We start from the raw sequence: 62,859 nt of genomic DNA on the forward strand, positions 1-62,859 counted from the left end.
CCCCGCGCACGCTCCCGGAGCTCCTGGTCTCAGCCTGGATCCAGTGAGCACACCGGAGCTCCGGAGCTCCGTGAGATTCTTGGTGGCGCACGCTCTCGGCTCACGGACTCAGTCCGCTGTTTCCTCAAACTGGATTTTAAAACTTGGAACATGACCTGGATGTTGAACTTGGTCTCTGTGGGAATCAGAATTTGACCTCGGACCTGCATTTGTCCTGTACCTTAGACGTAGACCTGGACCTGGGCCTCAGACTTTGAAATATAAATTGGACCTTGGACTTTGTCTTTCACCATCAGCCTGGCACTAGGTTTTGACCTTGAACCTATATCACTGACTTCAAACTGTTGCTCAGCTTTGATCCTTGAACTTGGACATGCAGTTTTTCTGGACCGTGGAAGTGTATCTTGCATCTTTGACCTTGGCGTTGGACTTGGGCTTCTGATCTAGACATGGATGTTGGACCTGAACACTGAAACTTGGTTTCCCTAGTTACATGGATATGACCTTAAGCTGGAACTTGAATGTAGGTGGACCTGTATGTTAGATTTGTACCACTAATCTCAGATGTTCACCTGAGCCTTATACCTCTGTCATGGACCTAGACTTGACCTTGGGTATGGATGTGGGATGTGAACATGCTATATTCATCCCTTGGATATGGATCTGGATGTGGGATCTGGATGTGGACCTTAGACCTAGTCTTCGGAATAGTCTTTGTCTAGTTCCTTGGATCTTACCTTAGACCTGGAAATTAGACTTGGAGCTAGACATTGGCCTTGGACCTTGGCTCTGTCTGGCTTTGAACCTAGGATCTGCAGCATGGACCTCTGTGCTGGGCCTGAATTTCAATTCTAGACATTGGATCGGGAACTCTAATCTTAGACCTGGACTTTAACCTTAGATGTGGTTTTTGAAACTTGTACCTAGACCTTAGCCCTTGATCTTGGATCTTGCTTTAGTCTGGACATCAGGCCAGCCCCTAGACCTGGGAATCGGACAGAGACCTAGCCTTTTGACTTTGATATTAGACCTGGACTTTGATATTGGTACTAAGAATTTGACTTTGATTCTGAGCTTGTTTTCTTTCTCTCTGTACACTTACTTTCATTTAACTTGCAGTAAGACCATACTTTTGAGAACAGTGTATGAGACTAGCTTGTTTACACATTTGGGAAAATGGGAAAATGATTTGTTTTCCCATACACTGATCTGACTCATCTTTATTGGTTCTAACTTGCAATAAGAAAGTAACTTTTTTTTTTTTAAAACAATGTGTGATACAGGGTACCTGGGTGGCTCAGTTGATTAAGTGTCCACCTTTGGCTTGGGTCATGATCCCAGAGTCCCAGGATCAAGACTTGCATTGGGCTCCCTGTTCAGTGGGGGGTCTGCTTCTCCCTTTGCCCCTCACCCCATGTGTGCTCACTCTCTCCCTCTTAAATAAATAAATAAAATCTTTTAAAAAACCCAACGTGTGATAATGGCTCTTTACATAAATACCGTTTAGAGATACTTTGACTCACTCTAACTTGCAATAGGAACTTTTGAGAATTCTAGATCTAAGGTCCATTTCCACTGTCCATCTCCTGGTCCACGTCTAAGGTCCTGGCAAATTCATTCCCGAAGATCAAGTCCATGACTATAGATGAGATCTGAGGTCAGGTCTATGTACACTCAACAGCTAATATCCCAAAGAGAAAATCCACAAAAAAACTAACACTGCCTTTTCTGACAACTGTTTTTTTTTTTTCTTCTTAAGAGCAAATTGCCTAGGTCACGTTTAGTCAATTAGCCAATTCAAGGACAAAAAAATATGACCCTATGTTCCACAGACTGTAATTTTTGCTTTTATAAACCCTTCCTTTGTTCTTGCATACATGTTTGATCTCCCTTGATGACATGTAAATTTTCAGCTGTACTTCGACTAAACATTTCTGAGTTATTCTTTGACAGTTTCGGAGGTAATACTAAGTAAGATACTGACCTCTCTTAGACCTGAGCAAATGATGAGCCTGCCTGAATGTATACCTCATTGACCCCTTGACTCCTGGTTCACTATCCTTTAGTTTCTCTGGTAAGTCTGATAATCAAACTCTTCAGCTCTCAAACATTGAATATGGCTCTTGGTCACATCTGATTCTATTCCGATTCTGTTTTGCACATGGCCGTTCTGGTTTTTTTCCTGGTAGTGTCAGCAAGGTGATTTGTTGTTATATTTTTTGACATTTTGCTTGAGGATTATGATATCTTATGCACTGGGGGCTTTTGTCTATCACTGGGTCACAAAGCTTTGATTTAGATTGTTAGCTGGTCTCAATCACAGTGTTGAGATGTCACTTGTGTACTTACACATCATAAATTATTTGTCTCTTTGTCTACTGTAGTTTGGGGTTCTTCGAGACCATGCTCGGGTTCAATAATTAACTACAAGGACCTGCAGAACTCAGCAAAGCTGTTATATTCATTGTTATGGTTTATTACAGCAAAAAGATACAGACTAAAACCAGCCAGGGGAACAGGCACATAAGGCAAGGTTCAGGAGAGACCAAGCATGAAGCCTGTAGTTGTCCTCTCCAAGTTGGAATCATGTGGTTAGTGCTTATTCCTCCCAGCAATAATGTTTGAAAATATGTGCAAAGTACTGCCAACCCACAAGGCTTACTAGAACCTTAGTGTCCAAAATTTCCACGGGGGGTTGGTCACACAGATGTGGAGGACTGCAAGGGTTGCTGACCTTAGACTCCAGCCCCCACCGCTCAGAAGTCTAGCTCCCACAATAAATCACATTGTTAGCACAGGCAATCTGTCTCTGGGTAAACAAGACACTCTCTTATCAGGCAGGACATTTCAAAGACCTCAGAGTTTACCTTTCAGGAGCCAGAGGCAAAGGGTCAAACCCTTCTATGGGCCAGGTTAATCCTTGTATCCCAGCAGTTGATAGTGTCCTCTATGTTATTTGCTTGTCTGTGTAGCAGTATGAACTTAAATCACTAACAAATAGAATTTGTGCAAATAGAATTTTTTGCAAAGCAAACATCTGGAAATGGAGAACAACCCCAGATCAAGAAATATCACAGCAAAGGCACCTTTGAGATCTTTGGTGTCTTCCTGCCTTTCCTTTGTGGAACTGCTTAACTTACTTGTGAGTTTACATTGAGACCCAACACCTTGTTCTCATTGTCAGAGTGGACGACCATTTTCAGATCTGATGGGCATTACTTGTCTGTTAGATATAGTTAGATGTCTTCATCTTTCACATGTTAGAAGCAGGAACATCTTGGTCCTCTGGGCCATGACTGTCTGCCAGAGGAAGGCTGGCAGACGTGTACTTGGATAGTGGGAGTCTAAAACATTCTGGTATGGTTGTCTCCTGAGTGAGAGCCTGGCAGACCTGGGTGGATACCCATCGTTCAGTTTAGAGCCTAGAGGTCTGGAATATGTCCCTCACTGTGGTGCCACTGTTTGTGTGTGAAGATCTATGGAAGCCCCCAATAAGGCAAGCAGAATAATTGGCTTAGGAATTGCTTTTGATGGATATTTCAAAAAGGAGACTGCTAGTTCTCATTACCTATCAATAACTATCTTCCTCCTTCCTCTGTGTGTATTTGTGGCTGCCTCTCTTTCCTGGGGGGAGAATTTTAGAGATTAAATGGTCCTAGGAGCTTGTCATTTGTATGCACCATACGTATGTCTAATTCATGTAGCCAACCTGCCATCAAAGGGAGGAAATGGATACGAAGAGTTAAACAACTGAAATTGGTTTCATGTGATGGAGAGAACTGGGAGCTGTAGTTTCTAAGCGAGATTACCTCCTTTGTATAAGCACTGTTTAAATGAGCTTAAATATGTATTTAAGAGTTCAAATCTCAAATGGACTAGAAATAAAAGGAGGTCATGGCATTTGGCTTGTTTAGTTCATGGCTGCCATCCCTCTCAACCTCCTGTCTGAAACTTCTAAATACACAACTTTCCTCTCTTTTCTCTTAAATGTGAAAACTTCTCAAAGCAAATGAATTAATTTATTTTTCCCTCCCTCCAGAGGGAATCAATAAGCTAGATTTTAAAGTCTCTCAGATTAAAACATTTATAGAAACTAATAAGCAATTACCTAAATCTAACAGAAATCCACCATTTATTTGTGACTATAGCCCAAATAATAGATGAAACACTCAAGCCGCAGGAGCTTGACACTGTATATCAGACTGTATTCATTGGCTCAAGAATCCTAGAGAGTAGAACTTCCCTTGACTATTTTCTAGCCAGCCAAGGGGCTGGAGCTAATACATCTTGTACAATAGCTAATAAATTTTATAATTCCTGGGTCATCACTAAAGGGGGGAGCAAAATAGTCAGATGAGAGAAAAGGACATGTGATTTTTGGCCAATTGATCTTATTCTCTTGGTGAGGGGTAGGCTGAAGAGGAAACTAGATACGAAGTTTGAAGATATGAAGACCATAACTACAGGGGTTACTTTTTTCTTACGGTATTTGCAAGTATCTTTCTTCTTAATTCTTCTTACCTTATTCTGCTCTCTATCTCCCAACACTTAAATGTTACCGCAAGCTGGCATCTAGCTGACAGTACTGTGTCAAAAAGAAACAGTGGTCCTACTGACCTTCTCAGCTACTCAGTGAGCTCAGGCTGACCAAATGGAAGATTGAGAAGTCATAATGAGGGACATGGAGAGACTACGTGCTTACCTAAGGTGGAGACACCAGTAGAAAGACACTGGTCACCATGAGAAGCAGGGATGCTATCTGTACTGGCAACAGAGCCCTCAGGGCTTCTCAGATATCCCACAAAGAACTAAACTGCCTTCCCTAACCCTGCCAGCCTTCTCAAGGGCACACCTCCCTTCCTGAGCATTTGCGACCAACCATTCTACCCAAGGACAAAATTCAAGGCTCTGTTCATAAGCTCTCCATGAGTTTTGCTGTATAAATCCTGTCTTTGCCTTTGTTTAGAGTGACAATTTATACATGGTTGTGCTTTCCGGTATATGAATACATTTTCAGCTGTGTACAAACTAAATGCCTTTAAGCTATTCTTTGGCACCCTTTATTCATTTGGCTGGTGAGCTTCTATGCTCTTTTAGTTCCCAGCTACCTCTTTGGATCTTCTTTCTCAGGCTCCTTTGTTAGTTCTCTCTCATCTTGCTAACTTCTAAACCTTCCAGTGTCTCTGGTCTCAGTCTTTGGACCACTTTCCTTCTCCATCAGTCTTGTTAATCTCCTTCAGACCTACAGCCTCAAATACTTCTGTATATAATAATGACTCTCTAGCCCAGGCTCTTCCACGATCTCCAAATGTATCTCAAGAGCGATTCTGAAATTCCACTGGGTAGACCTTGTGAGTGCCCCTATTGTGGAGTTGAGGGATTATTTTTGATTATACCTTGCTTCTTCTTTATTATCCTTGGTTAATCTGAGGTGGGGGTTGGGAATATATTCTCTTTGGGGGCTGCATAAATTTCTTAGCTCACTTCCTGCTAAACAAAGGAAAGTTGGGGGCTGAGGGGTCAGTGTAAATCTTGAGGGGTCACAGAATTCTTTTAGTCCAGAACCATTTCTTTGGCAGTTCAAAAACTTAACAGATTTTTTGTCAGTTTGATCTCAGCCAGTTCCATGTCATTGAAACCATAAATACAGTTCTTTCCAAGATCTAGTTCTCAGATCACCATATTTCTTTGCCTGCCTCCCCCCCCCAACCTACCCCATGACACCCTGCCTTGTGCTTACTCTGAAGAGGGATAGTTTGAGGCCATCAGGTTTCCATGGGAAAGCTCTACTGCTAGTCTGATATTCTCTGAAAGTCTGAGTTTTGGTGGGCTTTCTCAGTTTATCTTCTGGTAATTAGGGTCTCTAAGCATTTGGCTTTTTTTGGTAATGTGAAATCCCCAACTTTTGAATTCTTTCTATTCAGTTTCGTTCCTGATAGCAAATGATTTCTTAAGTGCTTGTCTTTCTTGTATCATCTTGCCCATGAGGTCAATATTACCGGATACTACTGTTGTTTTAATTTCCGACCTTCCCCTATAGCTACAAGTTTATTAGTCATGTGAGCTACCTCCCAAGTTATTGCAGGGATCAATTCTCTCAAGTGTTTTGCCACTATATAACTTGGAGTGTCATCTTCCCAGCCTCCTATATCTATTTCCTTGCTACCTGTGGGCTGACTGTTCAGCTATTTCTTAGGTTTGTTACAGCAGCACTTTTTTTTTCTGGTACTGATTTTCTACATTAGTCAGGATTGGCTGGGTTATGCTGTGATAACAAAAATCTCCCAAATCTCAGTGATTTAACACAATAAAAGCCTGCCATATATTGGTGGAGAGGGGGGAGACTGCTGCATTGTCACTCAGGGGCTCAGGCTAACTGAGGTACCATCATTTTGTAGTTGCCACATCTAGGACCAGTGGCCAATGGCTGAGGGAAGAGAGAGACTGGAGAACTGTACATGGGGTATTCTTTGCCTCAACCCTGAAATGTTACATGTTAATGTCACTACTTTTCACACTTCATATGACCCCCAAATAATGACAAGGAGGCTGAGAATTGTAGTCTTTCCTAGACATTATCTACCTCATTCCATCTGTCATTAAGAGTAGTCCTTCAGTCTATCTGAATACAAGATTTGGTTTCTTGTTTATTTTGCTTTTATTTTGTCTTTTGTTTAATGCTATATCCTTAATTTCTGGTACACACTAAGTACTTGATAAATATTTAATGAATGGATAACTGAATAGACTAAGATTTCTCAGTTGATCTTAAAGAGGAAGAAAGAAAGAAAGAAAGAAAGAAAGAAAGAAAGAAAGAAAGAAAGAAAGAAAAAAGAAAGAAAGAAAGAAAAGAAAGAAAGAGAAAGAAGGAAGGAAGGAAAGAAAGAAAGAAGGAAAGAAAGAGAGAGAAAGAAAGAAAGAAAGAAAGAAAGAAAGAAAGAAAGAAAGAAAGAAAAAGAAAGAGAAATCTCAGGTTCTCACACCCATGGCTACAGTGGTGAGTTGGAGTTGGAACTGTGTGATGACCCAGGAGATGGGTGGATGTGGAGAAAATGCACACTTCAGGCAGTGGAGTGTGTAATTCCTTCTCAGGGAAAGTTGCTGAGGCCTTCCCTGGGTGTGCCAGGGGGTCAAATACAGAGCTGACATGGTGGTGTTTTGCCTGAGTTCTCTAAACAAGAATGGAATCTCAGCCTGGCAGCCTAGGATTTTGGGCCAGAAATGGTCCCTGGGCCATTACTGCTTGTGTGTATTGGACTAACTTCCCTGTGATCTGGGATCCTTGAGCCAGGAAGACAATTTAAAAACAGATCTGAGAAGCCTTGTATGTGAATGTTCTTAGCATCTTTGTTTATAAGCCCCAAACTGGAAACAATCCAAATATTCAAAAGAGGAAAATAAATACACAATTTGTGGTATATACGCCCATTGTATGAATTGGGTCCTACCCAGTGATTTAAAAAGGACAAATTGGGGCACTTGGGTGGCTCAGTCAATTAAACATCTGCCTCAGCTCAGGTCATGATCCCAGGGTCCTAGGATCGAGCCCCACATCGGGCTCCCTGCTCAGTGGGGAGCCTGTTTCTCTCTCTCCCTCTGCCTGCTGCTCCCTCAGCTTGTGCTCTCTCTCTCTCTGTCAGATAAATAAATAAAATCTTAAAAAAAAGAGGACAAATTATGGATACATCAAAAACATGGATGAATCCCCCAAGTATTATTTTTTTCCCAAAAATATGTTAAATGAAGGATTCCAGACATTAAAAAGTACATACTATATGATTTCATTTATGGGAATTTCTAGAATAGGCAAATGTAGTCTCTAGTGATACAAATCAAAACAGTGACTGCCTGTCTCTTGGTGGGGTGTGGGATTGACTGGAAAGTTGCACAAAGACACTCTTTGGGGTGATGTAAATGTTCCATATCTTCATTGGGGTGGTGGCTACATGGATATACACTTGGGCCCAAACTTAGTGAATTCTATATTTTAAATGGCTATATCACATTGATATGAATGATAGATTTCTAAAAAAAATGACAATATAAAAAATTGATTTAACAAGAGAAATAAAATGGGTTCTAAGCTGGTGAGCTCAGTGGGGAAGAGGCAACTGCAAAACTTGTTGGAGTTGACCCTACTGGTTGTGAACCCACCTGCTTTGTTCAGACCCCCCCACCCCCCGCATTTGACTTCATCACCAGCTCCAGGTATGGCCCAGGAAGTCTAAGTGTGAGTTCATTCCTTTGGTGATTGGTTCACAAAAGGACATGTTATACAATTCTGGCCAAGAGGAAATAAGGAGAAGTCTGTTGGGAGTTCCTCTTGGAACAATTTCCATAGTTCTGTAAAAGGAAATATAATGGGATTTTTTTTTGTCTCAGTTTCATCTGAGGACCTAAGGCATTCAAATTCTCACGCTGTCATCTATAGCTAGGTGCCTCAGCCTCCTCATCTTTAAAATGGGGATGACAATAGCAGCTTGGCCTGACATTGTTGAGATTTATTCAGTTACAAATAATGGTAGCCATCATTACAAGAATGAAAAACAAAAGACCCCAATGTTCTGTTAAAGCGTCATTTTCCAAAACTGGTAGAATCATCACTCTCATACAGATATAAACATGAACACATGTTAAAGATTTTATTTAGCTTACTAATGAGAAAACTGGTAAAAATTTCACAACCAAATCAAAGGAGAATCCAAAGAACAGAGCCATTTACAGATAGATTGGGAATACTGAAATAAACGTACAAGTGGATGCAAGTCTGGGTTTTCCACAGAAGGGAAGGTCACCCCTCCCTCGCACGGAATTTATTTACATGTCTCTAGGCAAGAATGATTTTGCATTGCCATCCATTGTCTACAATTTACAGAGTTTCAAATTCGCTCACATAAAATCAGGATTAGATAACCAGAACCAGTATGCTCTAAACAACACATAGTTTTCCACCAAACCACAGCCACGTCTTCAGTTCTATTGGCCAAGCGGGTTTCCCATGTAAACTCAAAGGACTTCTGCAATCGTAAAGCAAAAGAGCAGGCAGCGTTCAAGGGGTTCTGGGTATGATGGAGGAACATGCCAGGAACTGCAGAGTGGTTTTTCAGGGCAGGCTTCAAGTAGGAGTTGACAGTGGAGCTGTGTGGAAAGATGGGTAGGTATGAGCCAGGCAGACAGTAGGGAAGAGAAGGGCACACCACAAGGGGGAACATATCAGTAAAGGCTGAATTCCTTACAAGTAATAGAAACTGACATGAGTTTACTTAAGCAAAAAGTGGGATATATTATGTCACAAGGCATCTTATGGGGCCTAAGGGCAGGGATGGAGGTGGAGGAAGGAAGCCGGGACTTGGGTGCTATTAATGCTGGTCCCTGTTTCCCAACCCTACTACCCATTGGATAGTTGCTTCATTTCTCTTGTCAAAGATAAAGCTGGATGCTGATTAATGCAGTAAGGATAGACTTTATTTAGTCATAAGCATTGCAATGGGGAGGGGGGTCCAGTGTGAATTGAACTCAATTTCGGTTTGTACAGAGATGACTGGTAGCTTTGAAAGAAGAATGAGTGTAGCTAGAGCATAGACTGGGTTTGTTCATTGGTGCTTATCAGGTGGAGAAGCAAACTTCTCACATCTTTATGACAGGAGGGAGTGCAAATTAAAGCAAGGAGCCCAAGGAGTGAGAGGGAGAATTGGCTAAGAGGGAGGCAGGAGTTATTCCCTAAATGTTTGCATTTCAAAGAGATAGCACTCAGATCCTTGAGAAGACAGTTCTGGTGGTGGAAGAACTACATCTCAAGGGGGAGAGAAAGGACTCACAACTGCAAGCTTTCTAAAGTAATTGCACTAAGGGTGGGGGGCTAGGTTTCAGGGACCTGCCTGTCTATTACCAGGTTTTGGCTAAAACAAGCAGTGATTCCCTGGCAGCCTTGAGCTCCCTCAGGCAGGTGCTTTAAGGGGGGGCATCCAAGGGATGCAGCCTTCAGCTGTCGGAGACTACATTAGTGTTTGTTCTTTTGGTGTGGAGATGGACAAAATCATTTGTGCTGAGAGTCTGCAGCTGTTATAGGCCAAAGTTGAGGACTAGTCAAAAAGCCATCTAAAGTTTGGTCAAGAAGAGAATCTTTGCCACTCTCTCCCCACAGACTGGCTTCCTTGGCTTCTAGTCCATGTGGTAGAACATGGTTACCTTGAGTGGGTTCCCTAGAAGCAGAGCCTGAGATGGATTTGGGTGATCTGTGGGGGGTAGTATTCTCAAGCAAAGCCTATAATACAGGGACGAAGGAGGAATGGGAAGGAGAGGGCCAAGCAGGGTTGGTGGAGGGTCCTCTGGGATGCAAATCCATTGTAGGGTTCTTGTGCCTTGAGGCTGGCCTTTTGTATTTCTGTGGCTATTGGCTGGGCTACGGCAGCAGCTGATTTTTCCAGAGAAAAGGTAGCTTTGGCATGTTGGCAGCCCACACAGCACCAGGCAGATGGGTGCAGCCACCCTGGCAAAGGAGATGTGGTCAGGGCACCATAACAGGCAGTTTAGGGCTACTACCCACACTTTCTTTATCTGGCATCCCCACCAACCTGATTTTGAAATCTCATATCAATTTCATATTTGGGGGTTGGGAGCTGTCTGATTAGCTCCATTAGATTTTGGAGCCCACACCAGACCAATCAGCTATGACCTGGAGTTCAGGTCATAGTTGTGAAAATGACTGCCCTCCACAATTGCATGGACAGTAATGGCAATGGCAGGCACTCTGCATGGTGCACAGGCACCCCTCATCTTGTAATCTATGGAGTTGTGCCCCAGGGATGCCATCCATATAGAATACAGTGTGGAAGCTACTCTTGGAGCATGTAGCATTGGGGCTTTAGTGCTAGGAGGTTGAGGGGTTCCAGAACATTCCACCCCAAAATGTGCCTTTTGGTGTATGGATTATTTTGAGGCCACTAAGAACCAACAGGTGCAGGAAAAGCTCTAGAAACAGGGAACAAATTTTCCCTTGGTAAAGTAAATTTGCATTTATTATAAAGGAAATTTCTATTTGTAGAGAAATCTCCCCCTCTTGTACCAGGAAGAGGGGGACTCTTAACTACTCTTACCAGTGGAGTAGACACAACTTCTAAAGAACCTTTCTTTACCATTCTTCTGATCACCTTCCCATAACTTGCCTCCCCCCCTGAAACCCCAAACTCCTTTTCCTTTAGCCTAAGACGGCACATAAACTCGAAACATTCCCTTGAGTTACTCATCTCTGGGTGCTTCTGTGTGTTACATGCACGATGGATGTGTTAATAAACTTCAGCTCATTTTTTTTTCCTCTTGTTAAGCTCTCTTTTGTTACAGAGCCCCAGCCAAGAACCTAGAAGGGTAAAAATAAAAAGATGTTTTTATCTCTTCTACAGGGATGAAAGAGATTTCCCAGAAAGTAGGTTTGCCGGGAGCAGCCCAAGGAACAGCTACCCACCAAGCATGGAACTGCCTGAGGGTGTGAATTGGGGCAAGGGACAGGAGGCTGGACACGTCACAAGATCCAGAGCCCAGAGGGCTTTGTATTCCTCATTAAGAATTTTTACCCACCTTCTCCCACCCAACTGGGGGATCTGACAAAGAAAAGCCAAATGGGGACAGAATGATAAAAAGGGCTCTGAGTTCAGTGCCCTCTCGCAAATCCAGCCTCCCTGGGGGAGGCCTGTGCTTGAAGCCCTACTTCTGGATTGCATCTTCCCCATCAAAACTTAGTGAGTCCTGTGTTCCATCCCATGACCCTTCTGTCTCCTTCGTAAGTCCTAGCTGACTGGGTAAACACCTAAGACATTGATGTGTTAATAACACATACCAACTTCGGCAAGCATTTATAACAAAATGCCTTTTCTAGAAGGAGAGATTCTAATCATGAGACTCCTGAGCCCTCTGGGGACAAAGCTTCCAGAGAGGCTTTGGGAACATATCATATTCCATTGGTTAGGCTGCCCTGGCGTGGCCCTTCATTCTGAGGACGTGTCCTTCATCTCTGTTCTCTTGTCCTGCGTGGGAGGCCCAGCCACAAGCCATGTGGCCACATCACCACCAGGTGGCAGTGGCACCACGCTCCTAAGTCCTCAAGCCAGCCCTTGGCCCAGTCGCTTCATAGGATGTAAAGAAGAGGAGTAGGGGTGTAAAGCACGGAGCCCCAGCTTTGGAGCCACTCAGAGCAAATGGAAACTACTGCTTTGCGACTTAGAGACTCCAGGCCTTGGAGAAGGGCCTGGATTTGTGCCTCAGTTTCCTTACTCAGAGTAAGCAGAAGAAATACAACTAGAAGAAATGCAACTAGTCCCTGGTACATAGCAAGTGCTCTGCAAAGTGTGGGCTTTTATTGTGGTGGCACAGTGCGTGTGTGTGTGTGTGTGTGTGTGTGTGTGTGTGTGTGTGTGTGTGTGAGAGAGAGAGAATTCTGGTCTCGGTGACACTGTCAAGCCGCACTGGCGCTGTCTGAGGAGAATGCTTCCTGCAGGTGGCGGCTGCGTCCTCCTCATTGGACTTCTGGAACCTTACCCAGAGCCTTCCTCAGACGCAGAGCCAACATTTTCCTTCTGTGACTGGCCGTGGGGCAGCAATGTTCCCAAGGCTGTCCCAGTCCCTCTGTCCTGCAGCCCTTCCTTGCCTTGGTCTTTCTCATCATACTTAACGGTGAGGGGGCTTTCTAGGTTCTTCCCTGGGGGATGAGGAGCAAGTAGAGCTGCCAGATTTAGTGAATGAAAATACAGGTCACCCGGTTAAATTTGAATTTCAGGTAAACAGTGAGTGGTTTTTCAGTATAAATATGTCCCCAAATTGCATTTTATCTGGCAACCCTCAGTGCGGGACCCTCTCCCCTAGGACCCCCGCCCCTATCTGAGGTCCCTGTCCTATTCTTCATTCTGCAGGCTTTGGTGGTGGGTGGGGGAGCCGGGCCATTTCCAGGGAACCCCCAGTGTCCATCTCCCTTGCGGCCTGCACCTCTTCCCCGACGCTGTCTCTTCTGCCCTCCTGGGAACTTCCTCTCCTCTGGAGCTTGGAAAACTGGCTCTCACAGGTCTTCCAAGCTTCTAGATGATCTATGAATTATGCTCAGAGTCCTTCAGTTTCTTACAACTCCAAGCTGACTTTTGACCCTTAAAAGCTGAGCCATGGTTTTGACTCTTGTTCTCCCATGTTGTCCCTGTGAGAGGTGGTAGCTGCTGGGGCTGAGAAAGAAGCCAGACACATGAGGAAACGGCAGCCAATATTTCCAGGTATTCTCACACGCAGGGGCTCATGTAAACGTCCCCACAGTCTTGTCATTATTCCCGTCCCAACCCTGTTCTTTGTTCACGAGGCTGCGGGGGTGGTTGTCGTTACAGTTGTCAGGATATTAAAGGACGGGGTACCTGGTCCCTTCACATCCTCCTCCCCCTGGCATCTGTCTGAAAATACAGCAATTGGCTCCTGGTGTGGCTTCCCAGAGGGGACTGTCATTGCGTCTGTCCTGTCAGCTGATGCCAGGTGCAACGCATGGGAGATGAGAGCTCGTCTCTCTGCCGCATGCTGGGGACTGAGCAGAGAAGACAGAGGAGGCTGCTGAGACTTTGGAGAACTGAGAAGTGCATTATGGCAGCTAAGCAATGCCCTCCTGTCCAGATACCTGCAATGCCCTCGTGTCCTCCGACCTGAGCATTGCTGAGGAACCAGCCTGCTCCCTATAGACACGTCCAGGAGACAGAGGGGCCCCGCACACAATGTTCATGACATTCCCGGCACAGCAAACCTGCGAGGGAAGTGGGGATTTAATTCTGGCCAGTTGCTCTTCCTCAGCCATCAGGCTAAAAATGTACCCATTTGTGTAAGACACGGGCCTTAGTCACCGAAGAGAGTGAATGTGTGACGGAGAGAAGCGTCCTACACTTGGCCAACGTGCTGAGAATTCACACTTCCTGAATCAAAGCCCCTGACATTTTCAGAAGAGCCAAATTTAATCAAGGCGTTTTCGAAAGATCCAAACTGAATCAGAGAGACAGGAGGCCCTATTAGCAGCATGAATCTTGATGACTGCTTGGAATTGCATTTGCTCGGAAGTCTAGCTTTCACGAGAAGTGAGGAGAAATCCAATTCTGTATGGCTTGGGAAGAGGGCCTATTTCAAGCCATGGCATTGGGATAAAATTTGGAAAGAACATTGATGCCTGAGACGCCATGTTTGCCCCAAGAGGCTCCAGTACTTTCTGAGCAGTAGGGTCCAGCTGGTGGCCTTGTTCAGTTTGGCTTCTCTGCGTGTTTATTGCAGACACTGCTCCACCTTTCTGACCTCTGGTTGGCACCTGGTGAGTTTCCCCTCGTTTGACATTTCTTGAGTGATTTCAGGGGGTAGACAGATGGTCACAGCCCTCATCGGGATGCCTCTCCATCCATCAGGGCTTCCATCTCCCCGGGTCCTTCCTCACACCCCTAGTGACAATACCAGGCACGAATTAACATCTGCCCTTGGATTTGACTGCTTTTATTTCTCTCAAAATATTCAGGGTGAATAGGCTGACCCCTTTCCTCATACCCAACCCTCATATTCCTTTTCTACCAACATCTGCACATTCAAATGAGCACAGAACAACGAGGGAGTGACAGGTATGATGACAGTTGCAGGGTCCCTTATTCAAAGCCCATGCAAGGTTCTAATCTGTAGATCAGAACTCCCTCACAGTGCAGTAACATTCCAGGCTGTGAACAATAATGACTTAAATATAACTGAAACTGGTCTACTGAGTAAATACAGCTTGTGTCATAATCAAAATGCAACACTATTCTTTGTCAGATGGTCCTTTTACAATTTTTCAGGGGAGTAACTTTCCCCAGCCTCTGAACACAAATGCAACATGTCTCCTACTCAGTCCTACGTCATAGACGGTCTTTAGTCACTTTTTGTTAATAATGAGGATGCATCCAGTTGAGGATATTAATCAAACCTCAGTCTTCACTTGTTCTGAAATGTAAGTTTTGTTATTATTCAGATGTGGTGAGGCCAACAGATCAGGAGACTGCCATTGAAAAAATAGTTTGTGACACTCACAGATCCCAAAAGAAGGGGACACACCAGGCCACAGGGAGCCACGTGTGGAAGAACAGGGTGAACAAGAGCCTTTACTGTAGTTTCTGCGAGGCTGGGTAAGCAGGTTTAGGATTGGCTGGTTTGCATAACTTCAGTGGGCTCTGCGGCATAGGAGCTCTCCCTAGTTGCCTGTACCTGGCCCTGGGGTGATTAGGCTGGTGGATAGTGGCCCAGTGTGTGAGTCTGACTGAGAAGGTGGGTGTTGGGGTAGGGGCTCTGGACTGGTTGGTTTGCATAGAAAACGTACTCTTTGGAAGTCAAGTCTTTTTTTTTTTTTTTTTTTTTACTATCTCAAAGAATTGGCTAGCCCTGGCAGTCCCTCCAGGGTCAGCAAGGCCCCAAGATGTCAAAGCACCAAAAAACACAGAATAGAAAGACACAACTAATACATCACTCAAAGCCAAGACCTCTCTCCATGCTGAGACCCATGGTTGGCAGCTACCTCCCACTGGGAAGGAGAAATGACTTCTGGTCATCTCTTACCCACCTCTCTCCCACATGCAAGCTGCTGTTTGAGACCCTACCAAGTTGTAGTGCTTGGAGGTAGGATAGCAAAGCTGATTCCAAGTGCCACCATCGGCGTGCCCACTTTTCACAGCTCTCATCCTGGGAGGCCCTGGTCCTCCCCGTGGAAGCCTGGAGCAAGACTTAACATGGCCCACATCTGGTACACATCTGGTAGACACAGCCTTGATTGCCTGGGCGGAGTACAATTCTAGGCCATGTTGTCCGCCCTGCAGAGAACCCAGAAGAAGCCCTCTCGATATTCCCATTGAAGCCCACTCTCTACAGACCAGAAGCAATGGAAGTAGCATGCCATCCAACCCCTCAAGGCCCCAGCACAGTTTTCTGCAAAGAATTGCTCCTCCAACCCGATCTTCTTCCACACTCTGATCTTGTTTTCACATCCCTGATCCAGCTGAGGGTTCCCATTTCCTTGGCACATCTCCATGTGGGGAGACTGTAGCTCCGATTTCCCTGCCTATCTGGTTGGCACAGTGAAGCATCCTCTGAAACTGAGGCCAGAGGAGCCCTGCTTTCACATCCCACTGAAGAGGCATCAAGATCATGCAATTGCTCAGGCCTCCTTTCTTTTTTGCCTCCTGCCCAGATATTGGAGCTTCAAGATGCACAGAACCAAGTTCCACTTCTTTAGAGAGGAATAGGATCACAAGTAGCGAGATACCATCTTTCATGAACGTATGGCGAGATGTTGCTTTCAGGTCCTGTGAACACTTTTGTCTGCCCAGAGCTTTCTGGAAAGGGCCAGAGCTGCTCAGACGATGATTAGCTCCACCCAACCTCTTTTATTCTCCTCCTTCAACTTTTTTACTAAATACTTTCTACATTGAAGGAAAGCCCCGGAGGGCTGGCGGGGAAGGCAAGATGGTGGAGGGCAGATGTGTTAGAGAGATCTCTGGGGTCACAAATCTTGGGTAGAACTGAGGTTTTTACTCAGATATTTTATCTGTTCATCTCCAGGAATCACTCATGTCCACCTGATTTCTAGGTTGGAGGCCTGTATTTAAATTCACAAAAGCAGGGGCACCTGGGTGGCTCCGTCAGTTAAGCGGCTGACTCTTGATTTTGGCTCAGGTCATGATCTCAGGGTCATGGCATCGAGTCCCACGTCAGGCTCCACACTATCTGCAGAGTCTGTTTGGGATTCTTTCCCTCTCCCTCTGCCCACCCCCTGCCCCCAAAATAGATGAGTAAATCTTGAAAAGAAAATTCACAAAAACAGGTCTTCCTGTGTCTTCCTACCCAGAAATTGTAGGGAGGAAAACAAGTGGGGGGTTGGAACAGAGGTGTCAAAGGCCTGCCATCCCTGATGTTTCTGAAGCCCAGCCCAAAGCAGAACCTTAAACACATCTCAAGTTGTGATCACAGAAGCAGTAGGCTCCCCCTGGGGTTGAGGTTCTGTAGGGCATTTCATGAAAAATTAATCAAAGCCATAGGAGCCAAAGCTTTATAAATAATTTTGGCATCCTTCATTACTCATTATTTGCTGTTAGCCTATTGGGGGCAATTAGTCTCCATAGAAAGGAGAGGCTTCCCGTTTACACAGTTGCATTCACAGCACTTTTATTTTTATGAACATTTCATTTCCCCAGTCTCCAGATGAATTTTTGCAATGTTGGAGATTTTTTATTTATGAAAACTGAAACAGCTGTGCTGCAATGGAACCTGAGGATTTATCCATCCGTTTCGGAGTCACCTGCAAGCAAATTGCATCCCCAATGTGTGCTGGGCACTGTGCCAGGAAGGGGGTGCAAAGCCTATGCAGACATGTCCCTGGATAAGAGCTGGGGAAATTCACAGAGGTGAAATAGGCAATTAGATTCCAGTGGTAAGAAAGCTGACATGGAGGCCATGAAGAGCAGATAAAGGTTAAGGGGAGGATACCAAGGATGGTTGAGTTTTGAAGCATGTATAGAAGTCAGACAGATACAGAAGGAAGGGTTTTCCAGGCTTAGGGAACAGCATGTGTGAAGGCATGGAGGTCTGAACCAGCATGGAGGTCTGAGAGCTGAGAGTACCTTTCCCGCTTCTGGTGGATCCTGGGGAGGCAGTAAGATCTCCGAAGAAGGAAGGTCTTGTAGTGCGTTCAGATAGAAGAGACTTGTTCCCTGGTGTTTTTGAGAGTAGAACTATAGGACCCCTGATGGGTTGGCCATTTAGAAAATATTAAAAGCTTAAAATGCATTTTTTGCCAATAATATAATCATAGCAATAAAATAAAAATTTAAAACAAAGAAAAGGAGACTAATGTTGAGGAAAATGAAAATCAAAACCATGCCAGGAGGTGCTCTTTTGAGTCTTGTTTGTTTTGCTCAACAAAATGCTTGTGAGTTTCCATGATCTTGTTGCATTCCTGGTGGTCTGTTCTTTTTTATTGCTGGGTAGTATTCTATTGTATGAGTATATCACACTCTGTTTATCCATTCTCCTGTTGATGGACATCTGGGTTGTTTCCAGGTTTGGGCTGTTGTGAATAAACATGCTACAAACATTTCTGCATATCTTTTTTGGACATGCACTCATTTCTTTTAGGTGTGTGCCTAGTTGTGGAGTGGCAGTCTGAAGTTGTTACACCAGTTTACATTTCCACCAGCGTTGAATGAGAGTGAACTATATTTTCAAGATGGGTAATTCAACTTCAAATAAGTATGCCTGGACCCTCATATTTTGGAAGGCTTGCTAAAGGACCATAGGCTGGAGGTCATTGTCCCTGGGTCTGAGTTCTCACCCTGCCACCCAGCCCTGTATATTGTGCTGATCACCTCATTCTCCTGTGTCTTCATTTCTTTGTAACAGAAGTGGCCTGGACCTTGATCTCCAAAGTCACTAGAATTCTGTGGGTGGCAGTACAATCTTTAAATGTTTTTTCCTGTTTTTCTCTGTATTTCCTCCCCTGATCTCCCACCACTATGCCAGTTTGGCCAGCAAGGCCCTTCATCATTCCTGGCCTTCAGGGAAAGGAAGGCACAGCAGAAAGTAGATAAGAAAGTGGGTTAGACTCTTGGCTTTTGAGATCCAAAAGCCAAATCTTTGGCAGGGAGAGGGATGAGCTCAGGCCTCAGTAATTTGAGAGACCACATGATACATAGAAGTAGAGATTCTAGTTCCCTGCTCTGTACGGTCTCGGCCCTCAACCAGCAAAGATTCACTGAAGGGGGTATGAATAGAGATAGAAAGGCATAAAGAAATCAGTGATGTTGCTGAGAAAGGGTAGCAGCTGCTTAAAACAACAACCGTTTTATTCTATCTCAATTTCATAGGCTAGGAATTCAGGCAGGGCTTGTCTGGGCAACTCTTTTGTTCCATGTGGTGTCAACTGGGATCACTCAGTAGTATTCAGCCAGTTGCTGGCTGGTCCGGAGGGTTCCAAGTGGTTTCATTCGTGTGGTGGTGTGTTTGGCAGGCTGGGCTCAGCTGGGACTGATGACTGGTGCACCTCCATACGGGCCTTTCTAGTATGGGGGACTTGGGGTGGTTTTACTTCTTACATGGTGGCCTAGAGCTTCCAGAAAGAGTGTTTCAAGAGGCAGGAAACTGCTAGATTCATAAGGCCTGGGCCCAGCAATGGGTAAAGTCACAGTGTTAACTTTTGCTATGGTGGATTGTTGAAAGCAATCACAAAGCCCACCCACATTCAAGAATAGGGGACATAAATCTTACTTTTAAGGAGAGGAATATCAAAGAATTGGTAGCCATCTGAAATCTGCCATTGAGGGACTCTGAGTCCTGCTCCCTTTCCCAGGCCAAACTGAAGGAGGAGGAAGGACCCAGAAATTTCTAAATAGGTTTGTAGGATCTGAAAACAGATTGGTACCACTTCTAAGGTTGAGCCTGGGGAAATAGCAAGACCCAGAAAAGAGATGGCTGTGTGGTGTGCACATAAAGATGGGGCTTTAGATAGAGTCCCCAGGGACCCAGCATGGAGTAGGAGCAGAGGAGTAGACTCCTTTATGTCCAGGAGCATGGAAGGACACACATATAAAGAGTGATTCCCAAAGGCTGGCAGAGACATTTGGGGCTTGACTCTGCAGGGACTAGAGTGAAAAGATACTTGAAGACCAGATGGGTTGTTGGGCATCTTAATGGTGCAGTGTAGGTAGATGCTATTAAAAACTGTATCGTCATTCCCCTACCCTTATTTGATGCCTTGAGTTTATGATGACTCCTGGAAATCAGGTATAGCCTGAAGATAGCACAACGGGGCCTTTCCCAGATTGGGTTCCCTGGGCAGAAGATCCTAGGATAGAGCTTAGCCTGCAGGATGTTTATTAGTGTGTGCCCTTGAGATCAACTCCTGTGGAGGGGAGGGGCTTGAAGCAGGGCTGGGCAAAGGGAGAAGCAGGGTTGTAATGCAGTCCCATTGGAGATCTCACCCAACTCCATGGGCAACTCTGGAGTTAGGATGGAGCTTTAGAGTTATTCTGAGTTGGGGTAAGGGGGCGGAACCTGTACACCCCTGCACTGATCAGGCATTGGATGCAGCCACAGGGGAAGGGAGCATAACCTTGGGTGAGGCAGCTCCCCTCGGCTGGGCCAATCCCCAAAGGGGCTGACAGCTGGGACCATCTGCCAGCAGCACTGCCAACAGCTGGAAAAATGCTTTCTTCATTCCTGAGGGGAGATCTGGAAGGCACATCCCAGCATCCATCACAGGACTTATCATAGAAATGATCATGATTCGTACAATGATCAAGAAAATTACATTGTTTACCTTCTGAATTTGTGTGACTTATGCCCCCAACATGTGAATTCCATGATTTTAAGAACAAGGGCCATATGACGTGTTACTCTAAGACAGATGGTCTTCTATGTGCCTTTTAGAAAGAGGGAAGGCCCCTCATCTTTCCCCACAGACAAGAACATAAAATGAAGACCCAAGTAGCTGTTTGCTTGAACACTGTCACATGCCACGTGCAAACCAGAGGTGGTTCTTATTTTGTGTTCCCCATTGAAAGGCTTAAAACAAGAACTCCTTATTTATTGGTTTTCCAAGAGCCATGAATCAGACAGGGCAAGGGTGGAGCCTTCGACAGCTGCCTTCAGTAGCGAATGAGCCCTTTGCCATGTTGTCCTGAGTTGTGAGATGTTGATCTGATGCCGGTGGCTGTTTAGAACTAAACAATATGCCGTATCTTGGACCCTTTTACATCTTCACAATGGAGAGACGGCAAAGACAGAAAATAAGCTGGGTGTGAGGGTCAAATCAGTTGAATTCAACCAGCAACATATTGCGGGGATGAGATCTCTCGGATCCCATGGGCAGAAACACTGGGGATCTGTGTCCAGCACGGAAGAGAAAAGATTTCTTCCTGAGGTCATTGGTCCATTGGTGCTGCTCCATAGAGCTTTCTGTGCTGGTGACAACATTTTGTTCTCCTCTGTGCAATATGGTGGCTATTGAAATATGGCTGGTGTGACTGAGGAAGTGAACTTTGAATTGTATTTGATTTGGCTAGTGGCTACTGCACTGGAGAGTGAGGCCCAAAGTCTTGCTCTCAAAATATGGTCTGGGAAGCAGTAGCACTGGCATCACCTCAGATATTGAGGCAAAAATGCAGATTTTCAGGTCTTCTTAGAGACATGTGATCCAAAATCTACATTTTGGCAAGATCCCCTAGGGAGTTTGTGTTTCCACTAAAGATGGCTTTTAAAGGATGCCCCTCCTCCCCAGCCCCCCATTTGATCATCCTATAATTCAGTATACAGGAGAGTGAATGGAGCACTGGAGAATATGGCAAGGCCCTGGGCTTCAGAATGAAGGACTGGGTGTAACATGGGCCAAGTTTCCCCACAGGGTGGGCAGGAGTGTTCTGTGAAGGGGCCAGCATGAGACTAACCCCTGTGGAGATTTTGCTGACAGCATCCGGGAGGGTGGCTGACCCACCGTGCATGCTCTACAGGGACAGCGGGGCTGTGATCAGAATCCTCTGGGATGATCTCCCTCCACTCTTGGGCATTCTAGATGGTGGGGGACAGCCTGAAAATGATCCCCCCACCCATCTTACCAAATTTAGAATCTTCCCAACTGATTGAAAAATATCTTTTGTGCTCTTCTTTTGGATCAGACACATTTTATTTTATCTTTTGGGTCTCAGATGGTTTCTTTTCTGTTTCCCACCCCACCCGCAATTTCTACTTTAGTTCTAGCTGTCAAGACTGTTATTCCAACTCATTCCTACTTGTTTTAATTTCTGCCTCAAACTTTTCTTGAGGAAACCAAAACTTACTGTGATTTGTTCTTCCTCTCCCACTTCCCCACTAGGCTTGATGTCTGTCTCTTTTTTTTAAGATTTTATTTATTTATTAGAGAGAGAACATGAGCAGGGGGAGGGGCAGTGGGAGGGGCGGCAGTGGGGGCTTGATCCCAGGACCCTGAGATCATGACCTGAGCCGAAGGCAGGTCACTTAACCGACTAAGCCACCCAGGCACCCTGATATCTGTCTTTTTCAACAGCTCCTCTCAATTTTGTTCTTTCCCTTGGGGCTTTGTGGTTGTTTCTCCCTCCATTTTTACTTTCCTTGTGTTCCTGTTATTTATCTGTAAGAGCTGTTGAATCTGAGGTAATAACACTTGCCCACGATGCTCAGCAGCATTGCGCTCTTGTGTTCTTCTTGAGGGTCCCATATATCTTTGAAGAGAAAGTCATGACCATGTCTCATTTCTCTAACATCTCTCCATTAGCAAAATGGCAAGGCTTTTTGCAACCCAAGCTGGGAACTGGGAACAGGGAAAATTGCCGATGGTGCCAGCTGAGCACCCCAAAGTGTATAGTGCAGAGCCATTCAGTGTGGGCTTTGGATAAGACATTAAATACCATCCCACCTGTTCAGCAGGTGCCCATTCATTTATTAAACATGCAATCCTGAGCTCCTACTGGGGGTTGCAGAGAGGGTTGAATCAAAGCCTGGATCCCAGAAGCTCACAATTACAGTGTCTCCTGGGCAGGGATGGGGTGATTGTCAAACAGAGGTGTCAGCCAGGCTGTGGGAGCCTAATGGAGGGGAGTTGGTGACTACTGTTCTCACAGGAAGAGAGGAGCAGTGGAACGAGACTTTCTCCTTCCCCCAATCTGAAGTTTGAGGAGAAGCCATTAGTGAGAGCACTCTTCATTCTGGGGTTGATGTTTGTGGTTTCGGGCTCAGTGCTGGAGGATGGGGTCCTAGGAACCAAATAGTTCTGTAGGAAAGACTGGTAGAAGGAAAAGGAATAAAGGAATCAGGTATTGGGAACAGGCGAATTACTCAACAGGGGAGGCCCACACGAGACTCCAAGTCCTTGGGAGTATCTCAATGAGAAACATTAGGAGGCCTAAACTCCTGTGTAGTATGAGTGGCCAATGTCTGGGGATATAGTGCCCGATTGGCTATGGAATAAACACACAAACCCCTTTAATGGAGAACTGTTCAAATCTTCAGTAAGGATCAGGGTGTGTTCCTTTCAGGGAAAAATAGGTAAGGGGGATTGAAAACAAAGTCCTTGGAAATTGGGGTATGGAATGACCAGTCTCTGAAAGCTAATTGTTCAAAATAATAGTAATAACAGCAAATCTTTACTGGATGGTTCTCTGGTGCCAGGCACTTTTCTAAGTATCCTGTTAACTCATTTTAACCTCCCAGCGACTCAAATTGGCAAACACTCAATGCTTGAGCCGTTAAAAGTTTCTACCCTGTACTAAGCACTGAACCAAGTATTGGGGATACAACAGTGAGCAGCACAGAGAGAAAACACTGCCCTCCTGGAAACTACATTCTAGTGGGGGCTCTGAGGGAGATCAGAGGCAAATATTAGAAAAATACATAATAGGAGGTGGTAAGTGCTATGGAGACAAGTGAGGGGGGAATAAAGATCGGGATTGAGGAAGCAGGAGTGAGGGAGGACTGTTCATTAAATCCTTTAAATTGGGGCACCTGGGTGGCTCAGTCGTTAAGCATCTGCCTTTGGCTCAGGGCGTGATCCCAGGGTCCTGGGATCTAGCCCCACATCAGGCTCCTCTGGTAGGAGCCTGCTTCTTCCTCTCCCACTCACCCCCTCTCGCTGGCTGTCTCTCTCTCTGTCAAATAAATAAATAAAATCTTAAAAAAAATAAATCCTTTAAATTAAGTATAGGGCAATTCTGGGGAACTGTCTTACCTCAGAGTCTGAGATAAGAGTATGTTCTTTATTTTTAATGGATTAGAAATGTTTTGGAAACGAGAAACATTCCCTGTTATTTATGCTGATCATTGACAATGGGACATGTGCAATGTCTCACCCTCTTGCTCTCCAGAGCAGTGGGTTTCACCACTCACCACTCCGGGTTCCAGCCATTGGTATGGATGCCTGTGTTCCAGATGGAGGATGAGGGGTGGGGGGAGGAGAAAGAGGGAGAGAGAGAGAGAGAGAGAGAGAGAGATAGCATGTGCAGTGGGGCTTTATTTTAAAAAGCTCCCAGATGGGGGCCCCTGGGTGGCTCAGTCAGTTAAGCATCTGACTCTTGATTTTGGCTCAGGTCATGATCTCAGGGTTGTGAGATCGAGCCCCATGTCAGGCTCTGTGCTGGGTGTGGAGCCTGCTTAAGATTCTCTCTTTTCCCTCCTCACCACCTCCCTAAAAAAAAAAAAAAAGCTTCCAGATGATTCTGCAGCTACAGGACTAAACCCCAGGAAGAACAGCCACCAGTTGCTGTGGGCCAACCTTTTGATATGGTGGCAGGATGAACAGAGGCCCCCAGCATAGGTGGAAGAAACACTGGGGGTCACCGCTGGGTTGCATGAACATCTCTGGTTTTGCTGAGTGGGGTGGAGAAGCTGTGATGAAAAGTGGAGTATCCTGGGCCACAGAGGGAGGTGAGGAGGTAGGTTTGGGGAGGCCATAAAGGGAGGACAGATGTGACCAAGCAACAGGGAGGAGAAGACTTGAGTGAAGCAAGGGTGTCTAGTGGGAACATCTGAGTAAGTTTTGCTCTCACGACCCGACTCTCCAACCTGCTCCAAAGTCTTCAGTAAAATCTGTATTACTCACCAATGCTCGGGAGACTTTTCAACTTTTAATTATAGGATATTTCAAACATACAGAATTGGGAGAATACATATTATGAACACACATGTACCACATGTTGACTATATTCAACAACGGTCAATATCAATATTCCCCACCCCCAATCCAGATATTTTTGGGCAGCAAATCCCAGAAATGCAAATTTTTTATCCATAAACATTTCACAGTTTATCTGAAGGTAGTAAAGATTTCTTTTTAAAAACATAACTCCAGTACCATTGTTTTATCTTGAAGTTAACAATTCCTCATTACCGACACTCAGCATTCAGATTTCTCGATTGCCTGCAATTTATTTTAGAGTTGGTTCATTTCAATCAAGATCTAAATGAGGTCCATGTGTTCCAATTAGTATATGTCTTCTAATCGGTAGTTTCCTCTTCAACCTCTCTACTCTTTCTTGCAACTCATTTGTTGAAGAGACTAGGTTGTTCATTTGTAGACCTTCTCATGGTCTAGATTTTGTTGATTGCTTCCCCAATGTGACATATATAACAGGTTCCTCTGTCCCCTGTATTTCTTGAAATTTGGTGGTGTGATAGAGGCTTGACTGGATTCCAGTGCCATGTTTTTGGCAAGACCACTTCATGGGTGGTGCTATTTTCTTCCAGGAGACCCGTACTATATGGAGCTCTCTGCTTTTGAGGTGTGAGCAGTCATTGATGCCCAATGCCCACATCCATTAGTTTGTTAGGGGTTGCAAACTGGTAATGTTCTAATTCCATCATCCCTTCTTCATTTATTAGCTAAAATTCTTCTATAAAGGGAAATTCCTGCTCAACTTCTCGGTTTCTCTGAGTTACAGTGTGTGCAGGAGAAGCATGACGCATGCTTGATTCTTTCTCTTTATTAATTTTCAAAATGGTAAGTGGGGGCCCTAGTACTTGGGAATTTATCTTTGTGGATGACAAATAGTTGAACCTGACCTCTGCAGGGGGAGGTTGGAAACTTTAAATTCTCTTAGTAGCTTTGAAGGAGAGATGTTACTACTCCCATTTTTACAGATGGGAAAATGGAAACTCAGAGGTGGTCCAAGTTAGTGAGTGGAGGATCTGGGATTTTATCTCAGGTCTGCTCAGGTCCAGAGACCAAACTCTTTACTGCATGGCATGGTCCTTTTTGTAGGACTGTAGGGAATTCACCTAAACCTGGGATCGGGCTGGCAGAAGCCTCTGTTTGGCTTGCTAGAAAGAACATTCTCTAGTCTGCAAAATGACATGTGTATCCTTGAGACCTAAGAATAATCTTCCTTCAGGTTGCATTTAGCCACAATTATAGCAATGAATTGTTTGATTTCAGAATATTTGTGTTGTAAAGTAGTTTCCCAAAGGTTGGACCCTAAGCTAGGCTGCTTTAGTCAGATTTATATATTTATTGTGATATGATAAGATATCATGATTTGCAATTCTGTGGTAAATGATAAACATCACTGTACTTGGAAATGAAGGAAACTTATGTCGGGAGGGGTTTATTTATAAAGGAGTTTGGGAAAAGCTGAGGATTAACTGTAGGAATAAAGGGATTTACTGAAACTGAAGGCCAACATTAGGTCATAAAAAAACATTCGTGTGGTGACATTATTTGTTTAATTGGTAGTTACGTGAAGAACCATCAAAATAACCCATGAATTAATGAATATTATCCATCAGAGTGCATTCTGTTGCATGCAGCTCAAACTGGTTTAAGCATGGGCTTATGGGATTTATTTGCTAAACCATCCAGGGATAGATCTGACAGGACTTCAGGGCTTAGATGCTGTGTTCAGAACCAGGTTTCTCTTCATTTCTGGGCTCTGCTTCCTTTGTGTTGAGTCCATTTCCACAGAGACTCTTCCCTGTGGTCCCAAGATGGTAACTGCCAGCTGCACAGTCCCATGGCTACAGCCTTCCTGTTGTACATCAATAGGGAAGAGGAAAGGGCCTTCCTTTAATTTTCCTTGAGTCTTATTGGTTCTAAGTGGGTCCGTGTGCCTATCCCTGAGTCAATCACTGAAGCCAGGGAAATGGGATGGGTTGTAGGTACAATTGTAGGTACAAGTTCACATCTATGCCATTTTTCAGGGAGGTGGTCCACAGCTTTGATGAGATTGTCGAAGGCCAATCCAAAGAGGTGGCTATTCTGAGAGATTGTTAACTATTGAACCAGACTGAATTGCTTTTTTAAAACCGAGGCTTCGTATTGTACTGTCTTCTTGAATGTTTTCAATATAAGGTGTAGAATTTGCTTTTTTGCTGCCTTTTGAGTGATGGTGGACCTATTAGGATTATCAGAGATAGTAAATACCGATCAGAATTTAGTTTATACCATTTCTTCGGGTTCTAGAAGTTATGACCCCTTTCCCTCCCAAGAAAGCCCTATGCCTGGGGACACAGCAGAAGATGCCCCCAACTGTGTCCCGGGGAGTAAGCTCACGGCCCTGCTGGAGTCCCAGACACCACCTGCGCTCCTCGGGTTTGCCCAGGAACGGAGAGCTGGTCATTCTGGGTGAGGAAAAGCTCTTTGGGAATTATTTCCCGGTAATGATTCCAAGGCCTCACGCAGGATGATCTTTTTCTGCTAATCGCAGCCCAGGGCCCAGCGTGTGTGTTGTTGACACCAGATAATGTTAGTCCTCCGGCTGATACTGTGGTGGATGAGCAAACATCGGGCGGCCAGCAGAATCCCCGACTTCCTGAGCGTCCACAATCACAAATTCACTGAAGTTTAAACACACAGAGACCTATCACCCTTGCCCTTTGCGTTTGCCGGGAGATGAGGTTATCCGTGGGTGATTGTTGTAAATAGCCACCCCTCATTTCCCTCTCCAACTTGCACTTTGGATTTTAATCAGGTTCAAAGCCTGCCTGGCATTTGGCTTATTTTCCTCATCTGTATAACCCACACGCTAGTTCAGGGATGCTTAGACTTTAATGTGCCTCTGAATCACTCAGGGATCTTGTTCCAATGCAGAGTCCCATTAGTAGATCTGGGGTGGGGCCTGAGATTCTGCATTCCTAACAAGCTCCCAGGGATGGCCTGTGTCCTTCAAGGTCCACACATCTAAGGCAAAGGACTAGGCTAATGGCTTTCAACTGTGGCTGCACATCGGAGTCACGGAAATTCTAATGCCGGGTCCTACTCTCAGATATTCGGATTCACTTGGTTTGCTCTTGACTATCCAGGTGATTCTGATGTGCAGCCAGGGTTGAGAACTGCTGGTGGACCCCTCAGCCTTCAGCCTCTGCCTCCTAGCTCCTCCTCACCACCGGTCTGGCCTGCTCACTCCACCTCTGCACTGTGCTCCTGGATACCCCTCTCCCTTGTCCTTGACATTCACGAAGAGCCTATTGTGGACTGGAACTTTCCCACACAACCCAATGAGGTCAGCATTGCTTCTCTCCCCATTTTGCAGGCAGAGAAACTGAGGTTTAGAGAGTATCTTGCCCCAGGTCACACAGTTATTAAGGAACAATGTCAGGACCCGCCGAGGTCTTCTGTCTCTAGAGCACAAAAGTAGCAGACTGTGGGTTAAGAGGCTGGCCTCTGGAGCCAGACAGATGTGGGACCCACCACTTACTGTCGGTGTGACCTTGGGCAGGTTGCACAGATCCTGCAGGCATTAGGTCCCCCCTTTGTAAAATGGGGGTGATAAGAATACCCACTTCTCAGGGCTATGGGGAACATGTAAGTCATGCGCTAGAGCCTGGGCCACAGGAAAGGTCACCGCCATTTCAATGCCACATGCTGTTTCCACAGCACTTGCCATGAGCCCATCTTTGGCATGGGGCCCAGGCTTCCAGATTATAACTCTTCTGTGTTCACATCAACTCTTCAAATAGAAAGCAAGTTCCTTCAAGGCAGAAAAAGTACAAGTATAAAATGTGTGTGAATGTGATATATATTTTTTTTGATTCATGACCTCAAATGGGTTTCCTTCACCTCATGGGTCCTAGCAGTGGGAGACAGTGGATTAACCAGTGTTTGTCAGTTGATGGAATTTATATGTTAGTCAATGGAAAATAATCATATTGGAAGCAGAGACAGCATATACATATAAATGATCATATTCTGTTGCAGTCATTCATTCATTCATTCATTCAACCATCCACTCATTCATTGTCTTCTAAGTTCACTCAGATGCTATTGAGTGACTGAAGACAGCTCAGCCTGAGTGCCCCAAACAGGGCTGGCTCTGCAGCTATGTGCCCCATGGCGCAGGTGGGACGGTTGGGGAGTGGGGGCTCTTTCTCATGCGTATCTCCTGCATTCAAGGAACTACTTTTTAGAGAATCCGCACCTAGGACTTTCCTAGTTTTAATACTGAAAGTCCCCCATTCCTGGAAACCCCACAGTGCCAGACTAACGGGCATGGCTCGTCACCCCACCACCACTGCACAGGTCGGGGGCCATGTCCTTGCCTTTCACAAACCTGACAGCTTGTGCCTTTCAGCCTTCCTTCTTCAGAGAGGGCTCTTTGGTGTCAGGTGGTTCCTGCTGGCTTTTCTTATCCCTTTTGCGATGTGGGTCCACAAGCCCCGGAGTCCGGACCAGCGTTGCTGCCTCCCACCATGCCTGGACTTGTGGTCGTGGTGGCTGCCCTGCCTGCTCCCTGCTCAGCATGTCTGTCTGCACAGCCTGACGTCTTTCTCCTTCCATTTCAGTGCTTTGTGGGCAGCCAGGGAGTCTTTGTCCTGACACGGTCACAAGAAGAGTGTTTATAAAAGAAAACAGCTCCACTTCCCTCCCCCTTTCTCAAGGCTGAGAGCACACTTTGCTCAGACAAGCACTCAATGAGTACACAAAATTGGGGCTGTTTTCTTTCTGATGCCATTTCAGATGAAGTGGAATATTTTTAAACTAGGCAAGCAACACCACAGCTAAAAATGTTTGGATTTGAAAATAAATGTGTGGCAGATTTACACCAATCCCTTGAATCAGAGACACTTTCAGCAGCAAGCTCACTAGGTGATTAATGGGGGCTCACGCAACAGAGTTTATTTTCCTGTGGAAGAGGAAGTCTGGAGGCAGGCAGATGATGATGTGGTTTTAGGGATCAGTGATGTTGGGTTCTGATTTGGTACCAGTGCCCTTGTCTTGGTCCCCTCATGTCAAAAAATGGCAGCAACAACTCCAAACATCATGCTTTGGCAGCTGAGTTCAAAAAGGAAGTGGGGTGGTCTAGAACAGGGACTCCCTCCTTTCTTGCCTCTCTCTTCTGGGGAGAAATCATTCCCAGAAACCCTTCTTCCCACCCTGTCTCCCCTGTACACTTCCTCCACATCCGACTGTCCACAGGGGCAGGTCCCATCTTCTTTGTTGTTCAGGGGTCTCTGCCCAATGCATGAAACACTATTGTGGTTCTTTTAGGGAGAGTTGGCTTTGGCTGGATGACCAAACATGAATTCCTAGCCCTCTTTCTCGGGGACTCTGAAGCCTTGGGCTCTGGTGCTCGTTCTGTTTCTGTCTTGCTCAGATGTGAATAACGTGGTGATTTGGACACACCTTCTTCAAGCCTCAATACGGCCCCTCGGCTCCGCTTGCAAAGCAAGCAGGGAAGGCAAGCTAACCGTGGGAGTTTCTGTATGAGATTGCTTTTCACCAGTGGCTCCATGGCAAGAAACAACCTTGAAAACAGGTAAACTAGATCATTTCAGAACTTCTTCCTCGGACGTTTCTGAGCATCTGCAGGATTGGCTGGCCAACATGTTTTCTTGTCTCCGGGCATTTTTTTTTTTTTTTGCAGACCCTACAGATATAGATGCAGATATTGACAGATACAAATACAATTATAGATTGTGTTATCTGGTGGTGTCTGCAGAGCAGATGGAGTCCCATCTGTTGGGGAAGGCTCAGAAGTCCAGCCAGGGCCAAGGGTTGGGGCAGACTGAGAGGCCTCAGCCCCAAGAGAGTAAGTGAGATTCAGAGATTCAGGGCTGGTTCCCCACCTCCCAGTGAGAAGTGGCTGAGGCAGGCCCCAGTTCAGGGCTCCTGGCTCCTAAAAGAGACTTGGGACTTGAACCAAGCAAACTGATCTCACTGTTGGATTGTTGTTGACCAATGATCCTTTTAAAAACCAAAGCTGTAGTGGAACACCTGGCAGGGCCCCCCATCCCCACCCCGATGCACATATGTCTCTGCATTTTGAAGCTAAAGGCAGTCTGCCTGTATGTGCAGGTGCTCCCCACTTGTGGAAGGAGGGGTCTCAGCAGCTTTGCTGGAAGACTTGAGAACAAGGAACATGGAGGTTAATGACTGATGTCTTTCCCTGGGTTACCAGGTCTGGGGGAAGATGAGCAGCCAGTGGTTCTACAGCTGACACTAGTCTTGTCTCTGATTTTTTTCAGAAAAGTTTAGAGTTGGGGGGCGCCTGGGTGGCTCAGTTGGTTGGGTGTCCAACTCTTGATTTCAGCTCAGATCATGATCTCGGGGTCATGGGACCAAGCCCTGTGTCAGGCTCCATGCTCAGCGGGGAGACTGCTTGAGATTCTTGTTCTCCCTCTGCCTCTCCCTACCACCCCACGGGCACACACACTCTCTCTCAAAAAAATAAATTAATTTAAAAAAAAGAAAGAAAAACTTGGAGTTGGGAAGTTAGTGTGGTGGTAATTAAGCAGCATTCATTTGTGGCTTTCTTATATGCTTTGCTTTTATGAATTAGGATATCCTCCAACTTGCCCTGAGAGCTTTGAGGCAAAACCCTTCCCCAAATCTAGATTTTCCTGCCTCAGAGAAACTCAGTCCACCTCTCTGGGTGGTAAGCATGCTCCTCTCCTTTTGTTCCTTCCTGGTCAAATTGTGTCCCATGTATTGCTGTGTTTGAATACCTCTGCTCAGAGAAGGGAAAGGGAAGCAATTTGTTCCCCTCCCCTTTTCCTCCTTCTCTTTCTCTCCCTTCATTTCCTCCTCCTCCTCCTCCTCTCTCTCTTTTTACCTTCTCCTCTAATCTTCCCCTTCTCCTCCTTCTTCTCATTTTAATATTAAAAGGACTAGTTATTGGTAACCTACTATGTGCCAGGGGCTGTGTTAAGCATTTTACATAAATTTATCTCATTTAATTCTCCAACAAGTCTATGAAGTAGATTTTATATTATCGCCATTTTACAGGTGAAGAATCAAAATGAAAGAAAATGCATTACACACTCAAGGTCACATAGCTAGGAAGCCACAGAGCCAGGACTGTCTGACTTTAAAGCCGGGTTCTTTTTTTAGCCTTTTAAAATATTAGCTTATTTTTCTAGTTAGAAGGGAGGATTAATGAACACCAGTGTGTCCCTTGCCAGATTTTCTGGCTATGAGCCCTGCCACTCCCACTTGATGTCTCTCTCAAAACACACACACACACACACACACACACACACACTCTCTCTCTCTCTCTCTCTCTCTCTCTCTCTCTCTCTCTCTTTTTGTGCCAAATCATCTGGAAGTTGACTGAAGACATAATAACATGTTACCCCTAAATATTTCAGTTTGAGTCACCCAGCAACGAAGACAGCTGCCTTCCTAAGCTCAACAGCATTATCACCTCTAAGGAAATCAACTTTATTTCAATTACACCATCCAACGCACAGTCCGTGCTCTAATGGCCCCTGTGGTCCCATGCACGACCTCTGTAGTTACTGTTTTTCAATCCAGAATGCAACCAAGGTTTATAAACTGTCTTTGGTGATAATGAAATTTTAGTGTCCCCCAATGAAATGCAATAGCCTGCTTCCTTCTGTTCTTCATAAGCCTGGGTCCTTTGGAGAGGTTAAGACCATTAGTCTTTAGAACATTCATGATCAGGAATTTATTTCTTCATGATCCTTCATGTTAACTTGTTTCTGATAAGAATCCCCCGAAGTGACATTGTGTATCTTCCTGTGAGGTGAGGTATCAGGGGCAATAATGTCAGGCCATCTCACTACTGTCAGTGCCAAGCCTGACACCGTGGTGAGAGTGGTGTCCTCTGGATTTTTCCACATAAAGCACATTTCCCCCTTTGTAATTAATACACGCCAGGGAGGAAGGAAACTGTCAGACAAGAATTTTTGGTTGTAAGTCATAGAAAAGCAATTCACACTGGCTTAAACATGTAACAGGAATTTATTGTCTCCAGTAAGTAAAGTCCAAGGGTTTTCTTGCTTTAGGTTTGCTGGGGTCATGTTGTCAGGGGGCAACCTCCTTCCTCCATCTGTTACTCTTCCTTGTTTGGCTTCATCCACAGGCAGGCCCTTCCTCCATGATGGGAAAAGTGGTCACAGCTGCAGGCTCATAAACCTTTACTGTTAGCTGTGCCAGGAAGAGAGAGCCCCCTTCACAAATGGTTCCAGCTGACGGTCCTGAGCTGACCCTCCCCAGCCTGGCTGGAGTCCTATCCCACCACAGTGGTTGATTGGCTAAGCCTGCATCTTCTCCCACCCTTGGAGCCAGAGTTAGCATCTGTAGCCTCGTTCCTCTATCTTCTTTGTGCCCCATCCTGAAGAAGATAGGAGTATAAATACAGTTGCCTATGTGGCTTAACATCTTGACATAAGAAGCCTCAAGGAGGGCCCCTGCCCTTGAGTCATCCTTGTCGTGGGTAGTGCTGGCACAGGCACCTGCTGACCTGGAGCTTAGGGCACCAGGCCCTGTGGGGTGTTTGTGCATGTAGTGGCAGCAAGGGGAGTGCAAAGGTGGTAGGTTCTACAACAGAGGAGATGGACCCCACAACTGTGGAAGGCAAGGCTTGGGATTGGGAGGTTCAAGGCCTGACTCCCCAGTTACCTGGCCCTGAAACCAGAGGCCTCTGTTTTTGCCATGTTTCCTTATCTGTAAAAGGGATGAGGCACCTGATGTGCTTTCCTTCAGGTCCTCTCTAGTAAGCACCCAAAGAGATTGTGGGCCTGTAACACTTGGTAAACATAAAAAATGTAAAGGCATTTCAGGTCTGTGAGATCCTCATTTCACACAGACAGCTTTTGCCCTGAGGGCATAGCCTTGGGGGGCTTTGGTGGGGAGGAGGGGTGAAGTCTCACAGAAGAGCCCCTACAAGGCTGGGGCTCCAAAGAGCTCTGCACCCAGTGCAGTGAACTAATCATCCTGTCCTGTAAGGAAAATTGTTTATCTTAAAGCTGTACATGGAGTGAAGTGGGGGAGAAAGAGCTTTTATTTTCTCTGAGAACTCTTCACCACTAGCCAGCTGGAAAGCAAAGATAATAGGGTCATACCTGCTCAGATATCTTTGGAATAATAAGTCCCAGGATTTCATAGGATGTAAAATCGGCGTGCTTAATATGGTTTCAAGAAAACAAAGGTGAGGTTAAAAACATGAGTAAAGAAAAAACAGATTTGAAAAAAAATATCAAATAGAACTTCTAAACACAGAAAATTGAATTAGTGAATCGGAAAACTAAGTTCTTGGATTCAACAGTAGATTCAATATACCTGAAGAGAGAATTAGTGAGCTGGAAGATAGACCTGAAGAAGTTATCCAAAATGCAGCCCAGAGATACAGACACGGAAAAAAGGAGAGATTAAGGAGCATAAGGGTGGGATGAAGTGATTGTGCCTGAAAACTTTTTGGAAATAATGAAAGTTGTTCATTATCAACAGATTAAGGGAGCTCAACAGATTTTAAGTGGGATAAATAAGTTTAAGGAAATCTATATTTGGAGACAGTGGAGTGAAACTGAAGAACCTGAAGGACAAACAGAGAGAAGCAGCATGCTCAGAGTACTGCCTGGAGTGGCAGGACAGCAGCATGCTGAGGGCATGGCTCTAGAATGGAGCCCTTACCCAGTCACTTACCTGCTGGTGACTTTGAACAAGTCATTCTGACCTAAGCTTTTGCATAATATGGGCAGAATAATCACAATAATATTTAACTGTTGGGGAGGTTGAAATGATTAAATGACCTTATTCATATTATCACCTTAGCTGACTGCCCAACATATTACCAGGACTCAAGAAGGGCCAGCTACTGTTTTAGGGGTGGTGGAGGTTTCAGTGTTTCCAAAGGCACTTGAGCATGATGGTGCTGGTACGTAGGGGATGGAGACAACAAAAAAGGAGCAGAGGCAGAGCTCATGCACACTCCACCTTCTTCATCTTGCTGATGACCTTCTTGCCCATTGTCTGAGACTCAGTTTCCACATCTCTTCCTCAGTACTGCCTTCCTTGCCCCCATCCTGCCCTACTCCAAGCAGGTTAGGGCTCCTTCTCTTTGTCCCCACAGAACCATGAATGGATCTCTATTATGGCATTTGTTAAAATGCTCCTGTAATTTTTTTTTAACCTGCTTAAGTACTCCACTATACTATGAACTCTTCTTGGCGTTCCCGGCACTTGGCACAGTTTCTATCACTTATTAGTGTCTACTAAATATTTTAGGTGAATAAACGTTACACAGAACCGTAAGCTGTTGATCTAAGGAAGAGAAGACTCTCCCCAATTTACCCAGTGTATTAAATCCCATTGGTAACACCAAACCCATTCCATCCAGTTTTGCCCATGATTTAATAAGGGCAAATGATGGGACGGCAAAATCTGGTGTCTTTGCCTGAGGTGGCCCCTCATCAAAAGGGCTTCTTGGTCAATTTTTCTGGCAAAGGTAAATGTGGTCATATAAGGACAAAAAGGAAATCCTCTCCACTGTGGAAATTATACCTTTGCTGGAGGTTGTGTGATTGCAGTATCAGCTTGACCAGCCAGTTCTGCACAGTCAATAGGGTGGCTTGTCAATAGAGAACTGGAGCAGATGGCCAATGCGCTAAAGGCTCAGACCAATGGTTGCCTAGTGACTTGAGCCAGGGCAAGAGCACAGAGTGGAGAGGTTGTGTCAGTTACCTATTGCTGTGTAACAATCCCCCCCAACTTAGTGGCTTAAAACAAGAGTCATTCATTATTGCTCACTAGTCTATGGGTCAACTGGACAGTTCTGCCTACCTTGACAGGACTTGGTTGATTTTGGCCATCCTCGTTCAAGCATCTTTGGTCAGCTAGAGCCTGGCTAGTCTAGTTGAATTTATTCATGTTCCTAGCAGTTAACTGGCTGTACACTGGGGCTACAGAGGTAATGGGTGCCAGTCATCTGTCAGAAGATGAGGCCAGGCTTGTTTACATGGTGGGAGTAGGGTTCAGAGTGAGCAGAAGCTGCAAAGCTTCTTCAGACCTGGGATCAACACAGACACCGCATCACTTCTACTAACTTCTGTTGGTCAAAGCAAGGGACAAGGCCACCTGAGATTGGAGGAGTGGGGAAAGAGATCCCTTCTCCCATCAGGAGGAGCTAAAACTCACACAACAAAGAAGCATGGATACAAAGAAGACTAGTATTATGACCTTTTTCTTTTGGCAAATAATATACCACAGTAGATGAGGGGAAAGTTTCTTTTTTGATAATATACCTTTTCAGAGATGGTAATTTTTGCAGATGGGATATTTATTGATTAGCTTATAGTTGTGAAAAGCGCTTTGCTTCTTGGTCAACCAGTCTCTAGGCTCTGGAGCCATTCTTGAGCTGCCCCTTCTATTGTATTTTACCTACATCTGAGTTCTCTGAAAGGTCTCCAAGGCCAAGGGTGCTGGGTCTTGTCAGAAGTGAGCCCCAGCTCAGGCTCTCACTGGCTCATGAAAAAAGGGGAAAATAAGAAAAAAAAGGACTCTTTTACAATAAGCCAAGGAGATACCCCTCACCATGTCAGCATTGACTGACGGTTGCGTAGGTGTGAGGGGTAGGCTGGAGCCACAATAGTACCTCTGGCTGCCCAGAAAGCTGAAAAGACAAAAAATGGTGTCTAGTATGGTCTCTCAAGGACCACCATGATGGGGAGGAGACTGTGAGACTGGAGAGCCTGGGAATGGGACATGGCAGAGATTCTAGGACTGCAGGAGAGAATGTCTCTCAGCAGTGCACATTCTTCAGAACCAGCACATTCCCTCTTAACCCCAGAGCACATAGAAGGTCCAGATAACAAAAAGTACATATAATGCTAATTCCCAAGGCCACCACTTTCTCTCCATGAAAATTTGGTTTGGGTCATGGCCAATGAGGAAGGCATGCTAATGAATCATTCCCGGGAGGGGCATATGACATCAGAGCTTCTGGGGATCACAGGAACCTACCAGACCCCCCTCCCCCACCCCCTGGAAAACCAGAGGCTTCCCAGCAGTAGGAATGTGGGTGTCTCATAAGAAAAATGAATATGTCCTTACTTCACCAATCCAGGTGCACAGGCAGAAGCTTGTTTGGGGGTAACTCTGAAGGACATAAACGTCAATCTGGCTTTGGGATGAATTCTGTGTGTGAAGAGCATCAGGTAAATCAATAATGATCCAATTACTTTCTATTTTTAGAGTAAGTTAAAAAGCCAAACAAGGTGAAATAAGCCAAACACAAAGGCTAAATATTGTATGCTTCCTCTTACATGAAATACCTACAATAAGCAAATTCTCAGAGACAGGAAGATGAAAGGTTACCAGGGGCAGAAGGGAGGCAGGAATAGAGAGTTATTGTTCAATGGGTACAGAGTTTCCGTTTCAGTGATGAAAAAGTTTTGGAAATAGTGGTGATGGTTGTACAACATTGTGGATGTAATTAATGCTACTGAATTGTACACTGAAAAATGGTTAAAATCACAAAAGTTATGTTACATGTATTTTACCACAACTTAAAATAATGTAATATTCCCAAGCCATCCAATTGTATATTCTAAATGGGTTGATGATATAGAATGAATTATATTTCAATGAAGTTGCTTTATTTTTTGTTTTCTTCTTTTTATTTTATTTATTTTTATTTATTTATTTTTTAAAATTATTCATTCTATCCCCGTCATTTATTTATATTATTTTTATTTTTTTATAATAATTTTTTATTATGTTATGTTAGTCACCATGCAGTATATTCTTAGTTTTTGATGTAATGTTCCATGATTCATTATTTGCATATAACACCCAGTGCACCATGCAATATGTGCCCTCCTTAAATACTCATCACCGGCCTATCCCAATCTCCCACCCCACTCCCCTCTGAAGCCCTCAGTTTGTTTCCCAGAGTCCACAGTCTCTCATGGTTCATTCCCCCTTCTCTTTACCCCCCCTTCATTCTTCCCTTCCTTCTCCTACCGATCTCCCTACAATTTCTTATGTTCCATAAATGAGTGAAACCATATGATAATTGTCTTTCTCTGCTTGACTTACTTCTCTTAGCATAATCTCCTCCAGTCCTGTCCATGTTGCTGCAAATGTTGTGTAATCATTCTTTCTGATGGCTAATATTCCATTGTATATATGGACCACATCTTCTTAATCCAGTCATCTGTTGGACATCTCAGCTCCTTCCACAATTTAGCTATTGTGGACAATGCTGCTATGAACATTGGGGTGCATATGGCTCTTCTCTTCACTACATCTGTATCTTTGGGGTAAATACCCAGTAGTGCAATTGCTGGATCATAGGGTAGCTCAATTCTTAACTTTTTAAGGGACCTCCACACTTTTCCAAAGTGGCTGTACCAACTTGCATTCCCACCAACAGTGTGAGAGGGTTCCCCTTTCTCCACATCCTCTCCAACGTTTGTTGTTTCCTCCCTTGTTAATTTTTGCCGTTCTAACTGGTGTAAGGTGATATCTCAATGTGGTTTTGATTTGAATTTCCCTGATGGCTCGTGATGTTGAACATTTTTTCATGCCTCTGTTAGCCATTCATATGCTTCTTCTTTTTTTAATAATATTTTTTATTATATTATGTTAGTCACCATACAGTACATCCCTGGTTTTTGATGTAAAGTTCGATGATTCATTAGTTGCGTATAACACCCAGTGCACCATGCAATATGTGCCCTCCTTACTACCCATCACCAGCCTATCCCATTCCCCCACCCCTCTGAAGCCCTCAGTTTGTTTCTCAGAGTCTATAGTCTCTCATGCTTCATTTCCCCTTTTGATTACCCCCCTTTCTTTATCTTTTTCTTCTCCTACCGATCTTCCTAGTTCTTATGTTCCATAGATGAGAGAAGCCAGATAGGCATTCATATGCTTCTTTGGAGAAGTGTCTGTTTATATCTTCTGCCCATTTTTTGACTTGATTATTTGTTTTTTGGGTGCTGAGTTTGATAAGTTCTTTATAAATTTTGGATGCTAGTCCTTTATCTGATAAGACATTTGCAAATACCTTCTCCCGTTCTGTAGGTTGTCTTTTGGTTCTGTTGACTCTTTCTTTTGCTGTGCAAAAGCTTTTTATCCTGATGAAGTCCCAATAGTTCAGTTTGCTTTTGTTTTCCTTGCCTTTAGGGGTGTGTCTAGCAAGAACTTGCTGTGGCCAAGGTCAAAGAGGTTGCTGCCTGTGTTCTCCTCTAGGATTTTGATGGATTCCTGTCTCACATTTAAGTCTTTCATCCATTTTGAGTTTATTTTTGTGTATGATGTAAGAAAGTGGTCCAGTTTCATTATTCTGCATGTGGCTGCCCAGTTTTCCTGACACCATTTGTTGAAGAGACTGTCTTTTTTCCATTGGATATTTTTTCCTGCTTTGTCAAAGATTAGTTGACCATACAGTTGTGGGTCCATTTCTGGGTTCTCTATTCTGTTCCATTGATGCAATGTGTCTGTTTTTGTGCCATTATCATACTGTCTTGATGATTGCAGCTTTGTAATACAGCTTGAAGTTCGGAATTGTGATGCCTCCAGTTTTGGTTTTCTTTTTAACTTTCCTTTGGCTATTTAGAGTCTTTTGTGGTTCCACACAAATTTTAGGATGGTTTGTTCCAGCTCTTTGAAAAATGCTGATGACATTTTCATAGGGATTGCATTGAATGTGTAGATTGCTTTGGGTAGCATAGACATTTTTAACAATATTTGTTCTTCCAACCCATGAGTATGGAATGTTTTTCATTTCTTTGTGTCTTCCTCAATTTCTTTCATGAGCGTCCTATAGTTTTCAGAGTACAAGATCCGTAACTGCTTTGGTTAGGTTTATTCCTACATGTCTTATGGTTTTTGGTGCAATTGTAAATGAGATCAATTCCTTGATATCTCTTTCTCTTGCTTTGTTGTTAATGTATAGAAGTGCAACTGACTTCTGTGCATTGATTTTATATCCTGGAACTTTGGTGAATTCCTGTATCAGTCCTTGCAATTTTTTGATGGAGTCTTTGGGTTTTTTACATAGACTATCATGTTACCTGTGAAGAGCAAAAGTTTCACTTCTTTGTCGCTTTGGATGCCTTTTATTTCTTTTTGTTGTCTGATTGCTGAGGCTAGGACTTCTAGTACTATGTTGAACAACAGTGGTGAGAGTGGGCATCTCTGCTGTGCTCCTGACCTTAGGGAGAAAACTCTCAGTTTTTCCCTATTGAAGATGATATTCACTGTGGCTATTTTGTATATGGCTTTTATGATGTTGAGGTATGTTCCCTCTATCCCTACATGGCAAGGGGTTGTTATCAAGAAAGGGTGCTGTATTTTGTCAAATGCTTTGCAAAATCCAACAGTACATTAAAAGGATTATTCACCATGACCAAGTGGGATTTATTCCTGGGCTGCAGGGGTGGTTCTACACCCACAAATCAATCAATGTGCTACACCACATTAATAAGAGAAAGGACAAGAACCATATGATCCTCTCAATAGATGCAGAAAAAGCATTTCACAAAATACCGCATACTTTCTTAAACTTATTATTTAAAAAAAGGCAACCAAGAGTATTGTGGGTTCCCTAAAGGTCAGCTGAAAGAGAAATGAAATCCAATTACTGACACACAGAGCAACGAACTTTAAATATACATAAACACAGAGAAGGGCCTTGTCACCCATGAGAGAATTCAGGATGGAAGGGATAGTCCTGCTCTTGGCCAAGCTGGAGAGCCCTGAGCTTTTCTCATAAGTTGAGCGGGTCAGAGCTACTCAAGGCACAACTGTAACTGCATGAAGCCAAGAGGAATGGGAAAGCCCTGAGCTGGGCTTGCTTCAGGTACAGGCACATCCAGAAATCAAAACCATGTCACCAGGACTTAGTTTATCTTTGTTTCTTCACTCTGCCAGCTGTGGAGTTGGCTTCATTCTCTGGCTTCTCACAGAGGCCTTTGGCAGCTGCAAGATCAACCCTCACATTTACACAACCCTTTCAGAAGCTCACCTCTTCTCCTGGAAGATTTGTGCACACTGGGGTATATCTCTTTTCCAGAAGTTTTTATCAAAATCTTAATCCTCTCTCTGATTAATGCAGCTTAGGTTACTTGATCGTTCCTGAACCAATCACTGTGCCCAGAAGAATGTGATGTGCTGATTGGCTTAGGCCTGATCATGTGCTCATCCCTAGAGTCACGCATGGAGCCCTCTGCAGATGGTGGGCGAATGAGGGATGGGCATGTCCAGGTAGAAAATTTAGGGTGTTCACACTATGGAGGCAAAGTATGAATCCACCTTACAGAGGTTGTGAGCACTCTAAGTAATGACGGATGCAGACTTGTCCCCAAGAGATGTAAGTTTAGCACAAAACAAGTGGCAGAATCTTATCTCTTAACATTACAGTCTGGGCTTGGCGCCTTGAGGCTGTTTTCTTCTGTGCATACTAAGCTTTCACTTCCTCTTTGCTAGGCTTACTAACATTTTATTTTTTCAGGTATGTCCTCCCATTAGCCTGGCAGTTTCTTTAAGTTTAAGGACAGAGAATGTGTCCAATTCCTCCTTGAGCCCACCCTAGACCCAGTACATAGTCCGTGCTTAATAACTGCTCTTTTAATGAATAAGGAAATATCTAGTTATAATCATTGTCTAACTTGGCGGGTCAACTAGTTAGTTGTGCAGGTCTAAGCAGTTTTTCCTAATTTTTAAAACAAATTCGTTCTAGAAAGTTCTAATTCCATTCATGTAGCCACGTTGCTCAAAACTTGTTTGGTAGAGCATATTTTGTGTGTGTGTAAAACTCCCACTGTGAGAGCAATTATTCAAAGTCTACTTTCTGCTCTGTCATTAAAACCTTTTAAAATATTTTGTTTAATTTTTTTAATAAGCAATTTATTTACTTGTCTTGAAATCATGGTCAAATAAATTTCTTGCCTATCTTTCCATATACATAACAAGCAAAAATGCATGTATATTACTCTGTTTTGCAAAATGATAGCATACTGAGATCTTGATTTGAGGTTTCTTCTCATTTAACAATATTTCATAAATATCTTTCCATATTAGTATGTGGAGAGCTGCCTCCTTGATTCTCAGGCTGCAAAGAATTTCCATTGAATGAGATCACTTCATAACTTATGTAATCAGCCTCTATTGATAGAAATATAAGTTGTTTCTAATAGTTTCCTATTTTAAACTAACACATGAATGAATGGGGGTGACTGTGTTCCAATAAAACATCTCTGCCCAACCCCAATAATAATAATAATAATAATAAATAATAAATAATAGTAGCATGTTTTGTGCTTTCCAGGGCACTCAAGTGAATGCATTGAAGTCTCACACAGGAATGGAAATCTGGACAAACAGTAGTGGAGGTGTGGGAGAGACAGAGGAGGGCTAATAACCAGACCTCCCCTAAAAGACCTCTGATTCCTTCTCCCAACTCCGGGAGAAGAGGAACTGTCCCTCTTGACTAGAGGTTTTCTGTAAAGCATAAGAATTCAGGATTACCTTTGAAAAACTACTTAAAAGTACATAAAGTTGCAACATACTTTACAGTGATGAGTAGTAATGGTGATTTTTGCAAATTCAGTTGAAGATTAAAAGAAAGTAGGTATGTGCCATTAGTACTGATCTGTCAACTATGCAAGTATAAGGCTTTGTCAAAACTAAGACAAATTGGACATTCCAGCTAAGTTAATAATCAAAACTTTAAGATGGGTGCTTTGAAAGACTTGAGAAAGGCAAATTGTTAAAAAGCATTTTAGTAAAGGGATAATTGTGGGTAATTTAACTAAGAAAGTTTAGAAAAATCTTGAAAGTTTAGAAGGAAAAATCTAGGATCTATTGCTCTGCTTTATGTCTATAAGTTCTTGCTTGGCTTTTATGTCTTTAAGTTCTTGCTTGGCTTTAAAGTTATAGAAACTAGAAATGGAATATGGGAATACTGCACAGTATGATTTACACGAGAACCTTAAGCATATCTAAGGAAACTGTATCCCATATCTAAGAAAAGCCCATCACTAAAGATTGTTGAGCCAATGTGCATTTATTCGTTTAAGTTTCGGTGTTTATGGCCTGTTTCTTTTATGATTTTCTATTTTGTCACTTTTAATTAATCAACTAATTACCAGTCATAATTGAGTCAGCCAGAAGGACTTCGGTGTTTCAAAAGGCTAGCATTATCCTCAGGCATTTCAACATCTTTTAACTCTTTGGAGCTAGAAATGATTTTAAAGATAATTCATGCCACAGCTGAGGTTGCCCAAGCTCCAGAGAAGATGTCCTTGACCATGGCCCCATCGTGAGTAGAGGAGCAAAATAATGGCTTCTCCCACTGCTCTCTACTAGAAGGCAGTTCTGTGGGGGCCCAGAAGAATGCTGTGATAGGCAGAATAATGGTCCCCTAAAGGTGTCCATGCCCTTACACCTGAAACCTCTGAACACGTTATTGACATGGCAAGAAGGACTTTACAGATGTAATTAAGGTAAAGGACCTTGAAATGGGCGATTATCCTGGATTGTGTGGGTGACCCGCTCTAATCACACCAGTCCTTACATGTGAGAGAGGATGCAGAAGAGTGAGTCAGAGATACAACAATGTAAGAAGAGGCAGGGGGGACTCAAAGCATGGGAGGTTTTGATCTATTATTTCTGATTTTAAAGATAGGGGAGGGAGATGGAGCCAAGAAATGCAGACAGCTCCTAGAAGCTGGGAATGGCCCTCAGCTGACAGCTAGCAAGGAAACAGGATCTGGGTCCTACAGCTACAAGGAACTTTATTCTGCCAACAACCTGAACGAGCAAGGGAGTGGGTTCTCCTCTAGAGCCCCCAGAAAGTAGTCCAGCCCTGCCAACACCTTGATTTTAGCCTAGTGAGACTCATGTCAGAATTCTGATCTACAGAACTTTAAGATAATAAATTTGTGTAGCTTAAGCTGCTAAGTTTGATGTAACTTGGTACAGCAGCAATAGAAAAATAATACAATGCATTGGTGACAGACCCCCACTCTGCTTCAGAATATCTGGTGCATAGCAACTGATGTCATAGAAAAGATTCTAGAAGAGCAGGTTATGGAGAAGCACTTGTGGCTTAGAAGCTCTTGGGTGAAGGTAAGTGGGTTATCAAGGAAGTGGAATCTGAAAAGTCCAGGGAACTGAGTGCAGGGAGAGCAACTTTCCTGCAAAAGGTCAAAGCTGCTGCAGTGGCTGCTCCTCCCCTCCCCTGAGGAGCACCTAGGCCTGCGGAGGGGCTGGTGAACTGGTAAGCTGATACAGGATGTGCAGGAACTGGGACAGATATGATGCTATCCAGGTGCAGGAGACATGCAGCAAATCCATTTATTGCTTATACGATGACAATTCTGTTGGGAAGAGTTGGCTTTTTCCTATTCATTCATTCATTCATTCATTCATTCATTCATTCATTCAACAGAGATTCACAGAGTGCCTACTATACACCAGGCTCTGTTCTAAGTTCTGGGGATAAAGCAGAGAACAAAACAAACCAGGTTTCTGCATTCCTGATGTTTACACACTGGTATGAGAGATAGACAAACAAATAAATGAACAAGGTAATTTCTGAAATTGACTTATGAAGAAAGCAGAAGTGATTTTCTGTGATGGAGCAGTGATTAGAGAGTCCTATTAGAGATGCTGAGCTCGTTTTTGACCTCAGACCATGACCAGAAAGAGCAAGCTCTGTGGTGATTGGGGGAGTCATGTTCCAGGCAGAAGAAACAGCAGGTGCAAAGAGCCTATGGTGGGAATGAAGTTGGCATGTTCAAGGAATAGAAATGTGCAAGGTGAGTGTAGTGGTATGAATGTGAACAAGGGGGAGAGAGGCATGAAATCAGACTAGAGAGGTGTTCAGGGGCTAGGGCAGGAAGGGTCTTGTTGGCTAGGCTGAGGAGTTGGGATCTTATTTAAAGTGCCAGGGGAACCTATTGCAGATGGGTGATGTGATTGGATATATGTTTTAAAGAGGACTTTCTAGTTACTACATAAAGTGATAGGGGGACAGGAGAGGATTGTGGAGTGTCAGAGTATATCTAGAAACCTCTACAGAACTCAGAGTTGATGGTGATCTGGACTGGGATGATGACACAGGAGATGGTGAGAGATGGATTGGTTTTGGAACAACAGGGGACAGGGCTCCCAGTGATTTCACTGCAGGGGAAGAGGGAAGGAAGGAAGACTCAGCATGCCTTTTATGAGTATGTCTGACAGACAGATATCATCTGAAAATATCATTTGCTTTGCTGGAAAATGTGAACATGGACTTCTCTCCGAGTATGCATTGGAATTCAGTTATTAAGCTAAGGGCGAGGATGTGTGACCATAGCTCAAAAGACAAGTATCTGCTAGGGACTGAATATTTTGTCTATTTAACTCATTACTTTTCAAATCAACACAATTCAGTGAGTATTATATTAATCATTATTTAGATGAGGAAACCGAGGCACAGAAAGGCTGAGTAGCTCTCTTAGATCACTCCTGGGATCCCTAAAATCCCAGCTATTATGGGGTAAAGTCAGAATTTGGACCCAGGCAACCTGACTCCCAAGTCTGAGCACTCAAATGCCAGGCCCTCTTCGACAACGTATTTGGTATAATGGTGATATCTGTAAGTAATTATGCTTATAACATAAACATAAAGAGTTTAGACAAATGTTTAAAAGTGAAATTCTTCTAATTCAGGAATATACTCATTTATTTCTAACTCTTTTGCAAGTTAGACATTTAGATCATTGGTTCTCAACAGGGGACAATTTTGTCCACCAGGAGATGTTTGGCAATGTATGGAGGCATTTTTGTCTGTCACAACAGAGAGGGAGAAGCTACTGGCATCTAGAGGCCAGGTGTGTTCCTAAATAAACTTCAGTGCACAGAAGAGCCTCCAGGACAAAGAATTTTCCAGCCTAAGTGCCAAGATCAAGAGCTCCTTGGGCAGGTGAATGGAGGCTGGCGGACATGCATACTCTTATGAATGATGACAAACAGGGGGGTGTGATTAGTTGTCCAATTGATATATATTTATGCAGTGTTGGGGGCTGTAGGGCATGCCAGGAAGACGATATGTTATAATTTCCAATTGCGCTTTCTAGTCTGAGAGATAAACATGGCATAGAACAGGACAATCACCTGCTAGGTGTTCTGGAAATGATTCTGAGGGCAGTAGGGGTTCAGAGAGGGAAGGTTCATGCAGGATTGCATCAAGCTTCAAGGAGGTGGCACCTGGAGGGGACACCTGAAGATGGAGCAACGTTTGGGTAGGGAGCAGCATGGTAGGGCCCTGTGGATTGGGAAGAGCCATGTGTGGAGCAGAAGCATGCACAGTGGGGTGTGGGGTAGGAAGGCGCAGACAGGAACAGAGAAGGAGCAACGTGGGAATTCAGAGTTGACTGAATTGATTCCTCCTGATGGAGGGAGGGCAGGGTTAGGCCAGATTATGGAGGGCTCAGAAAGCCAAGTGTGGGTTTGCTATCAGGAATAGGGAACTAACAGCATTCCCAAAGGGACATTGTGTACGTGCCTTGGGGACGTTGAAAATACCCACCTGGAGGAGTTGGCCTGGAGGAGTGGACACCAAGAGGCTGGGCTGTGACTCAGCTTGCAGTGATGAAGTGGGTTTAGGTAAAGGTGATGAAAGGGGTTTAGGGGATAGAGTTGAGAGGGTTTAGAGGATGATGACGAGGAAGGTTTAGGGGATGGAAATGAGGGGGTTCAGGAGATGATCATGAGAAGGGTTTAGGGGATGACAATGAGGGGGTTTTATTGGAGTGGTGATGAGCGGAGTTTAGGTGGTAACAACAGAAACGGAGCAGGAGAAACTCAGGAGTCAATTCTCTGAGCACCCCACACATGACTCCCCCCTTTACACAGACGAGAAAGCAGAGGCACCGAGAGGCTAAGGGTCTTGCCTGCTGTTGCCAGTGATGACCCCCTACTACATGGCAGGTTTGAGCCGGACTGGGGTTTATCTCATTGTGTGGACAGGCAGAGAAAATCTCCATGGAATTCGATTTATAGACAATCTGGAGATAAGACTGTGGCCAGGGTGAGACCACAGCTCTGAATATATTCTAGGGTAAAAGGCGATGGTGGAAAGAATTCAACGTAAGAGTAGTGCTTGTGTTTGAGTAGTGGGACCTACAGTGACATTTGTCTCCTCTTTCTGTTTTCCAACATGTACCTAACAGACAAGTTGTACTTTCACAATAAAGGGGAAGAGAGGATTTGAGCTCTGTATCTAGAGTGAAAGAGAAACGAGTGAGAAGAAAATCAAGCAGAAGCCACTGGGTTTTGCTGCAGGGAAAGAATGTGTGTTGGGGGGTGACCTTCACGAGAGCAGTTTCCTTGGAAAATGGGGGGTCCAGAAGAGGAGGAGAGTCAGGGTTTCAGGTGTCCTGGGTTTGCAGTGACACGAAGCTGAGGATTAGGGTGGGAAGAAGTATCACGCTTAAGCCAGGCAGAACTCCCTTTTTTCTAAACACACTGAATTGCACACCCCCACTCCACAGTGCCCTTCTTTTCCTTCAGAGAAACCAGTGTCCCTGGGATCCCGGCAGGACTTCTCTGTGACTCTGCCGGCTCCTCTGGCCACTATTGACCTGAGCTGCCAGGAGCCTGAGAAGATGAAGGCTTCCATGGTTCTCTCCCTCGTTGGCTACCTGGTGGTTCCCAGTGGTGCTGCTATCTTGGGGCGCTGCAAGGTGGCTAAGAAGCTCTATGAGGGAGGCCTGGATTATTTTGAAGGCTACAGCCTAGAAAACTGTGAGTAGGCCCTTCTTAGCCCCCTCTCCCCTCACCTCCTTTTCCTCTGGCCCCTGCCCGGGCATCCCCAACTCCACCCTCCTCCGAGCCACTCTGCTCATCACCACTCCAATAAGACCCCTGTTCCGTCTTAGGGGTGTGCCTGGCTTATTTTGAGAGCAAGTTCAACCCCATGGCCATCTACGAGAACTTGCCCGGTGGCTACACTGGCTACGGCCTCTTTCAGATCCGCAGCCATGAGTGGTGTGACAAGGGCAAGAACCGCTGCCACATGTCCTGCTCTGGTAGGTCCCACCCCCATCTATCCCACACTAGGGCACTGGGGGCTGCAGCACAGAGCACAGAGGCCAGCCTTCCGGGTGGCCAGCGTTTCCAGGGTTGGAGCAGGGTTGGAGGCCGAGGGCCTGGCAGGTGCGGGGCCAGGGAGGCTGAGTGCAATGCACCAGAGCATGCAGGGAGAACGGGCTGTGGGTGATGGCCAGGCACAGAGTCATGGACACCCCCGTCCAGATGGGCAGGATGAGAGGACGCGGGGAGGAGGCTGTCAGCATCAGAGCCACCCGAGCCTAAAGGGCTAGAGCATAGGGCTCTGCATGGGCCTCATTTCACCCACACTCCGCCACACACTCTTCTTCAAGGGGAACAGATGCTGCCACTTAGACAGGCTCAAGGGGCACTGGGAAGAGACAGGAGCAGGGGAGGTTTCCCTGCTGCTCTCAGGGGTCCCAAGTACCTGTGGCCAAGAGGATGCACTGGCCCAGGTTCCCTCATCCTAGCACTCACTGAGCACCCACAACGAGCCGGCCTCCTGGAGTGGACATTCCAGTGCTTGCTAACCTCAGGGTACTCCTTTAAGCTCTTCATAGGTCTGAATTCAGCTAATCTTCACAAAGACACCCATGACATGGGCACTGTTATTATCCCGTTCTATGAAGGGGGAAACTGAGGCCCAGAGAGGGTAAGTACATGCCCAAAGCCACACAGCTGTAGGTGGTGTTGTTGAGAGGCAAGCCCACACAGGGAGCCAATAAGCTGCACAACCACACCAGAGCTCTCCCTGACTATTGCAGGAGGGTCTGAGGGTCTGGCGCTCTCAGGGTCTCCCTGATGGGCGAAGCTTCCTCCCCCATGGTGAGTGAGAAACGTTCCAGAACCTGTGGCTTCTGAGCTGGGTCTTTAGGAGACAGAGTGGAGAGGTCATGGTAAAGCTTGTAACCTTCTTACATGGTCCAGGAGAAAGCTGCTTGCTCTTGGGCCCCATGCTTGGCCTGGGGACTCCAGAGAGGAGTAAGATGTTTTCCAGATTCAAGGAGAAGCAGAATTGCAAAGTAGGAGGGAAGGGTGCAGAAAACACACAGGAACCCAGTGGGAATCCCAGCCGTTCCCATTACAAGTGAGCTCCATGAGCTTGTGTAGGTCTCTTCTCAGAGCTTCCTCATCTGTGAAGTGGGGATGACATTAGCCACCTCTTAAGGTTGCTGTGAGCATTCGGGGGCGCCTGGGTGGCACAGCGGTTAAGCGTCTGCCTTCGGCTCAGGGCGTGATCCCGGCGTTGTGGGATCCGAGCCCCACATCAGGCTCCTCTGCTATGAGTGCTTCTTCCTCTCCCACTCCCCCTGCTTGTGTTCCCTCTCTCACTGGCTGTCTCTATCTCTGTAAAATAAATAAATAAAATCTAAAAAAAAAAAAAAAAAGGTTGCTGTGAGCATTAAATGAGATAATGTATGTAAAACACTGTGCAGGGCCCATAGGAATCATGTGATCAAAGTCTAGCTGAGACCTACACATTAAGAATATAATTTAATTACTGTGATAGAATATTCAATGTCACCCTGAGCTTCCTGGCAGCCAAGGCAAAAAGAGAAACCCAGTAGGCCCATAATTTATATCTCATAAGAAGATAGATTGATTGATTGCCAGAATCTGACAGAAGAAACAAATAATTATCTGTAATGGAGGTGGTACCGAGTGCTGTGATGAAAATAGGGTGGATTAGATATCCTAAAAAATCCTCCCACTAGATAAAATTAAAAAAAAAATCTGGAGCACCTGGCTAGCTTGGCTAGCAGAGCGTGTGACTCTTGATCTCGGGTTGTGAGTTGAAGGCCCATGTTGGGCACAGAGCCTACTTAAAAAAAGAAAAATAAATAAATCTTCCATAGTACCTGGGTGAGATGGCAAGAAAGTAAAATCCTAAAGGCTAAAATGAGAAGCGAGAATCCAGACTGCTAAGTGAAGATTGAAGATTGAAGTTGGGGATGACCAGGTGACATCCGCTGTTTCCCTGTGGCCTAAGGCACAGGTTTGAGGTTGTTGTGTAGACAGGGCCTGAGCAAGATAGGGCGGTGCACTGGAGACTCCACTGAAACCCAAGACCCCGGGGAACTGCACTGTCAGCTGAAGGATGAGCTAGAAAGCCCTGAAAGCAAAGACATTCTAAATAGAGAGGAAAACAGTCTCCTTGGGAATGTGTCACCACAAGCCAGTAGGACTCACAAGGAAGCAAGGCGCCATTGAGAGGTACTAAGCAGGCCCTGGGCCAAGTCCTGAGGACTGTTCAGAGGAATTGTATACTGTCCTTGTCCAGCAGGGTGAGGGACAGAGAGAGCACAGGCTTTGAGGCCAGACAGAATCTTGGCTTGACCTCCTACTAGTTATGTGATCTGAGCCTTAGTTTTCTTATCTGTAAAGTGGAGGTAATAATAGCACTTATGTCACAAGGCTTTTGTGAGTTTTTAATATTCTACAGTGTATATAAAGTCCTGAGCCTGGTGTTGGGTATATTGCTTGGTGTGTGATGGAGACAACTTCAAAGAATTTACAAAGTAGCTGGGGATTAGGATGTGGGTGTGTGCATGTGAACATGGATGCGCGTGTGTATCTGTGTACGTACATATGTATGCTTGTATATATGTATTTAACAGATTAGAGCTGAATTGAAGTGACATTTTGTTCAGAAGAGGGGAGAGGGTGCAGTGAGCTAGATGGTCAATGACAGCGTTTTAAGGACTGTCCTGTTTAGATGAGCAGATCCAGGTTGGGCAATGAGTGTGAACAAAGTCCAGGAAGAAGAGCTGCATGTGATTCCCAAGCTGTGGGTATCAGGAGTGGAGCACCCACCTTCAGGGCGGGTGCAAGCTTTGTCTCCTGCCCCTTGGGAGGTCTCTAATGGGGGGGGGCGGTCATGGAGGAAGGCAATGGAAGGTAAGGTGGGAGAAATGAAAAGGCATGTTGGGGAAAAGGTGGACTAAGCCAAGGATTTGGGGTTCTGTTTTACAGGGGGCACTGAAGTCATGTTTTAAGGAAAAGCAATCAGACTGGATTAGGGAAAGGGAGAGACTAAAGTGTAGTCAAGAAGGAAAGTATTGCAGTAACCCAGGTGGGAGGCGTCCGCTTCCACATTCAAAGGAGAGAATGGAATGTTGGTCCCTCAGAGACACTTCTAGGCCATCTCCAATGCTGTTTCTTCTGCCTGGAAGAAGGCAGTGATCCCTCTGTGAGCCCTCCACCCCTTTTCCTTACCTAATCTTCTAGATGTCATGTGGCCCAATAACCCTTCCCTGACCCTTCGAGTCTGAATTGAGTGCCCCCACCCACCGCTCCCACATCAAGCTGCATTCCCCCGTCATTCCAGTATTCTTTGTATTATAATTGTCTAGGATCTTTCTCTCCCCCTTTCAGACTGCGGGCTCTAGGAGGACAGGGACAGATTTACTGGGTTCACCGTTCTACCTCCACTGCTTCTTATATTGCTTGCACAGAATATTTGCTATACATATTTTAATGAAAATATTATTATAAGAATTGAAAGATGAAAATCGATAGATTTAGTAAAAGATGACCACAAGCGACTATCTCCCAGTGCTGTCTGAAAAAAAATCTAAGGATAGATTTATCTTTGGAATCACACGGAAACCTCTCTAATGTGGGCACCCTGTATCTTCCCTGACGTCACTCTGACTTAGCTGCCAAGTTGTGGAGTTGTATTGTTCCACTTTATTTTCTCCACAGCTTTACTGAATCCAAATTTGAAGAAGACAATTGAATGTGCCAAGAGAATTGTACAAGGAAAAGATGGTATGGGAGAATGGTAAGTGGTACATTTTTGAATAGTCTTGTTAATGACCTTCACCCATTATCTTTAATCCTAATCTTGGCCTAATCTTGGTCTCTGTGCATCTATAGTCTCAAACCAGCAGGATCTTACTCACCAAGCTAACCAGTAGAACACCACTGAGTTATGCAACCCCAAGGTCTCAGAAGGAAGGACATAATTATCAGACAAATTGCCTTAAATTGAATATATTTTTCCTTCTCAAATATTGCTTAGGGTTATTCAGGAAGCTAGGATGAACATCCTTGCAATAAATCTCTGTATATATTTCTGATTATTACATTCATCTAAATACTTAAGTTCTTAATGCATGTTGTGAAATGACTCTCCAGCAAGTTTGTACCAATTTACAGTAATAGTAAGAGTGTAGTGAAATGCCTATTTATTGCACTCTCATCGATTATAAGTCTTTGCCATTTGAAAGGTAGATAACAGTTTTATCTTCTTTTGCATTTTGTGATATTCCATTAGGGTGTTTCCCCACTAAGTTTGTTATATACTTGTATTATTTTGTGATTTTTCCCCCCTGCTCTTGTCCTTTGCTTATTTTTAAAATTCAGATCATCATATTCATTTGAAAGAACACTTTTTTAAATTAGGTGCTAGATGTATTAACAGATAGTTATATATTTGTATTTTTTTATTTCATTGAAGTTCATGTAAGTTGAAATAACAAACACACAACTAGATTATCCATCTTATTTACATATTCTTGGTTACTTATTTGGCACTATATTGAGACATCTTCTTGGTTCTTTTTTTTTTTTTAAGATTTTATTTATCTGACAGAGAGAGAGCAAGAGAGCACAAGTAGGGGGAGCAGCAGAGGTCTGAACCGAAGGCAGACACAACTAACTGAGCCACCCAGTTGCCCTGATAGTTATGTACTTGTTATCAAAAATAACTGCAACTCTGATTTCTTCTTTATGCAGATATTTGCTTCGGAAAGCCATCTAAAATTTACAAATGTTTGGGCCTGTGTTTGACCTCTTTCACTCAATATTTGTTCATATTGTTGTGTATAGTTCTAATTTGTTTGTTCTCATTGCTGTATAGTATTCCATTATATGGATATATCAGTTTATATATCCGTTATTCTGTTGGTGGGCATTTGGATAGTTTTCACTATTTTAGTGTTGCCATGAACATTCTATAGTTTTCTTTTAGTGAATATATAAATGGATTCACATTGATTATACCAAGGAATAAAATCACTGGTCATAGGATATGCATATTTTCAGATTTGGTGTATTCTACCAAACCTTTTTTTCAAGAGATTCAATTTATACTTCCTTTTTAAAATAATTTAATTTTAACAATTTAATTTAATTTTTTAATTTTTATTTATTTATTTTTTATTATGTTATGTTAGTAACCATACAATAAATCATTAGTTTTTGATGTAGTGTTTCATGATTCATTGTTTGCGTATAACACCCAGTGCTGCATACAATACATACCCTTCTTAATACCCAACATTGGGCTAACCCATCCCCCCAGCTCCCTCCCCTCTGAAACCCTCAGTTTGTTTCCCAGACTCCATAGTCTTTCATGGTTTGTCTCCCCTTCTGATCCCCCCCCCACTTCATTTTTCCCTTCCTTCTCTTAATGTCCTCCATGCTATTCCTTAAGTTCCACATATGAGTGAAACCATATGATAATTGCCTTTCTCTGCTTGACTTATTTCACTTAGCATAATCCCCTCCCATTCCATCCATGTCCATGCAAATGGTGGGTATTCATCCTTTCTGATGGCTGAGTAAGATTCCATTGTATATATGGACCACATCTTCTTTGTCCATTGCTTTACTGAAGGACATCTCAGCTCCTTCCACAGTTTGGCTATTGTGGACATTGCTTCTATGAACATTGGGGTGCATGTACCCCTTCTTTTCACTATATCTGTATCTTTGTGGTAAATACCCATTAGTGCAATTGCTGGGTCATAGGGCAGCTCTATTTTTAACTTTTTGAGGAAAAACTTTTCCAAAGTGGCTATACCAACTTGCATTCCCACCAACAATGTAAGAGGGTTCCCCTGTCTCCACATCCTTGCCAGCATTTGTTGTTTACTGCCTTGTTAATTTTTGCCATTCTAACTGGTGTGAGGTGATATCTCAATGTGGTTTTGATTTGAATTTCCCTGATGGCTAATGATGTTGAACATTTTTTCATGTGTCTGTTAGCCATTTGTGTGTCTTCTTTGAAGAAGTGTCTGTTCATGTCTTCTGTCCATTTTTTGACTTGATTTTTTGTTTTTTGGGTGTTAAGTTTGAGAAGTTTTTTGTATATCTTGGATACCAGCCCTTTATCTGTAATGTCATTTGTAAAAATCTTTTCCCATTCTGTGGGTTGCCTCTAAGACAGTCTCTTCAATAAATGGTGCTGGGAAAATTGGACAGCTATATACAGAGGAATGAAACTGGAGCATTCTTGTACACCATACACAAAGATAAACTCAAAATGGATGAAAGACCTCAATGTGAGACAGTAATCCATCAAAATCCTAGATGAGAACATAGGCAGTAACCTCTTCGACATCAGCCACAGCAACTTCTTTCAAGACATGTCCCCAAAGGCAAGGGAAACAAAAGCAAAAATGAACTTTTGGGACTTCAAGGTACAAAGCTTCTGCACAAGAAAGGAAACAGTCGTGAATTTACACTTCCATCAGCAGTTGTAGTTTTCAGCGTCTCCAAACTATTGTCAGTGCTTGGTATTTTCTAGTTTATTTTTGTGACTGTGGAGTGGTATTGAATTGGGTTTTATTTTGTATTTCCTTGGCAATTAATGAGATTGAGCACTTATTCAAATGTTTATTGGCCATTAGATATCCTTCTATGTGAAGCGCCTGTTCAAATCTTTTGTCAGTTTTTCTATTGTGTTTGTCTTTGTCTTATTAATTCATCAGAAATTATTTATATATTCTGGGTAAAAGTTTTTTGTTGGATAAAAGTATTATAAACATCTTCTTTCATTCCGTGGGTTACCATTTCACCTTCTTAATGGAGTCTTGATAAAATGAAATTCTTAGTCCTAGTACAGTCTAATTTATTATTACTTTCCCTTTATGGTTATTTTTGGTAATTTTAGAGAAATATTTGCCTATTCCTAGGTCATGAGAAATTCTTCTTAACTTTTTTTCTAAAAGCTTTATTTAATCTTTCACATTTGGCTCTACGATACCTTTTTCTTTCTTTTTCTTGGTTTATTGCATTGGCTAGGATCGCCAGTAAATGTTGACTAGAAGTCATCCTTGTCTCATTCCCAATCTCACAGGTAAGAAGTTCAATATTTCATCATCAAGTGTTATATTTTCCTTAAACTTTCTGAGATACTCTTAATCAGGTTGAGTGTTCTTTTCCGTTTCTAGTTTGTTAAAGGTTTTTAAATCATGAATGGGTATTGAATTTTGGTTACTACATATTTAATATCTTTGCAATTCTGTGTTAGCCTATCCATCTTTTTTTTTTAATTCAAGTTGTTGCCTTTTTCATCTCTCTTCTCTTCCATGGCTTTCTCCAGAGGTTATGCCAGTTACATCTTATTGATGATGTCAGTTTTATAAAATTTGCTTCTGGATTCTGTAGTATGTTACTCTCCTAGGAATGTTCTTCTGAATTTAATGATGACACCCCTTTTCTTCTACTAATATTTTCCCATAAGTACCATGTTAGTTACCCATATTTAGTATTTGCCAAATAGGTTATGTGACTTTTTCTTGTTTCAGCTCACACTTTGGTAATGGTCAGACTCCCTTCACAAATGTTCTTCTGGGCATAGATTGCTGTGCAAGTCTCCTGACCCAATTTCCACTTTGGAGATTTTCCTGACATGTGTGTCTAGTTCTCTCGCATAGGCTGAGCCAGTGGAGTACATGAAAACCCTTCATTCCCAGCATGAACTTCTACCACCTCCACTGATACCATTTATCATGGGCCTCCACTATCCAGTAGACACTGTCTCACCACCAATTTCCCCCTTCTTTTGCCTTTTCCACCCTCTCCCTGTCCCACATTTCATAATTGACTGCTTGGTTATTGCAGGATATTGTAGTTACCAGTTAGATCTAGAAACAATGTCATATTTCCTCAGTTTCAGGTTGTATATCTTAATATTTTTGGTATTAGGGTTTATCCTATAATCGATGTGTCCTCCAGCAAAAGTTGTTAATAAATCATTAACATATTTTATAATAGAAGGTATCTTACAATAGAGGAAATTCTTTAATCATAGCTGTAATTTCTTTACTTCTTTGGTATGTAGGCTTTGTATGTTTACATAAACATCATTATTTAACCCTAAAAAATCCTTATGCCATGAGTATCCTGCTTCCCCATAAAATGAGGAAGCAGAGGCACAGAGAGGCACAACAAGTTACCCACGGCCACAGTGTTGGAATTAATCCTAGATCTGTGCCATTCTAGGCCTCAGCTTTCACAACTCTCCTCGAAGAGATGAAGATGGTGGGCCTGGGAGATCTGTGCTCTGGTCATGTGGAAGGCAGACAAAGCACTCTGTGCAGTTCTTCTGTGGGGGCAGATGCAGGGTTTCCAAACAGAATCAATGAGTGCAGGAGGGGCAGACCCGCAGGTAGATTCATTCTGCCAGTGGAAGTCTTGAGTGGTGTTTCTTACAGTTACCCTCAGGGCCTGTAGGCAGTGGAGATCTTGTTCAGAATCTGGCAACAGGAAGTGTGTCAGTCTCAGAGATCAGCTTTTCATTGTTGCTTTTTTGTCTTTTCTGTGCCTTTTGTTGCTAAGTTCAGTCAGAGATTTTTGTCTGTTTTTCTTTCCTCTTTATCTCCAGCATCTTGCTCTGTGCCTGGCATATAATAGATACTCCCTAAATGTTTGTTGCAAGATTAAGGCTGCATTTGGGCTGTTACCTAGAAGCCATTAAAATTTTTTAAAATTTATTATTTCTTATTTCTCAAAATAAAAATAATACATACATGTTTAAAAATGAAAATCAAAAAATAAACTTCTTGCTTTTGTCAGCAGCCTCTTGAAAGTCATCACTATTAATGTGTCTTGTAAATCAGAGAAAAATATGTGTATTGAGAATGAGAAAAATATTTTAAAATACATGTGAGGGGTGCCTGGTTGGCGCAATTGGTTAAGTGTCTTGGGGTCAGGTCATAGTCTCGAGGTCCTGGGATCAAGCGCCAAGTCAGGCTCTCTGCTCAGCGGGGAGTCTGCTTGTCCCTCTCCCTCTGCCCTACCCCTGCTTGTGCGTTCTCTCTCTTTCTCTCAAATAAATAAAGAAAATCTTTAAAATAAAATAAAATGAAATAAAAACACATGAAATCCCAACATACACACGACCTGCACCTAAATTTTTTTTCACTTATTAATAGAGCTTGCAAATCTTGGCATTTCCTACCTAGAGGTCTCTGCCCTCAGGCTGCTGCAGGTAATTACCTGCCAGTCCCCTATTGATGAACATTTAGATTGTTTCCATTTTCTGGGCCTCTTGGGTGCATTTAAATGTTGGTAGAGAGATTGCTAAACTGGCATTCAGAGAGTGGGCACCTCCAGATACATTGCATGACGGGGCCTGGGTTCTAGGTTGTTCATCTAGAACAATAAAATCTGTGTAGTTTTTGGAAATTGAGACTTATAAAATGATGGCATTCTATTTTGCTTTGCTTTTTTTTTTTTAGATTTCATTTATTTGCTTGAGAGAGAGAGCGAGAGCGCATGATTGGGGGTAGGGAGAGGCAGAGGGAGAGAGAGAGGTAGACTCCCCACTGAGCATAGAGCCTGACATAGGGCTTGATCCCAGGACCCCGGGATCATGACCTGAGCCAAAGACAGACGCTTCACTGACTGAGCCATCCAGGTGCCCCTCCTTTGCATTTTTAAACTACAAAGAAGTTGAACATCTTTTCATGTGTTTGTTGGCCATTTTTCTCTGAACTGAGATGATAATGTTTTCTTTTGTTTTTATTGATTTTATATGTGTCCTTTATAAATTAGGGTTATTAGACCTTTTTCCGTGATATCTATTTAAACTACTTTTTTTCAAGTTTGCTATTTGTATTTTGACTTTGTAGTATTTTCATCACGTAAGAGTCTTATATTTTCACAGAATCAGATCCCTCAATATTTTGTTTTGTGGCTCCTGAATTTATACGAAACTATACTCTAAGTTTGTAAAGAAATGAAGCCATGTTTTCTTCCATATTAGAATGGCGTCTAGCACAAAATACGCCTTATATTAAGTTTTTGTTAATAAATTGGAAAATAGAATTTTCATGGTTTTATGTTTTTATCTTTAAATTGTTGGCCTTCTTGGAGTTTATTTTGGTATAGAAAGTGAGGTAGGGATCCAGCTTTATATTTTTCAAATGGTTAATCAGGGTTCTCATACTGCTTATTCATTAATCCATTTTCCTCACTAATTTAGGAGATTGCATTTTAAAGTGGGAGTCCCCTTACTAATGTGTCTTCCCAGTGTTTAAAATATCTTTCATATAGTCTCTACTCTCCAAGTAACTGAAGCAAGGCTGGGTCTCTAGGGTGAGCACTAATGAGCTAAAATCATCTTTATTGTACGGCTCTAAGTAGAGATATGCTGGGCCAGGCTGATTAAAGCCTTCTCACTTGCTCAGGACTCCCAGCAAAGTGAGCTCTTATTAAACTAATAAGCACCCACGTCTTTTCAAAGCTCGGATCAAGCAGCCCTGCAGAGTTGAGGCAAACAGGAAGGGAGAAGACCAAAGGCCTGCATGCCCACAGGATTCCCTTCTGCAGTGCCTGCCCCGGGCTGTGGGAGAGCCCTGCAATTTCTGGAAATAAATATGTGTGTGTTTTCTCTGCTGCTTTATAGCTGTGAGGGGCCAGGGGGTCACAGCCCCTTCTTTCACTGTGGGACCCCTTACCCTGGAAGACTCATGGAAGCCTGTCTGGCTGAGGGATGGCCTATCTAAACAGGATTTCTAATGGCCTGCAGCTGAGCTGGTGAACCCCACAGCCTCTAGGTTGGGAGAGGAAGACCTGTGGTCTGGGTGCTGGCATGGGGGCTGGGAATAGAAGGATCACTCTTAGGAGAACAAAGAGAAAAGTTTTGAGAAACCCAATCTAGCTGGCCTAGGCAGGGTTGAGGAGCTAAGGGTGAAGCACGTGCATGGGAAGGTGAAAGAGGCCCTGGTTCAAAGTCAAGGATTCCCATTTATGATCAACAGTCTGCCTAGGATTCACCATCTGAGTGTGGGCAAGTCATGGAACTTCTCTGATGCTTACTTCAGAGAAGCTAAGAGTACTTCTCTTGCCAGGCTGGGGGATAGCTCCCAGTTCACGGTGTGGGATTTGTAGAAAGAAGTGGGGGGTGGTGGAAGCATGAGGATCTAAGGGGCACCAGCTTTCATGCTAGGATGTGTTGGAGTCAGAAAGAGGGTCATACTCAAGATGCAGAAAAGCCTTCAGAAACATACCTGCAGCAGTTGGGGTGGTGAGTTCAAATGCTTCAAGGCCTGGGGTGTAGATGGGCCGGGGCGGCTGGGGTGAGGGGGAGGTTGTGGAACCCTGCAGATCCTGAGCTCAGACACCGGGGAGCCCCCTCTTGTTCACTGTCCCTGCTTTCCTCGCTACAGGCCCTCCTGGTCCCTGAACTGCCGGTTCGCGGACAATCTGGCGCGGTGGTTGGATGGTTGCAGGCTCTAGCTGCAGCGGCGGCCCTCACTACACTCTCCAGTGGGCACCTTCCAAATGAAGATGCTTTCCTGTTTGCTGCCTTCACTCAACCCTGTTGATTATCTCACCGCTGGACAGCTCCAGATGGAAAGGGACAAAAATTTGCTTCATCTGGGGATGCGGAATGCAGAATAAACCAGCTTCTTACGCAACCTGGACCCAGGGTCTCCACTTGTCTTATTATACTGTGATCGTTACTAGCATAACCATGGAGGATCTGAAGGAAGGAAATTATCTGGAAAACAAGATGTGTCCATGATTGTCAATATTAAGTAGGGAAGAGAAGAAAAGATACAGTGGAAGAAAAGAGGGGTCAAAGGCAAGCAGGACCACCAGTCCCAGGCTGTGCCCGATGGGACACACAGGTGGAAGTAACACTATAAAATCCTCCTTCTATGGAGAGAATCCAGTGACGGTTGCTCTTTTTTTTTTTTAAATAAAAAGTTAAGTTTAAAAAAAATTACCAATAGCACATACTTGCATTAGAGAAACAAAAATACAGAAATGTTAAAAAAAAAAAAAAAGTCCTCCCATGATCTTAGCTCCCAAAGGCAATTGCTGTCATGCTTTGGTTACATTCCCTTCGGGTTTTTCTTCCTGTAGAGGGGTTTTTCTTTTTCCTTTTTAAAAGATTTATTATTTATCTGAGAGCAAAAGAGCGCACATGCGCGCACAAGCAGGGGGAGCGGCAGGCAGAGGGAGAGGGAGAAACAGACCCCTGCTGAGCAGGGAGCCAGACTCGGGACTTGATCCCAGGACCCTGAGATCATGACCTGAGCCAAAGGCAGACGCTCAACTGACTGAGCCACCCAGACACCCCTCTTCTTAATCAACAATGCTCTGATACTGTTATAGGTAGAGTTTGGTACCTTGTGTTTTAGAAAGAAAAAAGCATGGTAATAAATCCTTCCCATCCGTGGATTGTGATTTTTAAAGAGAAAGGGGTTTATTTCTGAAGCTTAGAGGCTTACAGAATCCTTGCATGGGATGGAGCAGCAGAGGCCGGGCTGGGCTTCCAGAGCACCCCTGCCCGAGCCATGGGAGCAGAAGCAGAAGCAGAGGTAGCTTCTCGTCGGAAACCAGGTCACCTGCATAGACCCTAACGTGGAGAGCACTGTCCCTAACCTTTCAGCCTTGCATAGGAGGGAAAGAACTGGAGTGGCATCGAGAGAGGCTGTCGGCAGCACGGGCTTCACCATGGGTGTCAGAGTTTCTGCAAAATGAAATCTTAGTCCTGGCTAATATTCCACTTATGAATGCACCATATTTGATTTAACTTCCCCCCTACTATGAGATTTTTAGATATTGCCATTTTTAAACCATGACAAAGAATGCTATAGTGCCGGCTCGTGGCTGCCCCTCTTTCATTTTTTACACTTTTAAAATTACATGAGCCACATGTATTTAATGAAGAAAACTTGGAGAGTGCAGATAGTCATAAAGAAGGAAATTAAAAATACCCTTCATTCCCTGCTGGAAGCAGAAGTTTGCATCCTTGCTATGCAGCCACAGTTGAGAGCCCTGATGTAGGGATGGCGGCAGTCTCTTCATGTGTACCTTTCCCTACTTCAGTGCACGCATGTGCACGTCGTTTTCCTTCACAAACATGGACCACCGCGTATACACAGCTTGTACCTTGCCTTTTCCATGTAATACACTGTGGCCTGATATTTCCAAGTTTATGATAGGAAACCCAGCACTGTTTTTAACCACCTCGCGGCATTCCTGTATGTGGACAAAATGTAATGAATATAACCTTCCCTTGTTACTCTGCTCTATCCAGACACAAAATAACTGACCTCAGGGAATCCTAGCACCCGGGAATCAGGCAGGACTGAAAGCAAATCAGCCTTTCTTTTTTTCTGCTTCTTGGTTGTTTTCCGAGGGGAGGAGAAACAGCTATAAGTTAGAAAATCAGGGGCAGAGCTTTGACTCAAGTCAGTAATGACTGATCAGCTTAATGAATTGGTTTCGTGTCGCATTCCCCCCTTCTAGAGAAAAGGGTGCTCCACAGTTCCCGACCACAGGGCAGGAATCCTGCAGTAAAATCCCCGCTGCTGGCTGCACCTGCTGTTGAGGCAATGAGAAGCCTCTGAGACCCTGAGAGCCACTTCCTTATTGAGCTGGGAACCCCACGTTGTTTCCGAGGGTGGGCCCAAGTGTGATAATGCACCTGACCTCAACGCAGCCTTCGCCCAGACGTTAATGACAACCTGCAATTGATTAAAACGCTATCTCCTCAAGTGCCAAATCCAGCGTGCTGCCTCCTCCTTCCAGCCCATTACTTGGCCATGGCTCATCATCGGCCTCTAATGGCCACTCTGTCAACAAGGGTGTGAGACTCGAGGACAAAGCAGATGTTAGTGTATTGATCGGAACAGTCTCTCTGGGATTTCCCAACATCAGCTCCTGGCTTGGTGCTCTCAAACCCGCTGATAGTGGGCATTGTGAAGACCACTAACTCTGGGGCCAGCTCTCCCTGTCTGGAATAGGGATTGATGAATGCTTTGTTTATTTATTTATTTTTAAGATTTTATTTATTTGACAGAGAGAAAGACAGCCAGCGAGAGAGGGAACACAGCAGGGAGAGTGGGAGAGGAAGAAGCAGGCTCCCAGCAGAGGAGCCCGATGCAGGGCTCGAACCCAGGGATCCGGGATCACGCCCTGAGCTGAAGGCAGACACTTAACAACTGAGCCACCCAGGCACCCCTGATGAATGCTTCATTTAAAAATCTTGATGGTGACTCCCATTACTATTACTTCTAGCACCAGCAGCTACACACAGACACATATATTACACATAGGCCTTTACATACAATATTTTCAAACCTTGCAAAACCTTCCAAGGTAGGTATGAATTGTAACCATATCACAAGTGGAAAAACCGTGGCTCGAAGGGGCTAAACAACTTGGCTTCACTCTGGCATGGTAAGGGATAAAGATAGAATAATTATCTCCCCATTCCACACACAGCCCACTCCACACACATCACCTGCACTGATGTGAATTTTTCATTCCATTCATAAGCTAGAAAATTGGTCTCCAGCTTTTCAGTTAAGACTTGGCCCTGAAGACGTTTTAGGCACAACTAGTACAGAGCAATGGGTCATTGTCACAGTGCACAATTCACGGGCTGGGAAATCGAGGTCCTAAGAAATGAAGTAACTTCCTCAGCTACATAAAATAAATCAATAGAGAAGGCAGTGTGGTGACCTGCCATGTTCCCAAACTTCTGTCATGATGAAAATCTGTTAACATGCTGATTCCTGGGCCATGGCCCATATCTGCTGAGCGCTATTTCTAGGTATGGGGCCCCGGAACATGTATCTTTAAAAAAAAAGTCTCCAGATCTATCTGATCTTTGGGACACAGGAGAAGCCGGGTAGTGGCAATAGCATGGACTGGGAAGACTCAGAAGACATTGAGTAATCAGAAGGGGGAATGAAGCATGAGAGACTATGGACTCTGAGAAACAAACTGAGGGCTTCAGAGGGGAGGGAAAAAAAAAAAAAAAAAAAAAAAAAAAAAAAAAAAAAAAAAAAAAAAAAAGCGGGAGGGTC

General features: G+C 44.1%; 1 protein-coding gene across 1 annotated transcript; it reads left to right on the forward strand.

The window, feature by feature from the left end:
* Nucleotides 1–47,267: 47,267 nt before the first annotated feature.
* LYZL4 (lysozyme like 4) lies at nt 47,268–59,442 on the forward strand. Its single transcript, XM_002930654.3, has 4 exons — nt 47,268–47,488; nt 47,623–47,772; nt 51,500–51,578; nt 59,200–59,442. The coding sequence occupies exons 1-4, from the start codon at nt 47,350–47,352 to the stop codon at nt 59,267–59,269; spliced, it is 438 nt and encodes a 145-aa protein (XP_002930700.1). The 5' UTR covers nt 47,268–47,349; the 3' UTR covers nt 59,270–59,442.
* The last annotated feature ends 3,417 nt before the right edge of the window (nt 59,443–62,859 follow it).

This window comes from Ailuropoda melanoleuca, chromosome 6 (genome assembly GCF_002007445.2).
Source record: "Ailuropoda melanoleuca isolate Jingjing chromosome 6, ASM200744v2, whole genome shotgun sequence".
NCBI classification, from domain to species: domain Eukaryota; kingdom Metazoa; phylum Chordata; class Mammalia; order Carnivora; family Ursidae; genus Ailuropoda; species Ailuropoda melanoleuca.

What these genes read in the sequence shown, in the direction of transcription:
- LYZL4 (XM_002930654.3), top strand. Translation starts at nt 47,350, where the DNA reads ATGAAGGCTTCCATGGTTCTCTCCCTCGTTGGCTACCTGGTGGTTCCC. An exon ending in AGGCTACAGCCTAGAAAACT is followed by an intron (nt 47,489 to 47,622) that starts GTGAGTAGGCCC and finishes GTTCCGTCTTAG; the next exon opens with GGGTGTGCCTGGCTTATTTT. An exon ending in AAAGATGGTATGGGAGAATG is followed by an intron (nt 51,579 to 59,199) that starts GTAAGTGGTACA and finishes TCCTCGCTACAG; the next exon opens with GCCCTCCTGGTCCCTGAACT.